The sequence below is a fragment of the Trachymyrmex cornetzi genome, unplaced genomic scaffold (genome assembly GCF_001594075.2).
Source record: "Trachymyrmex cornetzi isolate Tcor2-1 unplaced genomic scaffold, Tcor1.1 scaffold748, whole genome shotgun sequence".
In the NCBI taxonomy this organism is placed as follows: Eukaryota; Metazoa; Arthropoda; class Insecta; order Hymenoptera; family Formicidae; genus Trachymyrmex; species Trachymyrmex cornetzi.
The window spans coordinates 275,481-329,967 of NW_017300079.1; the positions used below are offsets into that span (position 1 = coordinate 275,481).

Consider the following 54,487-nt stretch of genomic DNA (forward strand, 5'->3'; position numbering starts at 1 on the left):
TGGGATTAACACTAACCGATATTGTTATAGTCGCTAAATCAGCGGACTTTAAATCATCCGGAATCTTGCACGAGCGAAGAAAATAAATTTGCTACAGTCACGCGAATCGGCGTTACATGCCGAGATCAGCTGAATGAATTATTATTTCTTTCGCTGAATAAACCGTCTATGCAAAAATTAGCCTCCATTAAAATGCGCAAGATATATACTTCTTTTTATATACTGCTATAGTTAAATTTTCATTATACTTGCGTTTCACGTTTTTCCGTTGTAAGTTACCTCTAATTCTAATTTATTCGAATCCGTATTTCTTTAGCGCATTCTTAGCGAATTGTTCACATCACAGATAAACGCATGTGAATACTTGTTTCAACGTTTTAAATTAAAAGAAAGGATTCCCGAACTTAGAAATAAGTTATCTATATAAAATTTTTTATCGGTAAATAAAATAAAAAAAATAATAATAAAAATAAAAAATAGACCAATTTTTAGAAGTTCATTATCCCTTTGTGTTGAATTTGGGCAACAAAAAAAAAGTATATTACATATCACAGAACATTTTCCATATATTGTTCAAAATTTTATAATTTTTTGAATTTTTGAGTTGGAAACTTTTCCTTGTTAGTAATTTACACCGATACAAGATAAAGTATAAACCTTTTTGTCGTTAAAAATACATTCAAATATGATCCGAATAATTTCATCAACTATTACAACTACCTTTAATGTTAATCATTTAATATATCTCAAGTGTTTTGTGATATCTAATTATAAAAATTGTATTTGATAAGAAGTTGGAAGCATGAAAGAAATGAAGGCAGCAAAGGCTTTGTTGACACAGATGTTGGCAATAATCTTTTTATTTATTAAGAAAAGTCTCCCTGTTATATTAGCATCGTTGAGTAAGTACCGTGTCAGTTTCGCGCGAGGATAAACATATCTCGGCGTAGTTTTGTTCTCGCATAATTCCGCACGCGCGTAGCAAAATAAATCGGGTATCTCCTCTCTCTCTCTCTCTCTCTCGCTCTTCCTCTTTTTCCTTTTTTCCTGTACGAAATTGTCGTTGCGGCGAGTCGCCTTCTGGACGAGTCGTTTATCCAAGGCGCTTTACAAAGAATGCTATCGTGTAAATATCGTACAATTAAATACATCAAGGATAAATAGGTCGTCGTTCCATATCCGTACGGTTTTTAAGAGGCTTACATCCGAACGGGGAGTGTGACTAATGCTTGCAATTATATTAGAATGGCAAGAAAAGCCGCATTTAAACCGCCTTACACGCTAATATTTATAATGTAATTCATCACAGCAATAAACAAAATATACGTGTGCGCATGTGGATGTACAAAACTTGTGAGTTATCGTCTTTGTCGACTCATATCCCCCTCTCTCTCTCTCTCTCTTTCACGTATTCATCTTTCGCGCGACCACCATGCAGTTGCTCGTTTTCATGTCTTACAAGTTACAGCTTATTTTAGAAGTGTATTAAAGTTACATCTGTAATATCTGTTTCCGGAATTCAATATAGCCGTATATGCGACTACATGGGGGATCATGGGCGTGTTCACGCCGTAGAGGTGACAATTTATATTTGTTAATATACGCACATGTAGCAGCCGAATTTTGCCAATTGTGCACGGAGACGCTCTGGGATGGAAAGTAACCAACCGTTCATACTTTTGTGATCCGCATAAGGCATTAGAAATACAGTATAAGGCATCGGTTGTCGTTTCTGTTTCGCATTCGATCACGATAAAGTAACAAGGCCTGCACTACGTTGCTACTAATTAGATCTCGTCTCAAAGTAGCGCGTAAAATGATAATTGTACAATATAACAAAGTTCTAATACACGTTGATAATATCGGTAATAATGATAAAAGTAATGAACTAGGCGTCTAAAGTCGAGATTTGCATCCTGCTTTCGGAGATGAATGCTAATAATATACTTATCTATGATGCGGTAATTACAAAACTTATGTAAAATATATTCCATATGTATCCATATGTATACGTTTTCGCTTAACTCGTGTGTTTCGTGTGCGCGTGTATGTGTGTGTGTGTGTGGGCGCGCGCGCGCTTAGGGAGATAGGGTATCGTGATAGGTCGTCCTATCTGTATAAAAATAAGAATCTGCATGTCTTCGTTATTTAAATGCTCAAATGTTTAATAATTCGAATCCATACACTTTCGCTCGTCAACAAATTTCCTGAATTCCGGAACAGTCCATTATTTAGAAAATATATAATATATACAATAAAAAAATGCCTTTAGAGCTCAGCTTCGTTCATTTCTTCTCTCTCTCTCTCTCTCTCTCTCTCTCTCTCTCTTCTTTTTTCTTTTGGCAGTCACATTTGCGTCTAGATGTGATATCACAGAGTTAATGGATGTAGATTCGACTAATTGTAAAATGTAGTAATAAAACGTGTGTCCGCATAAATACATGTTCCTCTACACGCTGCTCCTTCCTATCGATTTTAATCCTTAATTATATGAGCACGTGGCATAACGTATGCAAGTACGTGTCTCTCTCTCTCTCTCTCTCTCTCTCTCTCTCTCTCTCTCTCTCTCTCTCTCTGCCTCTTTCTCTTTCAGAGTCTCTTAATTATTAAGTACATACACGTATATAATAATAAAACTTTGTATGTGTACACATTTTAGTGTGTCATTTGAGAAAAATATAAAACTATTGAGGTTCGCGTGATGGACAGTATTCTCGGTTTCCCTTCCCTATTCGTGATATCATATAGACTTAATACACTATTATCTCTACTTGGTAGTCGAACTGGTACAGATTTCGTGGACGTACGCGTCTAGGCATGAGTTCTAGTCGATGCTCTAGTTAATGCTTTTGCTGTCTATGCTTCTGGAAAGTTAATCGTAAATTTCGTTGGAGGCTGACAATTATTAATCAAACATTATCCGAACAGACTAACACCTTTAAATGTTGAAAATTTAATTTCTATCATTAGCCATGTTATCCTTCCGAAGTGTTGAGAATAAAAGTTTATGGTATTTTAATAATGTCTAATTGCTGCAAAAATAAATGTTTTGAAATAACTAAATAAAACGCGCGCCGTGATGAAGTTTCTGTACCATAAAAATCTGTATATTAAATTACATTATATGGAATGTGTAGAGATACGATGGTAATAATGTTACTCGGAGTCAATCGATTAACACGGTATAATTTACAGCCGCGCCGGCTCGTAAATATCTTCGTTAGTTAACGCTATCTTAATTCACGAAAATGTAGAAAAAAAAAGCAAAGTACACAAGTTCCAACCAGTATTTGTACAGCGCGCACAGATCTCGCGCTAGAAATCGCACGCATATCGGATTATCGAAAAAATGTATCACCCGGAATTGTTCAGAGGAAATCCCCTTATTGTTATATATATATACATATTCAGCGTGTATAGATCGAAACGTGTCTATCAGTTTTCGCGCATATCCGTTTTCGATGCATACATGTACTAACTGTATATATCATCGATCGGGAGGAGCGAGATGCGTGATCGATCTATTCCGACATCCACTAACTCTATGCTGGAAATGCAAAAGCACTATTCTCGCGCAACTAGTACAAGTCTTAATGCATCCGCAAATGTACCACACTCGCCTGCCTTTGCGTTAGGCCCATTGGAAATCTTTCATGTACTGATTGACGACTAACGATGTTGATTAATGTACAATTTTATTCAATAGGTTGAATGTAACAGTACTTCTTGTCTCCAATTTTCCAAAATATGCATTAAATTTATTAATCTTAATTAAATATTTAATTTCAGAGCCCCGAGAGCTTATAATTTTTGTAGAAGGTGTCAAGATAAACTTATCTCTCCCTTGTTCTGTATAATTTTTTAAAAGATTAGCAGGACATCTTTTAACAAAATTATTTTTTCACAAAGTTGAAAGCTTAAAATTTAAATTTTATTATTAATTTAAATTTTTTCGTGTATGTAGTTTTATCTTTAATTAATTTCATAGTCACTAATTTTAAAAATTATTGTAAGATATTTTTTATCAATCTGCTGATCTTTTTCTTTGAATTTGTTTTGATTCACAAACTTGAATAGCAGTAGCATAGTACGAGTGTGTCGTATTTTCGCGGATCTCCTATTGCGAGGCCGATCTCAAGAATATCTTGCGAAAACGCAATATCTATGCACTTTCAGTGACAAAATGCAATATCGTGAGCGGTATATTTGTTATACTCTTTTAGAAACAGTCTTTATACAATATCTCAATTATATTATGTACAATTGCATATACTAGCTAAAAGGTAGAACCTATGTGTGCTATATATTACGTTAGATCCAAGTATGAGTTCAATCTGTCGAACTGTAATTACATAGCAATATCCCAATCTTTATTCGAAAATAATCCAATTGAAATCTCGATTACTTATACCCTGGTCGTATTTACAGTAGCGCAATGGTATTTAATAATGTACATGAGTTTTCGAGTTTATATAAATACTCTGAAGTGGTCGTGATTCGAGGCTGTCTCGTAAATTACGCCTTTGTCATTTCAGAAGTATTATATCAGGACTAGATAATATTCCAAATATATGTATGACGTAAAATACAAAGAACTCAATTGTAAAGGATGAAATCTTTGTATAATTACATAGAAACTTACTGTACGAAGTGTTACACGTTAAGAAAGCTTAGGCCTTATCTCCAACAAAAGTGTATTCACTAAATATCTTGTAATCACAAGATAATAATGAAAATATAGCATGTAGAAGAGAATATTGATATATGAGCGAAGAAATTGACATGGAGATTTAAATGTTTGTATTCTGAGATCTGGAAACAGGTCTGATTCAGAGGAAAGTCAAGAATTAGGGATGCACCAAATCGTAAAATTATCAGATATCGGATGTCACATTCTTTTCGGATATCCGGTCGAATATCTGGAACAAGGCTTCCAAAAAAAGCAAGGTAAAAATAGCGATAACAGATAAATTTCTTTATCTTCCCAATGTGAAAAGAAAAAGAGAAAAAATGAATTGTGCAACAAGTTCAATTGAAAAGAATAAAATTCTACATTAATGATAAATTTTCAATATAAAATTTCAGTCGGATATATATGTATTACTGGATGATACTAATGATATCTGGCTACCTGACCGGGTAGTAAGAAAGTACCGGATAATATCTGATACCGAATATTTTCCAGATACCCGGTGTATCCCTACTGTGAGAATTACAGAGATCATTTCAGTTGCCACGATTCTCGGTAACAAAAATTCTCTGCCGAGTCTTGTATAAGCTGATGCTCCCAGTTGTTTCCAATACATATTTGGAATACTACAAATACACGTATAGTGTAAAAATGTTTGAGATACGAAATATTTACCTTAATCCTGAAGCAAATTTTTCAAGAATATTTTTTGTATCTCTTTAACCACACTTTTCAACAGTATTTTATACCTGAAATACATAGTTTCCACAGAATATTTTTTGTATGTAAAATACAATCTACGATGTGTCTTTGCCTAGTCCTGAATATATCATCTCAGTTCTCTTTCATATAAAATTAAGCGAAAAACATATGAACAATCAAAAATTATTATCCACATGATTATCCATTGGGAACTTTTGTAATTAATCAACAATTCAGGCAGTATATAGCTAATAAACATTATATCGAAAACACTAGTAATCTAGAGTTTGGTTACTCGTTTAGAATACTAGTCTGCAGTAAATTACAATAATCCAGATAGCAAGTTTCCCACAGGTTGTTGTCAAATATCAATTTGCTTGAAACTGTTTTAAGTTGCTTTCAATATTAAGGAAAGTGGTTTCCAATTTTGCCTATTGGATTACCGATTTTTTATCGCTACCAACGGTTATAAGCAACTTTATGGCAACATTCAGGCAATAGTTGCACTGTTAGAAATTTCTCAATGAATTTTAATTAATATGTAAAGGAAGCATGTGGTTATGCACGAAATTAAATGTAATGAATAATGTAAATAAAAACTAAATTACAGTAGTCTTAAATGTGATGAACGTGTGTATTGAAATTAATGAACACATTATTATAGAAATTAATTTACACGTTAATGAAAAGTACGAGATCTGTAACTGAAAAGTAATTTACGTTAATGACATGTAAGAAATGTAAACGTATTAAACGTTAAGCGTTAATAGTATTAGGCTTAATTAAAATATTATTAATATTCGTAAGTGTAAAAGTACATTAAATTTCAACATGCTTAACTTTTAAGTTAAGCGTATTGAAATTTAATGTACTACAAACTTAAATTTCATTAATATGTACATTAATAGTTATTTCAATTACGATTAATTAAATGTCATTTATATCCGTAAATGAAAAGTATATTAAATTTCATTACACTTAATTTTTCAGTTACTGTAAACTTAAATCTCATTAACATGTGCATTAATAGTCCTTTCAGTTACAGAGAAATTAAACTTCATTCACCAATGTACATTAAAAGTTAATGAAATTTAAGAACATTTCTAACAGTGTGGTCAGTTGTCCTCTTACAAACCGATCGCATAACAGAATAATTATTGGAAATCCAGATGGCACAGAGAATTTTCAAACTATTCGTCCACAAGGTGAAAAGATCGGGAACTGTCAAAAAAATTATTTACTTTTATTTTAAAGTTCAATTTTGAAGACTTGCGCGTTCAAGCAGGTACTATTTCATCATTATTTCGTCAGAACACAAGATGAGAAATCTCATAATGCTGCGTCTTTTATTCCGTTCTATGATTTTTATTTGATGCAGCTTTATCGTACCCATGGCGGTGTCGTGTACTGTTCGCAGGTGAGCAATTTCATTTTAATTTTCATTTCATTATATTTCTATTCAATTGATGGAAATGTAGACTAAATATTTTACGAAAACGGTTTCAAACAGATTGTGGCAACTTTTATGACAATAAGTATGCGACAGTATTTCAACTACTATGCAGGCAAACCATTATCCACATAAGGTTGGCCTAAACGAAATTACTATTGCCTTGATGACAACAACATGATGGCAACTGAAAGGAAACTTGTGCCAAGCAGTTATTTTCTTTCAAGCTAAGGAACGCTTTTCTAACTAAGTATTGTATGTATAAAAAATAATTTATGAACATGCTTAAATCGTTTCATTCCCAATTGGGAACACTCTTAATCACCGGTTTAAGTAATTAGTCTGTTCCAACGAAACGGAAATTAATATTGTCGGTAATAGCTATTTAGCTGCACATTTCCCACTATTTACGACAGCTCATCGATCGGTCAATAGCTTACAAATTTTTGAGCTATATACACTTCCAGAAACACGCAATACCTGAGAATTCGTGCTGGAAATTACAGTACTTAGACAGTCTTACATAAAAGCTGCAGATCATCTCGAAAGTAATACGCATAGCGTATTAATAGCGGCGTAAGCTGCTATATGTAAAATAAACAGAAGCTGGGACAACGACGAAGCAGACGCTGCGTTTGGAGTTTTCATTAAGACCTCGCACACTCCTGCAACAAAATGCAAATGTTGAATATTTATATCGTGCTTACTCATGCATTTAAACCCAACGTAATGTAATATATCTTGAAACTATAGCGAAATGTGATAAATTATCGTAATTATCTATTTTTCAACAAATAAATTGTTCTAGTAAGATATTCCCTAAATATTTCAAATATTATGGTAAATATTGAGATGGAGGGAGCCAGCGCCGATGACCTAGACCTTAACATGTGTTGTCAAGGCCATAATCCTCATAATCATGTAGGAGCAATCTCCAACAGATTTTAGCTTTGCTCGTTGTTTGTTAAAAATTTATTGATAAGAGAAGTTTAAAAAATATTGTCTTCTATTTCTAGTATATACAAATACTACCTTACACCTCTTACTTATAAAACATATGACTTTCCACGTAAAGCGAGGTCCACCCCACTTCCCCTTTACCTAGAGGCGCACGACTTTTCACGTGAAGCGAGTTCCATCTCACCTTCGCTTCCTGCCTAGGGTTGCGTAATTTTTGATGCAGGTAAACCTTACTTTGCTTGGAAAATCGCACACCCCTAGGCCAAGGGTGGGGGAGCGGGATGAACTACGCTTTGCGTGGAAAGTCCTATGCCCCTAGGCAGAAGGGAAGGTGAGATGGACCGCTTCGCATGGGTAGTCATTAGGTAAACAGAGAAAAGTATGGAGAAGTTCTTAATATTGTATGTGGCAAAAGTAAGACATTTCTTTTCAAACTTTTGTTAATAACTTTTTAATGAACAACGAGCAATGGCTAAAATATGTTGTCAAGGTCATCGGTACTGGTTTCCTCCATCTCAATATTTACCCGTAAAAATCTTTGCAATTTTTCGATTAATTTGAATCACAAAATGTCATATATTTGTAATTACCTTGATTGGACAATCTATACGTCCATTCATCCTTGATTTCTCTTTGACAAGTACGCGATGGCCTCGAAAGCCATAATTCTTTTTCTTGCTTCTGTCTACTGCCTTTGTCTTTGGCGTTTTTGAGAAGCATAGAAAAACAAAACGTTTGTCCTGTACTGCCTGAAATTTCAGAATTCCGTTGTGACGCTATCGTATACCACATTCCTTTCTCTTCCCAGCTGCCATGACAAGAATAAGCTGCCAAAATATATCGAGTCTTCAGTCTTTTTTTTATACTTCTTATATGTTTTTTACTTCTTTTCATATAAATTATAACAAGTAGTAAATGTTCATTCATATTTACCAATCTTTTCATGTTCGCACGTATTGCCGATTATTATTTCGGCTTGATCGGACGGAGTGCAGCCAATTTGAATATCCGTACTTCTGCATTCCTCGTTTTCGTTTTCCTGCCAAGTTCGCCTCTTGGTCGTCCTCGACAGTTCGCTACGCCGCTGCCGACTTGGTGCGGCAGCTGACAATGCATCCGATGAAGCAAAATTCAGAATCTCATACTGTCCTAAATTAGGACATCTTCTCTGATGCAAGGATGTGGCTGTAAAAAAAGAGACATAATTTGCATACGTTTTGCTGCTCGCCCACTAATCCGCAATACCATAGTGAAGCGCACAAGTTTCCTAAATCAATATTTATAAGCGATGACGTAGCATCGATTAACACTTACTTATCAAGGTCGTGTACGGCCTCGTGGAGGGATCCGACATTGAGCACGCTTCCTCTGGCATAATTGCTTTTTGATCTGCAATAAAAAAACGTTTTATATATGTATATTATGTAATGCTGATTTTAAATGCTGTACGCCCCAAGTTTTTCTCACCTGACTGCTGTATCTCAATGATATGACTGTCTCTTTTGTGAAATATCATGCAAACGTAACCAATATCGCTGCAACCATAAATAAGATTCAAACAACTGTGATGTACATTAAAAATCTCAAAAGAATTTAGAAATCACTTACCAGCCGCTGGTGACATGAGCAACCAGTTTCACTTTATTCCCTTGCATGTTGTCATTCGGATATAGCTTCTCCAAATTGTGACAAACGATTTTTTCCTCATGGACGATTTCGCCATCAGTATTCTGTGCTTGCATTTTTACTCTCAGCGTCGCATTCTTGTTTGTAAAATGATAGCTTTTTGTACCATTGAGAGAGTGCCAGTCATGGTGTTGAGTTACCCAGGCAGGATATTTGCATCTACTGTGCTCTTTGTCAACTGTTAACACAAGAAATAATGCAAAAATATAAAAGATGACATAATTATTTTGATTTATCCTGAAAAACCTTTTGATTTCATTTGTACAATTACCTTTAATAAGTTTTATGGTGGGTGAACCTTCGGAAACTGTGGTTAGACCGTTGCAAGTCGGATCGCCGGACTGTGCAAGTAAATAAATCATCTTTCCCTGATGATGAGGTTTTTCTTCGTACAGGAAACACCTATCAAATAAAAAGCATCATTCGACAACGATCTTGAATTTTTCAAAGAGATTTTCCGATTTTTTTTGTTGGTTAGTCATCATGTTTCCATCAGCGTACATATGTCTACATACATATACGTTTCATGGAGGGAGCAGGAAGCTATAATAATGATGTCTATGTGAAAGATGACAAATGAGTGGTTAACCATCTTTTCACATTACCAAGTCTAAGTCTTTTTACGTCATAAACACCATGACATGAAATGTGACTAAAACCGCAATACATAATCTGATGTATAGGTGCAATGAACGTGTAAATAAGCTACTTGATGCGCGCAGTATAAGCATCCCGCGACAAAATCACAACAAAAACCATTGCTGTCACGGGCTTTGGATAATACGTTACATAGAATTAAAATATAAACATATTTCACACCTGTAGGTTTTTGCATCATTCAGTGCGCTCCTTTCTTTCAAAGTTCCCACGAGATATTTATTTCGACCATCGTTCCAACTGGCAAGGCATTGTAATTCCTCGGCTGCAAATAATCAAATACATAAAGACTTTATAGGTTGTAAAAAAAATAAAAATAAAAATTTAACATATATTATAAAATATATACGTATTTCAAATATGGACTTGATTAGGTGGTGTGTTAAGAGTGCGTATGCGTGTGGCATGAGTTGTGCGATTTTTATGCGAATAGCGAAAATTTTAGAAAGTAGACGAGCTAGCGATAGCAGGAGAATAAATTTTGGAGATAGGAGAAGTCGAAGAGCAAGTAAAGGAGAAGTCGAAAGCAGGGTAGAAGGCGAGTTGTGGCATATATAGAGGTAGACTGGAGGGTAAAATTATGGCGGCAAAGAATGCCCGAATCGGAAGACGGGCATAGGTAAGACGATCGACCCTAAACAGAGGAAATTAATGACAGAAATTAAGGATAGCACAAAGAAAGTATTATTTATAGGGGAGGATAACGGAAGCGAGGGTGGCGAGACATGTGACGAGGTGAGAGAAACAAGTAAGCAATTAAAGATAGAGTTAGAGGCATTAAAAGAAAAGAGGAAAACATTCATAGAGAAAATAAAAATTAAAGAGAAAATATAGGAAGAGAAAATCAGAGCACTGGAGAAAAAGATGATGGAAAAGGGAAACTGGATGAAAAGAGAAATGGAGAGATTAGAAAAGGATTTTGAGGAGAGAGGAAAGAGAGTATAGGGAAAATTTGATGAGTTTGAAAAAACTAGGGATTTGGTTAGTGGATAAAGAAGGTAGAAGCGTATTTAGTAGAATAGGAAGTAGCTACAGCGTTTTTATATCGGAAGAAAATGTGGATAGACTAAGTATGAAGGATATAGAAAAAATAAGAAAAATAATAATCAAAAAAGATAGATAGGAAAAAAGACGCAATATAGTGATCAAAGATAAATATTTCGAATATTTAATTACATACAGTTTTTTATTACTTTAGTAGAGTACTTATAGATAAATATTATTCATAAATATTGTATTACGTGAAAGTAAAATATATTTATAAAATGTCTAGTCAAATTATAGAAATCTAAAAAAATTAAACGTAAATTATAAAATAATGTGTTTCTCTAAATTCTCTTTGGAGTGAATCTCATTTTAAATAAAGTGAAAATTGAGCCAGTCTTAAAAAAGAGTCAATTTTCAATTTTTAGGAATGAGATTTCACTCTTCAGCATGAGATTTGCTTTAAAACTTTTAAAAAATATAGATTATAAAATATGATCAGATATTAACCAATAGAGAATAAAGACTCATCAAAGCTGAATCTTTAACGCTTTTAAATAATTCAATGTGAATTTGTATATACTATATATATATATATATATATGTGTGTGTGTACGTACATATATACTATACATATTTGTAGTTATTTGAACTGCGCGTCAAAATTTTTTCGACCTTTTAAAACGCAATAGAAATTGTAGTAATATCATAATTAAATTTGATGCTCAATAGGCATCTATTAATAATTATTTATCAGATATAACATTTACGATAATTAATACATATGTATATTTTTACTCATGATACTATTGAACTCTAGATAACTACAATATTAATTGCGAACGTCAATAAGTGCTTGCAACATAAATAAGTACCTATGTTTCATACACGTGCTGCAGAAATACAGTGTATGTAATTAAGCACGGTAGTGATACAATATTTTTAATGATAATACTTATACAACGATCAACTTACTGTTGCTCTCGGTTCCCACGACGTCTGGACAGGCCTGATACTTGAGGAGGAGTTTGCTCTCATCAGTACATTTCTCCACGAGACTTATAGGCATAGCACATTCGCCGTAACCCCGATTGTACGTGAATGTGAACGACGCCCCGCTGAATGGGCAAGCTATCGGTTTCGAGTTTACACGGAACATCGAATAGAGCGTATCGTCCGAAGTAATTTCCGAGCACATGTTTTCCAAACGCAATCGCTCCGAGTTGCACCAGCCTGCTAAAATAATTATCAGGTTGTAATAACATTTCTTTCTGAATTGCACTTAAAGCTTTTTATATCTAATTCAGATTCAATAAACGTACTTTCGCGATATTGAATAACGTTCTCATGGCGTCCGTTGATGATCATACAGTGATAACAATTGTCACCGCTGAAACACGACAAGCAAAATGTTTATTCAAAGATACCAGAAGGTTTGCGGGTTATCGCCGTGTTTTCATCTATTTCTAATGCCAACGTTTCGTAAACGACAAAATTCACAAAACGCTGGCATTAGCAATAGATGAATATGGCGATAACCCACAAATCTCCTGTGCGTGGTATCTTTGAAGATAATACCTGTGAAAGCCTAAAAAGTTTTATCAAAATGTTTATTGTCAGTCGCAAATTGAATAATTTGCGATGAAATGATGGAATGATGATTCAATATTTCTTTTGATTTAAATGAGAAGATACTTACAAAACGATATATTTGTCATCCGTTTTTTCGAGGCATGTTCGTTCCCCGAGAATGGTCGTGTTTATAATGACTGATTGAGGTTTGCCATACTGAAACCATTCTCCTGACCAACTCGATGGAAACTCGCAAGATCCTGAAGCATAAGGAATCTTTTAATGCGTGCAACAACGCAACAATGAATTTTTATGTATCAGTGATCATACAATTATGAATCGGACGATCGATGTGTCGAAATCACGCTCAAAATTTTCATGATAAATTCTTTAATATAGAAATAATTTAGGTCTTTAACATAATAAATAAATTAAAAATCTTTGATAAATTATATATATTTTTTTTCTAAAGAAAGAGACCACACAAAATCGATAATTTTTTTTCGGCCGCTTTTGTATTCGCTATTTTGAAACTGAATTGTGTGTCAAATGATATCTTATGATGAGACATTAATGACAAAAAATTTTCAAGTTAAGCTGAGAATTGGTTTAAAAGATATAGGGAGTCAAGTAGTCAAAGTTCATTAAAGTGTCAGCATACGCTTTACAGCACGAATTTATCTTGATGTCTCATCATAAGATATCAGTTTCAAAGTCGTAGGACTAAAAACGGAAATTTTTGTTGTCGCCTTTTCTCAACAATAAAAGATTTAAACATATAATCTTTTTAAAAAATAGATAAGCTTCCCTCTCTTTATATCTCTAATTAAAATGTCAATGAACTAAAATTCAAAATTAATTAGATAAAAATTAAAGAATGAGTTTTATGTTATCTTGTTCATTGGTTATTAAATTATCCTATATTTAATATTTTATATATTACAATGCAAATCTCGTAAGTTGTTTCTCCAGATTATTATAGACATACAGGGAAAATCTAATGGCAAGGATTACCGAGAATTTTATTACATTTTATTGTATTCGTGTTACAAGATACCTTGTAAAAACAGCTCGTTAAAAGGATTTTTCTTCGAAACAAGATCAGTTTTTTTTTTAAATCATAAGTCTACGTTCATTCAGGTGGAGAATCTGAAAGCGAGGACTCGCTTAATTGGGAGAATTAAGAGGCTCCACGTGGTCGAAGGCTTTCATCGAGAGACGCGGACGATTAGAAAATTGCTATTGAGTCCAATACAACACGATTATTACGATTGGGGCGTGAGAGTCAGGCTGAAGAAAGGGAACTGCTGCGCGCATTGCGTTGAGTATGTGTCGCGAAGCGACGCGAGCAATGCTCGGAACGCGCAAGTTAGAAAAAAAAAAAGGAAAAAATTGACGACACGCGGGCCGCATTACCAGTCATTTTCCCAGCCTTCGTCGCCTCTTTATCTTAGTCACCAGCCGTCAAGCGACGCTATTTAGCGAGTTCCAATGAAAAGTTGCCAGACAGGACGAGAATGCTCTAGCCGAGCGGAAAGTTTTCAGACGTACGAGGCAAAATGGAGCAAACACGATGTGGACGATCGAGTACCTTCGAGAGTTCTAAAGGTCTACAAATAGCAAAAGAACGTTAAATTTTTTTCATTGCCTTAATCTGCTGGGACCGATATAAACACTAGGGGTTATGAATCTACACCATATTGATATTAAAATCAACATGGTAAGAATAATGTTAAATTCACCCTGATATTTTGTAGAGTACGATAGATTATAGATATCAATTAATTACATGTAGCTTCAAATGAGGGACTTTAAAACTCAACTGTCGTGAATGAATCAATTTTATAAAATGAGATTCACATTAAGTTGTTTATGTTTATGTATGTGGGAGATCCTTATGTATATATTCTTATGGATCGTGGTCCCTCGAGGTTGGGCGATAAACGAAGTCTGAACGAAGGGTTGAGGTCCGAAAGCATATGACTTTATGCGTAGATATACGTATTTACCGGTTTGCGATGTTTAGTGCGTTCGATCGAACGTGCGTATATTTCGGGGTGGTTGCTTGCTCGGCTCGGCGGCGCGAGCGATGGCGAACGTCAGAAATAGCCGGGAAGAGGGAAGAGGGCGGGGGCGGACTATGGGGTGTCTCAGAACCGATCCAGCCTTTAATATTAATGACGGGCACATCGAGGAAAATGGAGTCGGTGGTGTTTCCCCGAGGGGGATATTTCGTAGGAGACCATTACCGTAACAGCCGACATAAGTCATCTCTAATTAGAGTTCGAAAGTGTTCACCACAAGCGGACACCAGGAAAGCAATACGGTTACTTGCTACAACGTACGTTCAAATAAACGTTGAACCGCATTATTGGCCTATTACTCTGCTTCCTCAAGAAAGGCGAGCCTTCGCAACTCTTGTAGATCGTTTATCGTAACGTGGAAGTTATCACCTCCCTCTCCGCAAGATTTAGCTCGACTCGGACTGGACTGGAGGTTCTCGGACACCTTGTATGCTAAGCGGTACGACGCGCACGTGCACCATGCGCGAACCGAGCAGCCACCAGGAACGTCGAACCAGGAACGCGCCGCGCCGCGCCGGCATAGCTATGGGTACAAGTGAAATGGAACAAGGGCGAGGAAGAGCGTCGACGGTCGACCGTTTTAGACACACATCTTTCGTCGAAGAAACATCATTTATCTCGACGTAGCCGGGAGAGAGGGTGGCGTCTTTTCCCTCTCGTTTCCCCTTTCACCCTTTCACCCTTTCACCCTGTCTCTGTCGCGATCGTCTTCGACGACGAGAAGAAGCGGCGACAGATCTCGCAGGCGCGCGGACAGCCGCTCGACAGGCGGCAGCGGTTTTGTGCGTCTCTTCGCTCTTTAACAGCTCTTTTTGAGAGAGGCTCGCCGCTCGCGGGTGAGGCGCGAAGCCGTAGGAAAGCGGGGGAAATGCACTCGTTAACGAGCTAACGAGTACGTACGAGAGCGCATGGTTTCTCGCGCGCGTCAACAACCGAAATCGGATGGAGACACGAGGAAACCCAAGAAGACGACTTAACCCGGGGTAACATGACGAATGGGCTTCCTCGTAGCGGAAATGGAATGTCCAAGTCCGCATTTAAATATATTCCTTTTATACAATGCGTTAAATGCACTTTTCGTGCACGTGGCAATGGTTTCTTTGTGAAACCGCGAGATGAGTCGACTGCAGCCCCTTAACAAGAACGTGCGAGTTGAGTCGAGGGTCTTTTTTTTCTTATTAAGAAAAAGAAAGTTTCTTTTTGCGCATTGCTTTTCTCGAGGATAAATTAATAACGCAAATAAATTCTTTTCAGTGTTTTAAGATGCTTACACTAACATCTCACTTGTTTTATTTTAAATGAATCCGAATAGAGTGCTTCATATAATATATTTTTGATAATTTTATATCTGTTTGATAAATTTATGAGGATAGCAGGGTTTTTGAGTAACATTAATTTCAAAATGCTTTTACTTTTCTATTTCTCCTGCTCAGACATAAATAAGTGATTCATAGGAAATAAGTAGCTATTAAATTTAAAATTATTTTCTATTACACATTATAAAAAAACTTTAAACAAAAATTGATTATTTACAACGAGCTCTTGTTAGCACAAAATATAAGTTTTCAAAAGAAATACATCAGTTTAAAAAAATTGGAGCCAGTAAGATAATTCTAACTTTATTTTTTTCAGAATCGGAAAAACACATAAGAATCAAAATATTATCCCATTGAAAAAAACCAGTGTTGTTAGCATTATTATTATTATTATTCAATTAACGGTCAATGTAATTTAGATTGCGTTTTAAAACCGGCACACAGTTTGAAAAATTGGAAAAAATGTATTTAATAATATTCGCATAAAAATATTATTAGATACTAAGGTGCCTTCTCTCTTTGTGTTACTCACATAAGCGGTTTAATTTAACTTATTATTATAAATAACACAAAATTATTTTATTAGTCTTTAACATAACTTTACCTTGATAAATTCTTAAAACATAATTATCATGCTTTATATACACTATATTTAGTGTGTTATTAAAATTTCATAGACTGATGAAATGATAAAGGACCGTCGTCGTTTGTTGAAATGCCAAATTAATTTCGATAGAAAATAAACCCCCGCTCTTAAACAGAAAATACTTTTCATTCATTAAATGCATTTATTTCTGAATACCGTGAAATTTCCCATGACATTTTTACACAGGTGAAATTAATAAAAACATTCCAATAATTAATACTTCATATTTTTTTTTATCAAATCAAGGCAATAAAAATATAAGCAATAAAGCGTTCAAATTTCGAGTTAATATGAATTTATTTCCGAGAGAGCACAGAGTTAGTAATTGTCCAAATAACTTTCCCGAATTTCACGAGGTTTTAATCCATGCATTTCTATCTTTGACATGCAGCTCTGAAAAAGAGCTAAAATAATAAAATAAATATCATTCCAGATGTAATAGCAACCTCCAAGGAGCTCTAAAGCAATGTTAACAACTGATGCTACATATTGACGTGGTGACTTCACTCGATAACATCGTTATCTGAACACTGAACATCACGTTGCAACAATTCTTTCCATATAGAGGCCTTTTAACATTCTTTAAGATGACAGTAAAGATGACATTACAGTACATTACAGTACCGGCATGCGAGGTGAAGACGATAAAGTGGCATTCAAGGACACTTGTGTAGACGAATAGACGTAATTATTCGCCGTTCTCTCATTGTTCGCGTATTATCGAAGATGGTGAGCGTACACGCGCTCGCTCAGCAATCACATAGGTACGCGTATATACTTGTACCCAGATAAACTCTCGGCCCATTCGTAGGTGACTCACCGTTTGCAGAGGGTAAATCGACCAATGGTATCAGCAGCACTAACACCGATAGCGGGGCAAGGATCCCTTTTCGGCGCGGGAATGCCAGTTCCTGCATCCTGGAAAATATATATGTATACTTTCATTATATATTAACGTTGAATTATGCATGGCGGTTTATGTGTGAATTTATGATGCAAGCGGTGAGTATTTGTCGAGACGTCTTATTTTTTTCTCAAACAAATTGCGAGTTATCGAGTGTAATTGTATAATAGTCTACGGGAGATACAGAAAAAAATAAGAAACATTTTTTGCTCATCATAATGTGTGCCCTTTCAAATCGAACGGATTCCCTGTGGTATTTTCTCGTATCATCAAAAATGGAGATATTTTAAATGATCAAGTTACAGGAAACACCCTGTATAATATTTTATAATACATTTGAGGTGTCAGATAGGTATTTAATATATATCGACATGTTTAAATTTAATTATATTGCTATTATATAACATCATAAAATTTGTTTCTTAAAGTCGGGTGTTACATTCATATAGGTTAATTATAGCGCCGATTCTTAAAGCCTTTATTTTCCTATTTAAAAAAAATGATAATAACTATAATTATAATTTCATTTGCAAACTATACTATACTATATATATTAGTTTATAGAACTATACATATAATATTCTTAAGGACATAATATTCTACGGGCACTTTCTGAGATACAGAAATTATGTATTTCACGGGTTATCTCCAAATCCATTTAAAAATGTCAACGCTTCGTAAACATTGCAGTTCACTTCATCGGGAGCAGCCTGCAGATATCCGTTATAATACTGAAGTCTCTCCTACATTTGTCCCCGCCCTGTATTATGTGTAATAAAAATCGATATTATATTAAAACGATATTTAAAAAATGAGAGAAAATCCGACGTGGTACTAACTGTGAGCGATATTGTACGAATATTAAAAGTAGATCGTTACATAAGTAGCACAAACCACGTGTCTTCGTGACGATAAAGAACAAAGCATGAATAGTGGGGAAAAGGTGATAGATAACTCGATGTATAGAACAGATAAGATAAGCAGATTAAGTTTATTTACTTTGAAGTAAATATATGTTTTAAAAAAACGAAAGAAGAGAAGGTAAAAATAATACATAGACAGTATATAACAAAACAATAGGTATCGATTTACAATGCGACATTATCACAAAAAAAATAAATGTAAATTAATATGACAACAAAATAATTATATAATAAAAAAAAAAATTATGAAAATGGATATAAATCTGAAAGAATAATGTACTCAAGTGACAGTGATCAAAATAGATGAAAACAAAACCAATTTATAATTATTCAAAATGAGGCTCTAAGGAAATGATTTTATTACGCGCGCGATTAATGAATTCAATGTTTAATATTTCATAACGTAGCTCGATTTTCTAAATTATTACAGTCCCATCATATTGAATTTATTTCATCAAATTCGCCGAGAAACGATTCGCGCGCGCGCGCTTGGTGATTTAATCGATGCGTTGAAATAAAGGCGACGTTATTTCTTATTAACATTCTTGCGACAATTCCCCTTGTATCTCATCTTGCGCATATTATGCCTAGATCTATGTTTCAAATTCATGGAAAAACATGGGTTTTATTCCGTCACCAAAAAACCGATGACATCACGATACATAGAAAGAATTGCTGTGCACAATGTGCTAAATAACTACTAGGTATCGTAAATGAATCATGTGCTCGATAAAATCGATATCTCGAAGACGACTAGTTGTTTTCTGTGAATTAAAGGGACATGTGTCTGTGTCGCGTGGACAAACATACATTTCCTCTGCATAAATTGTTTTCGTTTCATTTCATGATTTGGGAAATTTCCTTTGTGTCAGTAAAGCTGACTAAATTATCCATTTCTGCTAAGTTAGATTAATTTTAATTTCACTATTTGTCTTTCTGTCTCCAGTTCTAAGAATTAAAAAAAGATAAAGAGTAAGATCACAGTAAAGAGATTAAAGTTAATCTACCTTGATAAAAATGGACATGTGTCACGCTACATAGATATCGAAACTTAATCAATTGACGGGTAAAATCGATACGAGAGAGTGGAACGAGAACAACTAATCCTCTTCTGTGACTTGCAGATTATAGGTCCCGCATCCCATCGCCGAATAAAAACACTCTCAAGATGAAAAGCTAATAAATTCAAGAAATTCAAAGATTTGTGCAATAATATTTCTTCCTACAATTTCACGCAAGATTTATTATAAGAGCGCAAGAAAAACAAAATACCTACATTAATTGCCTTGAAAATCAGCCGCAATCGTGTGTACTTAAAAATTTTCGTCGACCCAGAACGTAACCGGTAATTTTATAAAAACACCAATTAATCACACTTTCACAGCGATATATGTACACCTACGTACGCACTACACGCTCTAATTGTAAGAGAGAGCGAAACACGATAGGCGAACAACTGTTCTGTAAGAAAGCCAAATACAATATTGTTACGTCCACACATGTCCACCTTCCTCTTCTTGTTACGCCGATCGCGCGCGATTCTATGAAGGGGATCGAAAATTTACTTTGCGTTCGTGATTGTAACCAATGCTTGTCTTATCATGGATGACGAGAGCTAACCGAGACGCTGAAGCCAATGTAATGGTACCTTTCCGGCGGGACCGGAAGCGAAAATCTAGAGCGGGAAAAAGGGGAGCAACGCGACGAAAAGGCGAAACGCACTACGGACCCGCGTCGTCGTCGATCGCGCCGGAATGGAAACGAGATGGCAATCGACGGCTATAGAAGCGACGAGCGAAGCCGCGCTAGAGACGCGACGTAGAGCGTCCACGTACGTATCGCCACGTGAATGGAAAGAACAGCGGTTGCATTATTTAACAAGGTACACGTGTACCGCTCTGCTTTGTTACGCTTTGGTGCGCGGCAGCGATGCGACACGAACGCGAGACGACGCTCTATTCCATCTCCGTCCGCGTCGCGTCGCGTTCGCGATGCGTGCAGGCAGCGCGCAGCGTCATCGTATCCCATATTTGAACATGCGTGTTTTACGCACTCGTCACGCAATATCGATCTATTCGGCGCGACGCGACGCGACGGCGTTCCGATTCGCCCCAAGTTCGTCGATCGCACGATCTCGCAACGGGAACTCGCATCTTTCCAATCTTTTCGCGCCTTTTCGTCGTTCCAACTCTTCTCTACTCTCCAAACCCCCCAAAAAATCGATAACACTGCATGCCACGATAATTTAATTTCTTTCATGGTAAAATGAAAGGAGAGAATACTTTTATTTCAGAAAAAAGAAAGATATATCGAACTTGGATGCTTTCAGAAATAAGTAGATACGTCAAATATTATATTTTCACAAATGAGTCTGAAAAAATTTAATTTTCGTTAAGATGATATTTACTTATAACGACCATCGGGAAAACGAGGTCTTCTATTCTTCGTTACCTGAACAGTTTTATTCGCGTTCTTTAAATTACAATAATGTCTTTTCACACAGTATTGAATTATTCCGTAACTACCGGTGTCTTAAGATCGAAGTAATCGCCATTATTCTTGCCCGTCCTAAAGCGACATTCGATAGCGGTGGGAGAACCTGTGTATTACATGCAGGTAGGACTATAATTCTGAGAGGGACAACGATAATCGCTAACCATAGTTATTCAACTAAAGCTATCAGCATGATTAAACGCTTGTGTTAACAACGCGGGGGACTTATTTACAAACGGGCAAATGTACATCACGTGTAATAAATTGTTGTGATAGACAATACATAGTCAGATTTTTCGAAAGTAGAGCTATTTTCATCGATTGCGAAAGTCATCAACATAACGATAAGCTCGTGTATATCTTTGCGGATACATGAATCGGCGAATACTGTAAATTAGAATTATCAATTTATGATTGAAAGCATTAAGTCATTATCAGTTTATAATTTAAAAGTGTTATGAATGATATTCAATTACATCAAGCGGTAATTATATTCACATTTACAAATATCTTGAGGGCAGGGCTGAGGGCATTAAACTACTTTTATTTTAAACACAGTATTTATAATACAATTTTATTTTGTATTTTGTATATTTTTCTCGTATTTCGTATTTCAGTATTTCTTCAAAGCGAAAGATTAAAAGTATTTTGTATTTTGTAATTCAAATAATAAAATTGATTGTCAATCTTAGTATTTGAAATACAAAATGCAAAATACTTTCGTGTGCTCCGCTGAAATATAAAATACTGAAAATACAAGATACAATTGTGTTACAAATGCAGCTGTTTTTCAAATAAAGGTATTTCAAATACATGTCCAGCCCTGCTTGAGGGCTGTACGAATTATTGCGAATTTGTCGTGAATATGGATGTTGCGTAATATGATGATAATGTTACACAGAATTTCTTCGAGATACATGACGTTTTATGATATGTGATCGTCAAGTTTTCGAATCAAGTTTTCCTCTTCTATTTAGCAAGACTCACTTGGTGAACTATTTATATTTATCTTAAATGCTATCCGGTTATTGATCTCGAAGGTTGCTGTAGCTGAGCGTAAATAAATAAAGAGTAAAGTAAATAAACGCCAGACGAGCCGCTCCAGTTTCTTATACTGACGTAATGCTCACGATTAGATGTCTCTCAGGTGGAATATTATCCGTTCCCCCTTTATCACGATGTAATTCACAGCTATGACTCGAAATCAACAGCGCTTAGTAAGTCCTACATTAAGAAAAAAAATTTTTGGTATTTGTAACTATAATTATATACTACTATAATTATGATTATTACTCCTATGTTAGTAATAATTAAAGAGGTATTAAAAGGTGAAGTAAAAAGATTGAGATTTTGTTATTTGTAAATATGCAATTTATGCAAAATATGCATTTTATGTAAAACATTCAGTTAAGTATTTTGCATAAATATCCGCAGTCTAATAATTACATATACAGTTCTATCAATGAATATATAGTTGGCAATCAAAAATGATTATATATATATATATATATATAAGGGCAACCATATAATATAATTGTCCCAAAAATGACTGTAAATTATGTAATAATTTCAATCATTGTATGGTAATAGTATAAACTGTAATTACAGTCATTTTCAATTTCCAGCTATACCTATATGTATATATTTGTTGACAGAATTATACATATACATTTTATTTATTATTACTTACTATTATAGTTATTATTACAAATATTATATCATATTTGTAATAACATGTAATTATAGTTACAAATACTACAAATTTTTCTCTCAGTGTATGTATTCCGAATGAGGCAATTTAACTTAGCCTACAAGTTTTTCGAAAAAGCAAACTTGTTCGTTAAAATCATTCTGTCGGAGTCGCTACAATTAATGTGCGTATCTTTACTGCTCGATATATATATACAAATCAAGCTTTCAATTCTTGGAATAGCAGTGATGATCGTTTATCATATCAAATGGTTTCCCTAGTCACGGTCGCATTAGATTCCAATTAGGATGCGATCGATGATGGCCTTTGACATTCAAAATTTTATGTAGCGTGCTATTCGCGTTGGTTTCACATTTTGTGAAATTACCATCTCAAAGTACACATTCGATTATTGATATAGAATAGAAATAATAATTATGACGATACAATTTAACTAATTAGATAATTCAAATATCGGTGATAGAAATTATAATATATATTAATTAATTAAATTAAACAATATAATCGCAATAATAAATGATAATTATAGCATGTAATAATAGTATGTAATGACCACCGGCTTTTGAGGGAAAGAGAATGCTTTATAGGAAAATATTTAACGAAACACGCTTATAAAAAAATGTTCGCGGCCACAATACGATAAATTACGCCCACGTTAGAAAATTAATCATAATTTATCAAATCTCTGCAAAGAAAAAAAAAATATATCGCGGGAAGAAGCTGCTTGACGATCTCAGGTACCTCCGAGTACCCTGGGAATGACTCAGGAACAGGTCGAGGAGGGAAAACCATCGACTACCCGAAACGGGACAAAAGGCAACCGCGGAGTCGAGCCGGTTGCACCGCCGGCGCCGTCGGTTAGCCTTTAATCTCTCTTCTGTATCTTTATTATAGTTGCGATTGTACGATGAGGAGAATTGTGTGTAATAGGGGAGAAGAGAGAATATTGCTGGCCGATTGAATAGCCAATCAAAGCGATCGATACAGCTGATCAACCCCATGGGACGCTTGTACTTTACGACATTAAATCTGCTCTTCTTAGTTACAATCTAACACCTCTCTTGTTCTTTCGTTCAAAGTACGAATATGTGTCTCTGTCGCAGAAAGAAAGTTAAGGATAAAAAGTGTACGATAAAAAGCTAAGTCTGTTAGTCGATAAGATTAATAATTTAGTATGTGTTTTCTTTCTGTTTAGACACGTTCTCTATACATATGTGTCTAAGATCTTTTCTTTTGGCATTTTTTATTTCTCACAAACTTGGAAAACTTCTCTTCTTTTTTGTGAAAATTTGATCAGATTATATTTTCTTAGAGTATAATACAATATTCGTTAAATACAATATTTTCGTAACAAAACTTCATGATACAATTTCATTGAAAACAGTAGAAAGAAATATGATTACCCGTTTCCATTTTTTTTTTTTTAATCAATTCGTATTAACAAATTTCTTAGACTTTTCAGTCACCTCAAATTATTATTCATACTTAATATTTTCTTATAAAAATATCAACTCCAAATGATCAAAGACTCTGCAAAATAAACAATGAAAAATTCAAGACACTGAAATACATTTGTTTCAATATCTCGGATTTTCTAAAGTTTATAACAGCAATAAATGTAAAAGCAACTAAAAAATTTACAGTTAGTAAGAATGTATTACACACATTTTTAATAAAATAGGAATATATTCATTTAAATTATGAAGTTATATTGTTAAATATTGAGCTAATTAAACTATTTCATACGTAGGTGCATTCGTTTTTATACGAAAAGTATAAATTTCCAATTCTAGTCACTTTTTGCAGAGATTAGACATGTACTTGAAATTCCTGAATAACTAACTAAAATTACTAACAATGGTAAGTAAAAAATCGATGGAGAAATGATCCACAGAAGCAAATAAAGAAGCCTATATTTGGTTAAAGCAAATCTTGATGCTTATTATTATATAATATTGCGCAACTTTTATTTAAAAAAACAACAAATATTAATTCGACCTTCGAGATGTAACTAAACAAAATTTAAAAAAGCAAATGAGAGTAAAATCTGCGCTATAATTTAACATTTACATATAGTAATACAACATATTACCTTAGTTGGAATAAAATATCATTTTACTTTTAAAGTTATTAACTATATTTAATAATAAAATTTAATTATAATATATGTATTATATTCCTTAAACTAATTCTACCAATGTTTCGTTCAATATTATTCGAATTGAAATAAACGATATTAAGTTACCGAGATAAAGCATTTGTTAGCAGCTGTGTTTAGGAATAGTCTTACCATTTTCAATAAAGTAACACTAAAATGTTTAAATGCAAATACTAATAATACAAACTCAATACAATAATAGAAAACTGTACAGGTACGTAGAACCTCTTTATAGAGAAAGATTTTGCATTCCAAAATCACTGTGCGGTATGCTTCAAAAGGATCGACACCAAAGGGTTGCTCCTACAATAGTTGAACCGGACTTTCTTTCATTGTCTACACTCTAGGTTACAGGCAGATGACCATAGCGGTTTAGCAAATTTGCCAAGTCAGGACTGACCGTCCCTACAGTCGGTTTAAAATCTTTTTTGCTCCTGTCGACGCTACAGCTTAAAAAGTTATTACGTAGAAAAGGACCGCTCCGACTAAGAGAAACATATTCCAAAAAGTCTACCCCCCTTTAACTGGATTTTCCAACCGTTCTAACTGGACTTTCTTTCTTTGTATCCTTTTTTAAAAACGCGTCGTTTTGGTGTTACCGCTAGAAAGGCAGGAAAAGCATTTTAGTGTGCCAGAAAAAGGCAGGAAAGAGCGCAGCTAATTAAAACAAAAGGGGGATAACGATCGAGGAAAGGGCGGGTGGTCGTCAACCACAGTCCACAGACGGAAGGAAGGTGATCGACGCGAGGCGATGACGAGAGCACGAGAGAGCGGCGAGAGCCACAGGCAGCACGGGGCGGTCCGTGGTAGTAGAAAATACCGCGGGGACGTCGCGAACGGGAGCTTCAAGCTACTAACCTTCACGCTGGCTAGTATCCGTCACCGTGGCGAAGAGATAACAGAGATGTGGAAGTAATCACATGGTGCACTAAGAAGGAACGCACAGCACGGTCGCACTGCTACCGGGCTAAATCCGTCGACGGGGCTGACGGGGCATCGGTCGGGACGGCCACGCCGTCGTGCGATCCGTATCGGTCTCGGCACGAAAGTGACAGTAGGGAACGTCGTGTAGGACGATCCTTGGCGAGCGCGAGCGGCCAGGGCGCTTCTTTCTCCCTTGCTCGCTCCTCTTTCTTCTTCTGTCACTGCCTCTCTTTCGCTTCCTTTCTCTCTCCGTCTCACTCCCGCCCTCCGGACAAGGTGGTATTCCAAACGGCGTCGAGGTGCACGGGACCGTAACGAGGCGATCTCGCGATTCTCGCGAACGCGAGCGAGCGTGAGCGACACCAGACACACACACGCAAGGGCGATGAGGGGCCAGGGAAGGAGAAGGCCTGTCCGGCCCGCGTCCGGTGATCTGCGCTGATTTCGAGAGCGAGCGATGAATGGCTTCGACGACGTCGTCGTAGTCGTCGTCGTCGTCGTCGTCGTAGTCGTCGTCGTCGACGTCGTCGTCGTCGTCTCCGGCGGCGGCGGCGGCGGCGGAGCGGAGTAGCGACACAGACAGGCAGGGTAACAATGGCGGAGTATGACGTGCTCCGAGCTCCGAACCGAATGTACGGTAAGGGGTTAGGAAGGGAAAAGGGGAGAAAACGTTACCGCCGCTAGATGTCGCGACTAAGCGGCGATTGTACCCGTATCGTATGCTTCCTCGGCTCGGACTCGGGCTCGGGCTGCTCCAGGATGCTCGGCTCGGGTGAGTTACGAGTGTTACGAGTTACGACGTGTCGTTATCCTTTTTACCTATTCGGAGCCGATCAAATGAAAAAGAAGAAGGTCTCTTATGTGTCTCCTCCCGAGTTTCCAGGCAATTTTTTCGCCAATCCTCCAAGGACCCGCCTCTTTCGCTTTTCGCTAAACGTCCTCCCAGAACAGTTTTGTCACCCTTAGGAATCTTGGGCTCTTATTTTTGTTCTACCTTTACATAAAGTACGCCAAAACGTACTTTATGACTATGGTTCGTTCTATAGAAATTTTCTTAGAGATCCAAGATTAATGTCGCTATACTTAATTGCATTGCGTTTACGTCATTTCGTTTAAACTTTAAATCATGCTTCGGATATATGGCAAAACGAGACGGGACGTTCTTTATTATGGAACGGTAAATTAAAGCAGCCGCGTTTTCCAAATATCGACGCGTTCGGGGAACGGATATTCTACTGTATGTCACGCGCGTTCGAGAGGGCGACAGTGGAAAAGATTGCCTTGGAATTCGAAACGCTAAAAAGTATATTTTTTAAGCAGATATATATATATATGTTTTCTTTGCACCGATTGATTCAATTTATCATTCTGTGCAAAAAAATATTGAGACCCCTGTCTACTCACTGCAACCATTTTGATTTGTGACGTTAGAAGCGAGAAAGGTTACAATTTTTTAATATAATACAACAACATTTGCAATCGATAAAATAGATTTGTAAAATATATCGAAAACTACCTTTCTGTTCTGGTAATCAATAAATAACAGGATATTTGAAATTAAATTATGCCTAATCAAAAAACGAAACAAGCTATATATGACAGCTATCAAATTGAGAAATAAATAAAATTTTATTTTATTCAAATAAAAATTAAGAGAATTTTTAGTATATTTTGCAAGAATTGTTATTATGTCTGTTCTCACTTCGTGAGAATCATTAATCTGACAATCTGTAATGAGTGGCCACGAACCTTAAGATACATTTGTTCATTAAAAAATGAATAGTTGACGAAATATTTTATATTCCATGTTAAAATGTAATATACAGAATAAAGTATAAAATATCTAGTATTTTTGTTTTAAATATCTAGTAAATTATTAATTTTTTAATCAACTCTAATACTTTTATAGGTACAATAATTAGAAGGAATATATTTTGTAAAAAAATCATATAAATATTTAAAATTAAAAAAATGATAATGTATTGTATCAATTGTATGTGATCTTGAAAAATGCATTTTTTCGAAAAATTATCGTATCATTATTTGTGTCTTTCAAACACCATACCATATTTATCTGAAACATTTTTCTCCAAAATTGAAAACAAATATAATTTTAAGAGATAATCGTTTAAAATAGGACACTGTACATACAGATACACTTTATAAAAATATGTAGATCCCACTTCAACAGCAGATAGGGTACACAAAGGCAATAAAAAAAGTGTCCTATTTTATCTTAGTTTCAGAGTATATAGTCATTTTTGTGTTCCAATAATGTGAAGTCATATAAGAGGTGCTCCTGTTTAAAAAATTTTTTTAATATTTTCTTATCTGGCAGATGTCTATTAAGGCTCATCTATCGTAATGTCTATCGTACCACTCGTCGTTACAATAACTATTGTAAGCTTGTCGCAAGAGTTGAAGTTGACTCAACTTCAACTTTTACGATTATGATGCTTGTCTGGCGATACGATAGTCAATGAGAGTCATTTATAATATTCTTATTATATTATACTGATGATGGTCAAGACTTGACCGAAACGTCTATTTTATTATATTAAAAATTTTTTTAATATACGACTTTCGCTAGATATCTTGCGTCGTGGTTGTATATTCCTTATTATTTAAGTTTTGTACTATTAAGCCACTTCTAAAAGTTTTTAAAGATAAATAATTACTTTTTATAATGACATTATAATTTTTCATGATGTTAACGTTAACGACAAGGGTTAGAATTAATAGTCACTTTTAAAAGTACATTAAATTTCATTATATTTTCAACAATGTATAGTTATAAACATGTCGCTAAGAATTCTGCGTAAATCAAAAATCTTAATACATTTATATCACAGTAATGTTAATTTAATTAAAAATATCGGAATTAAAAAAAACGAAAATTTCATATCACTTACTTTTACTCTACATAATATGGGACAAAATCGGAGACTGTAGATGTATTACCCACTGGAAATATCCATGACAACATAGTTCGATGTGCACGTTTTGTACATGTAGAGGCGCCACTAAACGAGGAGTTTCATCTAAAACGCGGACACTTATATCAAACAGATTTACACCGATGTACTTAATACTTTTCGTTATTATTGTATTACGCAGAGGTAATATTATACGTCAACAATGATTAGACTTTATTAATATTATCACATATTATATCTCTATATAATTTATAAATTTAGATTTATAATTCAAATTAAAAAAAAAATAGATTTAAAATTCTAGTAGATTCAAAGTGTTAGTTTAAAAATTTATAAAATTATTTATAAGTTTTTTATTTTTCACATTTCGATATTATTCCCTAAAGTTACAAAAGGCTACAAGTAATGTCTATAAAACTTAACGATTCGATCCTAATACTTTTTTGCAGTTGGAAACGTTATTTTATGAAATTAACGCATCACTGTTACTTAGAAAGTAATGATTCGTTACGTTCTTTTTTATGTTAAAATAAGATATTAAGTAAAAAATTACAAATTTTTAATAATCAATATTAATTGTCGAAATCAATATTAAAGTTAAAAATTCTAAGCTACAATCTTAAGCTAACAATTGTAAAATAATGCTAAATGAGTAACATGACAAAACCTTTTTGTGTAGCACAGATTTTTTTAGGATTGCGCACCAACTACAGCGCGTGCGTACGTCGTCCGTTGCACAATCATTTTATGTATATATAAATATACATATATAAAAATTATACAGAGAAACACAGAAGTACAGCCTTTCAACATATGTGTCAGTTTGTGTACACTCATCTACTAGAATAGTATTAATAATGAAATACCATCTTATAATTATTTAACTTCAATAAACTAACTAATTAATTAGATAGTTATAGCATTTTGGAGGTTTCCAATTAATTAATCTGCATAGAGAGACGGCGCATATGCTGCAGTTGGTGCGGGATCCTAAAAAATTTATAAAAAAATTTTATCATGTTACATATTTATTTTTATTTTACGGTTATAGCTTGAGGTTCAAGCTTTCATTTCAGATAATGCCCGAATATTTCTATGACGTTTCATTTGTTTAAATAACTTAAAAGACAGCCAAAAAGGCGTTTTTTTTACTCTTTAATCTGATTTCTCTCAAAAACCTGACGTGCTGGAGCATTTTTCTTTACTGATTCATAATCTACGGGAAAAAAATATATCACAATTATTTGAACATGTTATGAAATGTGAAAAAAGTTTAAAAATGTTGTACAATAATTTCCAGCATTGACAATAGGAATATGTGATACGCATATCGATACGGTAAAAGTACGGATCATTACGAGAAAAAAAATAAAACTTGTATTTGCAAAAAGTAACGACCGTTACTTTTTTCTGTCTGTAATAGAAAAAAAATAACGAAAATGATAGTGGCATTACAAGTAACGTATTATTTCCCAACTCTGCTTTTTTTTGTAAAGCGTCATTAAATATCAAAGAAAGAACAAATCCGATCGTCTCGCAAGAGATTCAAACGCTTCGTAAATATGTTATAAAACGGTGGCTTCGTATTTCAAGATATCTCAAGTTTTTTTTTTAGCAAAAGGTAAGAACAATAGTATATGTAGTAATTATAAATATAACAATTAACTGAAAGATCACGTCCTGAAATTAAAAAAAAAATCTAATTAATTCGAAATAAAATAAGACAGTTTTAGTGAAAATTAATTAATTATAAATAATTGTTTAATGTTTCGATTCAGTCGGATAATAACGGTTTTCGCATAGCACGCGTTCATTTGTAATACGATCCGATGAATTCGTATCGCGTCGCAGTGTGCTATATCAGTAGTTACGAAGCTCTCGACTCAACACTCAACAGACAAGATTCATTCTCGTACGATTAAGAGTCAAGTTACATTTTTCCGCTGGACGCGTGAAATTGAATGCATGAATGAAATTCGATACGTAGAAATGCCAACGGGGTGTACAGGCATGCCGGACTGTGCCGGTTAACAATGCGAATTTCGCCCGGTAACCGGTAACGTCACCGCGACTGTGGCGACTACGCGTCGCTCCGCTTAAATCCGCCTTTGTGCGTGATTTGTGCGATGCGATCGAACGCGGCGTGTGGTGCTCAGTAGTGGTGCTAGACGGCACGATTCTCGATAAGTAATCGCTTGGGTGCGGCACGATCAAGTGTTGTTTAATACAAGTGGAACGATCGGATCGAGTATCGTACACGAGGCGCGTCCTACGCGCCTCCAACGTGGACGGTACGTACGCAACGCACCGTGCACGCGCCTTGACACGCGCGTCTCCATACCTGCTCCCCATTGCAAGCGACAACGCTTTTTCGACCCGTGGCCCGTAGCAGAACGCGACACGCGACGCGAACCAGATTTTATTCTGCGCGATCTGAATATCGCGGCGGAAAAGTATAATTAACGGACAATTTGTAAGAAAATATATCAACGAGCGGACAGAGTAACGTAATAAGATCTACAAGTGTTCCTGTTCTTTGCTCCTACACTGGTCTGCCCTGAAACTTTCTATCTCACTTTTGCCAAACTTCAAATATATATATCTATTTCATTTTAAGCATACGAGTGTGCACTAGTTTAGTTAAGACTGATGATAACGGAGCACGTGCTCCAATTTTCATGATGCGAGCCAGAGGGAAGATCAGTTATCAATGAAAACCGGTGGAAAATTCAAAATATATTCATGAACCAGTTTTAAGGTTATTTAAGGTTGTCTTAAATACAATCTGCACGGTTATTTCTAGTCATTGACTAAGTGGAAGGGCCAGACTTAAAACGATATTGCCCCGTGAATGCATTATAAGATAGAGAGCGTGAAAGCACATAGCGCGGCCTCCATTTTTATAACGCGCGAAAAATTTAAAGAGGTTTACAGGGAGATCGTAGATCGCGAATTAGAAGAAAAGGTTTAGATGATTGATTTTATTACACGTGAAAGACGTTTTAACGAAGGCAGGAAATGGAGTCGACGTGGCTTATTTGTTTCACCGCGCCTTTATCGAAACCGAACAAAGGACAGCTAAAACCCCCCACCTAGGTAAAAGATCCTGAACAATCTAAAAGAGAAATAGAAAGAGAAAATCGAGCATGTACCCCGCACGTGTAATTGTTTCTACTCATAAAATACATTTTTCCCTGTGCGCTTTGTATTTCTGCAAACTTTTCGTCCCAGTCATGAGATCCGGTCTTTTTAGCTGTTTGCTTTCACATTCATTATTTGAAATGAAACGACCCAGACGTATTATGTGGATAAGGAATGAGAAAAAAAAACTATAAGAAAGTAGGGCGAAAAGACTGACAGACTACGTCGTAGTTCATCCTGTGTACAGAACGATCCTATTGTGTTCGACTCAGCCTGACGGTGCACGGAGTTCGTCTATCAGTTACGGCAATTTTTTCAAAAATCCTCGTCGAAATTGGAGTAAAAAGTTGGAGAATATTGGAAGCAGAGAGAGAGAGAGAGAAGAAAAAAGAGCGAAATTTCCCAGGATTTCCGGGACAGACTCGATTCATGGAATCGAGAACACGTGTGGCAATGCTCCGACATACTTTCCGACGACTCTTACTTTCGTAGTATGCCAACTATCGACGAACCGGAAAGCGGTATGAAAATTGAAAGAGAAAGATAGTTTAATCGATAGAAAACACTTTAGGGTGCGTTCCCATCCAAGTGTCACCCAGCTATCATTTTATCCTTGTTTAACATTTGGTGAATTCGAGTGAGAATCTAAACATATAGCCTTAAGGAAAGAATCTCGTCTAGAAGTAAAAAAATAGTGTTTTCAAAATTTTTTTTAAACAATGCTATTTATTCAATCATTAAAAAATGTTTCCGCATAAAAGATATATGAGCCGTTTATTTTGAAAGTGATCTCAGTCCATTTAAAAACAAAAAAAAATGTTGTTTATGACAGCTAACTTCAAGTTGTGCACGCGCTACTGCAGTCAACAACAAAAAATTGAGAGACAAATGGACTTAGGCCACTTTCAAAATAAACGGCTCATATTTTATGATGAATTTATTGCATTCGTATTGGGCTTCTCCTTCTCCTGTTACTATATGTAGATTAACTAATGATAATCCACGGCGATTTTGCGGGAGTTCTCATTTCTGTCCTACAAGTCTGAAATAAAAAAGTAAAAATTTGTTTTACTCATTCAACGTTGCTTTTGTTATTAAACTATTTCATTATTTTTTATCTTTCGTGACATTTTAGAGGTTTTGTATCAAAAACAGCAACTAAAACGAACTTAAAAATTAAACCATAAAATAGCAAGAGAAGAAGCCCAATATAAACGCAACAGTTTAGAGATAACCATGAAACATATGTCTTTTATGTGTAAAAGCTTCAAAGCATTAAAATAAATAGCTTTAACAAATTCTTATAAATACCCTATTTCTTTCGACTTGTAGATGAGATTCCCTTCAGGGCTGCCTAGTTTGGAGCGTCAAAAAATTGATTTTTTTCTTTTTATTATATAATAGATATAAATAAATAATAACTATGGAAAAGAATTTTCGGAAAATTTAAATACAATTCTTTGCAAATTCTTGGAATTACAGTGATTTAAGAGACCCAGTTCCGAAGTAAAAAAGATTTTGATAACAAAATAGATAAGAACTCAATCTGATTATTTTTATGAAAAGAATGATATTATAATTTAGAAGGGAATCGCCGATTAAAGAAACCTATTGTAAAAAAAGCAAAAATATTCTAATGCGTTTTTTTCAAAAGTGATTTTTTAATTTTGTAATAATATAGAAAGAAAACAGCACAGAGTAGCGTCTTTTTGTACATTTCGCTTTTAGCCCGGATCTACAATATGTTTTTAAGCCTTAAGTCATAAGAAATGGATGTCATCAATTATTCTCCTCGTATTCGACTGTAATTGATCAATTTCTTACGGCTTAAGGGTTAAAACATCTATTATAGCGAGGAGGTAACCACTTAATGTAATCGTGGGATAGAGTTCCTGAAATCATTATAAAATTCATATGAAATTCCTTCTATTCATGTATAATCCGACAATTACATATGCAACTATATACAAGGAATAATTGTATCAGATAAAATGGTTTATTTTACAAAATAACTTCATATATAGTGAAGAAAATTATTTTTCATCACGTGAAATCGTATGAAATCACATAAAATCATGTAACTGTGGGACAATATTTCAGATATTGATTATACCCTCTCGTATTGTAGAAACGAATTTATACTTTCAGCGAATTCTATATGTATAACATACTGGAGCGAGCTCAAGGAATGGGTGGGTAGGTCTCCATTTCTAAACAAGGACACTTTAACGCGAAGATTGTACTGTTTTCTTTGCCAGGAATTCGCTGATTGGCTAATGCTGTTTAAGAAGAGTCAAAAGGAGCAATATTGTTTACCTTCCTTTCTTTTCCGTCGGGTTGCACTTTTCAACAGTTTGCAGTATATTATAGAGCTCATTTCGAGTGGTTACTTCGATGGAGAAGTAATGGAGAATTTGTGATGAATCGAGGGAGTAGAAGAACATGCTGCAGGCTGGAGATAAGGGTAGACTTGAATTCTTGCGCGACCCAGAAGAAAGATTAGTTATCAAGGAGTAGAAGAATAGCGCTGCAGGCTGGAGATAAGGGTAGACTTGAATTCTTGCGCGACCCAGAAGAAAGATTAGTTATCAGCGAGGATCTCGGGCACGAGGACACCACGTGCGAGGGTGCAACCGCGGGCGGGAAACGGTGCCTCCGATGGAGATCGATAGCCCAGGCCCGTAGAGGAGGGAGGTATCGCGTGTATATCGACGAAGCGTTTCGCTTTCCTCGGTTGCATTAGTTATCCAGCATATTCGCGCCGACCTGACCGCCGAAGTATATGTCCCACGCGCATGCACGCCGCGGACGTTTCCTTCACATGATGACAGATCGAACGAGCAGTCGCCACCGAGAGTGTTTCGCGATGCGCGCGCGCGCGCGCGATCTCCGTTATTTTCTTGCCGCACTTGGCCGATTCGTACCACACCGTACGTAATAGTCTCGTCCGCATATTCATCGCAGTCTTTACGCTCCTTCCACGTTCTCGCGCCACGCTTGGGTTTTTCGCTTGGCCGCCTCGATCAACGTCGATGCACTCGGTAATAAGCGTCGCTGTTATTCTGCCGCGAACCTGCAGCGATATTCCGTTAAATTAATGGCATGACGTGCATCGGCACTTCACTTGTTGGGACATGTCCTAAACAGGGATTAGACACGCTAGATAATCCCTGGCAATTGAATTGAGATGCCGCAGTGCCCGCAGTATCCGCGATCGTCTGCATGCACGTTTGTTTGTCGCGATGTCACGGGCGATATTTCTCTATGATTCGAAATGCCGATGAATGTCGCTGATATAACACGGATGATCTGCAGAGTATATTGCTTATCATTTTATATTATTGTGCACATAATAACGTGATATGTAATCAAAGGTATAGATTAAAAATTATTAAAACCTTGGTTTTCCACTTTATGCTTGTTATACTATTGTATATTATCAAATTATCACCAATTGATAATAGCACAAGTATCTATTTATTGCTTTATCACATACTTTATTACTTTATCACATATATTATTACATTTACACAGAAAAAAAAGGATTTGTTAAAACTCGGAACACTTTATTGATTCAACTAGCAAATCTACCGTATGGTTACACGGTACGGTACACGGACTACTAGTTTTTTCTATGTTAAATTAGCAAAGCGCTGTACAGCTGAATAAAGTTAACGCGGTTATAGATATAAATATAATATTTATTGTAAAATATCAGACAATTTGTTAATGCAGCAAAATATAACTTTCTGCAACAATCAATTCAGTATATAAATCAAAATTGTTAGTAAAACGTGCTAGCTAAGAGACAACAAATCTTTTAAACAATCAAATCTTTTTTGTTTTAGATGAACTCGCGCAGCATCTATAGTTTTATTGAATCACCCAAACTATTTTTTCCCCCCGTGTAGATAACGTGAAAATTAAACAATATACATATACAATGTATCTATCAATCATATGTATTATATTATTATTTTCCGTAATTTTCTTTACTTGTATCTGTAAACACGGAATGCAAATTATTGTTACATTTATATCACTACTACACATGTATTTAACATATTTCTTTTTTTATGAATTTATCAATTGTAATATAATAAATTAATTACTTTTTCAATTTGTTAATTATTCATTGTACACAATTTATCCATTTTTATAAATAACTTATGTATCATTTATTATTCATTAATAAATAATTAATTCACACATATAATTTTCTATAATTTTATAATATTAATATTGAAGGGTTAGTTGCTAATATATTATTGTAGAGGCATTCTTTAAAGAATGGAAAAAAAACTTTACTTTTCTAAATTTCATCGCGTGTATTTAAAATAATGTAAAAACTATGCAAAATATATCTATCCCGGCGTTTAAAGTTTACAAATAAAAAATAGGTTAATCGCGTCTTTTCATCAGTCGGAATTGTGTTATCGAGGTCACGAGAACGTTCTTCGCGCAGGTGCTCGCCGCCGTGCGGCATGCGAGACCTTTCGATCGTGTCTTCCTCACCCGAGAGAAACGTTTGTCCCTCTGCGCCTTGATCTGGATCACCGTCGTCGTCTCAGCAACGGAGATCGAATCGATCTTGATAAAATAGGAAAAAAAAAAATAGAAAAATAATGCGTCTGTATAGGTTTCGATGTAGGCGGTCGCGAATTATACATCGATAAGCGAGTTATCAGGATACTGCGAGTGAGTCAAAGGGGCACTAATCGTTTTATTATCGATTACGCCAGTTTGTGATGTACACACGTGTAAAGTCGCGACGCCGAAGTAAGCTTCTCCGTTCCTTCGACCAACCATTTGATATTCGACTATTGTAGAGGACCGGGGGTTGTCCTGTACACTAACTGAATCAAACACAATGTGTTACAATCGAGAGCGTACCATTTGTCGAGATTAACGCCTGAACTGTTCTCAGCCTCTGTCCGAACTAGTCTCTCCGAAGGAAATAAATATTATCGGCGGGACAAAAACGCGCAAGTATCTTTCACGTTAAGCTTCACGAGATTCGCTAATCCGATAGCCTAACAAAGGACGTCTTCTGTGCGAGCTCTCAAGATCCTTTCCAAAGAAACATTGTTTGGTTATTTTTATCTTTCATTTATCTTTTTATCTCGTCCGACTAAAATTTAAAAATATGATAATTTGATAGCAAAAAAAGTTTTGATAGCAAAATAAGACTCAATTATCGTAAAGATTGGGAAAAATATGTTTGACATTTTATTTATTACAGACATTAATTCTGTGTTCTTTTTTAGATAAATATATCTCATTTTTAACATTTTTATAAATATTTATTAAAGTAACAAACAGTATTTTTTCATTAAAAAGACCAACAATATTCGGTTATATGGTATCTACTCTAAAGATTTGCAGGAAAACTTTCGTATTCTTCGCCGTTCTAAATCAGTTGGAACTTTACAAGGTAACGAACTATAAAAATAGTACGTCGCCGTACATAACGTTTCACACATTGCCAGTATAGGAGTATTAGGAGTATATAGAAGTTCAAGTCTGATCTGAACCCTCGCGCGCGAGTTAAATTTTAAACGCGCGGTCGGAATCAATGTCGCGCAGCAACGCAACGCATACACGTGCGCCAGCCAGCCAGCTAGCACGGACGTGGACGTAGGCACGGATGACATTTCTCTTGTCTTGTCTGCTGACAGATATTGATGTGGATGTCGAACATGGTGCAAAAGTCGGACAACGGAAGCGACGCCGTAGGCGACGCCGGTCTCCGCGTGCACGCGAGTTCGATCGACGACGAGTCGTTCGCCACGACCTTGACGCATTAGAAGAATTGCGGATGTGCGTCGGGCGTAATCGAAATGTCGTTTTTCGGACGGAAAATGGGCGGCGGCGGCGGCGGCGGCGGCGGCGGGGGGGGCAGGGGTTCCGAGCACACCGGTCATAACTTGCAGGACGGCCTCTTTCAAATAGCATCGCAGGCCTGTCACATCCTCGTGCAAGTGAGTCGATCTCTGCGTCGAAATTTTCTCATTGTCAAGTATTTTCATAAGATATCAATCGACACGGAATTTCAGATAATTTTAGGATGTATAATATGTGTCTCACACACACACACACACCTCCAAACATTAACAAATATATATAAATTTCATACGTTAATTGATCTATTATTACGTCTGTGTATCCGCGCGTGTATATAAAATTTGAGCACAATTCTTTTAAAAGTTATTTCAGATTTTCTTTACTTTTGATTCTTTTATATACAATCACGTTTTATAGTACCTACTTATTTGCAAATTTAACGAGGATATAGCACTATAAATTAAATCCAATTTTATACTATATATCTATTAATAAATCTTTAATATTTGTGCAAAAGTACACTTGGATCTTCTTACTCGTTTAGAAGTTATTTATCTAAAGCTGCAGCAAAATATGACCATTGCACTGCATAAGCCAATTAATTATTTGTTTTATTTTTTGCAGTTTCAGATTAATTATTCATTGTTTTATATTTCCGAAAATTATTTAGTTGATATTAACTTACTTGATATTAGCTTACTTATTTGGCTGATACTTTACAGCTAATATTGCACATTCTAAATATCTTTAAAATGACATTGAACAGAAGACAATATTTAAATATATCTATTATATTTAAAATACTACAAGATCTATATACGACGCTTATTTTATTATTTATTTCTCAAGATATTATTTAATATCTTATTAAAAATGTATCGTAGAAGACAATAACAAAACAAACACTGAAAACGAAAAAATACTGAAACCACATATTATTTTATAGATATTGTAAAAAAAATTAGAGTTTGACACTTTACTGGTAAAACTGAATGCGCTTTGTTATTTTACTCTTGACAATAAATTATACGGTATTGTATAAAAGATGCAAAAAAAGAGTAAAATATAATTTACATACAGCTGTACATGCATTTACATTTCAGCAAAACCAGCAAAACCGCATGACACGCATGATCTCTTCATGTTTGATTCATATTGTTCATGAATCACCAACCGTATTACGTATGTAATATAGTGACGTTTGAATCAATAAGCAAATGCTGTGTGTACTGTAATTTCAATCTATTCTAACATGTCATTATTTACGCATACTTTGTTTTTCAAAAGGAATTCCTCCTTTTACATTTATACTTTGTCCTTCAGAAAAATTCTTCTTTTCGCGTTTTTTCAATAGATAGACTAAAAACTTAATTAATTATATTTGCATGATGCAATAAAAATCATTAGGGCGTATCTTGCATTTGCAACATTACGAATTTGAAATCGTACTATCTACAGCAAAAACTTCAACTGACTTTTTGATTTCTTGACGTTTGACTTTAAAGATTTATGCAAAAGTTTTTGCTAAATCTTAAATTTAAATGAAATTGACGTAAAATGCATTTGAAATTAACTGAAGAACAAGATTTCTCTTTATAAAAGTAGATATACTTAGAGTAAAAAAAATTTTACATCAAGATACAGCAATTATAGTAGATAATTTTGAGACTCACTATTAAAAGTGTACATTTACACACGTAAGTACAGTTTAAGCAACTTACAACAAAAAAATAAAATTATTCTATTTTATAGTAATTAAGCAATGTGCAAAAGTAAAATACAATCAAAATTTATAGTTTAATATTTACGTTTCCGAGTAACACAATTTATTGGCGAGACATTGGTATAAATTAAGGATGTATCAGGCAAATATTCCGCCAATAAATTGTACTACTAAGATAATAAGTTGCTAATAAAGTATACATACAATTTTTCTTAAGCTGTATTATCATCAATATATACTAACATAAAAATACAAATACAATATGTATGATATTACCATTGTGCTGCATAATATTACAAAAATTTCAAGTTTCTTTTGTAGTATTTACATAAAAACTATAAAATGTAATAATGATATTGTTATTATAATTTTCCGTTAAATGTAAAAAAAGATTTATACAACTACAAATAAAAGTACTAACTTTTGTAAAAACGCACAATTTTATATGTTTCTATTATAAATTGAATAATTTTTATACATAACGCATAGGGCGAGTTTTTTAAATTCATCAATTGATCATTGGCATCATGGTGGAAGAATCCACCTTGAATCGCATTGTGCGCAAATGTAATTCTGTTCAGTAAAAGCCGCATTTGCGCATAATACGATTATAGATCGCTTTCAATTTTTTCTTTGCTGTCTGAATAATTGATCAGAAACATGGCCTATGTTATAAGAAATAAAAATAAATCGTTTTCTTTCCGTCAAGGTGAACAATACGCACAACGTTTCTTATGGAGGTAGCAATAATGTGAATAATATCGCATATTCGAAATATTCTACGGCCGGCGACGGCACTACCGTTCCAACGACATCGTCGTCGTCGTCGTCGACGAAAGGAGCGACCGTTGCCAAAGCGTATCCGAAATATGCGGAGCCTCGAAATAAGGATCAGGATGTGGTAGTATTGTTGCCGCATCGTAAGAACAGAGCACCGCGACTCAAGCACAAATTATCGGTAGGTCCTCATATTGTTGCGCTCAGTCGTACATCTAAAATTTATTCACATCATTGTCATGTGAAGGTTTGTCTAAATAAATCAAAGATTTACACATAAAAATTTGCGCAACGCTTACAAGGCTAACGAGAGTGAAGCGCTGTAAGTATTGCGCAAATTTTTATGTGTAAATCTTCGATTTATTTGGACAAATTATAATTGTAGGATTTATGACTCTTGTGCTCAAGTTGTGTGATCATTGCGACTATCAAAATCCGTTTCTTCGTGAAGACCTTTCTATTATTTTGACAAACAGTAAAGTCTGCACACCTCGTTATCATATAAATACGATAAAATTCATGTAGTCGTTTTTAATCAAAGATGATTTAATACAAAGATGATAATAAGAACTATTGAAGCATTTTTCCTTTTTATATTAAATTTTCCGAGGAGATTTTTACTAATTGTAAGTATAATCAACAATAGTGCTATAATCACCAATAATATTGTACAACAGCATTGTACTTGCAACATGTGACTATATAAAAATAACGCACGTGATACATTCTGTTGCAGACTGTATCCGAAAACGCACGGTTGGACGTGAATTCTCCGGGAGGTGATGACGACCTAGAGTTATGGGACCAGACCGGGTTTATGTTGCGGACTGACGTGGACGATCCTCTCACGAATGCAAAGTACAAATATTTTAATTTAAAAAATTAGACATTATAGAAGGAAAAATAGATCATTTTTAGAAGATAATATATATACGTTTTTCATTGTTTTGTTAATTATGAAAATAGTACGTAAACATAATTCAATAAAAATTCTCCACTCTTCGAATAGCTATATCCTTGGTTGACAAATAAATTATTATTCCATATAGAGAAAGCTTACTATTCCTAGAAATTAAAGTCGACTTTGCATTAAAGAAGCTACTTAAGATTTAAAGATTTTTAATTGTGCAAAAATATTTTTTCCATTATGATTAAATTATAGTAATAACGTTCATATTGATATTCCTATCAAAGGTGGGGTGCGCAGGGTTGGTGCAGACCCAGTTGCATTCCGATAACGATCATATTGATTTTGATCGTTTTGGTCGTACTTTTGCCGCTATTAGACCATGCGGACAAGTATTCGTTAAATGCCACCGTGTTGGATTCGGAATCAACGTGCATGGATCATTGCAGTTTATCCCTGGTGGAAAGTATACCTGTAGGTTTGAATTATAGCAATAACACAGTGCAGCACGAATCAACCTACGATTCTTGGATGAATCTCATCGAAATGGCGCAGGACACGATTGAAATTGCGTCGCTTTATTGGACAATGAAAAGGGAAGATGTGTTTCCTGACGACAGTGCTAAGATGGTAAATAGTAAAGTTGCAGTATATAACATATTCAATCCACTGACATCATTCATTAAACAAAGTGTCTCATTAGGGAGAACAGGTGTTCCAATCATTGTTAGAAGCCGGAAGAGATAGACATATCATGCTAAAAATTGCACAGAATCTTCCTTCTCGCTTGTCTCCAAATGTCGATACGCAAATTTTGGCCAAAAAGGCTAACGCACAGGTAATATTATAATATTATGTCGTAATATTATAATGAACACAATTTATCTCACTAAATTTCCATATAAATTTTAAAATAAATCTATTTATACGGTAAATATTGAAAACAACGGACCCACCTCCAATGACTTCTACCTTGACATATATTGTCATTATCATGGCTCAGAGTGGTTCTCGGAAGGTTTTAGCTCGCATTCGTTATTTGTTAAAAAGTTATTAACAAAATAAGTTTTATAGTTAGAACACAAAGTTTACCCCATCTCTTATAGGAATTAATGACTTTCCACGCGAACCAAAGTCCACCTTACAATCGGATGAGGGTTGGGTTAGGTTAGAATTAGATCTAGTGGGGGTGTAGGAGCGGAGTCCATACGTACCTTCCTTTTACACTATTTGAGATAGAACAAAGATGAGAAAAACAGTGTGACAACCCTTATCCGATTGTGAGGTGGACCTCGGTTCGTGTGAAAAGTGGCACGCCCTTAGGCAGGAAGAAAGGTGGGGTGGAAGTCGCTTCGCGTGGAAAGTCGTGCGTCCTTAGGCAGGGGGAGAGATGGAATGGAACTCGCTTCGCGTAGAAAATCATTAATTCCTGGATGAAGGATGGGGTAAATTTTGTGTTCTATTTATAAAATTTATCCTATTAATAACTTTTTAACGAATAACAAGCGCGGGCTAAAACCTGAGATCATTCAAAGTTATGACCTTGATAATACATGCCATCGGAGGTGGATCCATTATTTTCAATATCTGTCTTATATTTGATCAAGGCGGATCTTGGTGCTTAAATATTTTTGTTTGAACTAATGCATATCTGATTCTACAAACCGCACGCCGAAATCTTTTTCGGTCTTGAAATGTAATATCGTGAGCAGAATTACTTGCAGAACCAAAGTGGCAATTTAATAATTTCTCTCGTTTACGTCTAAATTATTAATATATTCTTATAAAGTTGCTTATTAGCATTAAAAAATGATTAAACTGCTTGTCATTCTAATAAATAACGTTGTTATTTCGGTTCTGTCCATAATTGCATTTCAAAGCTGAGAAAGATTTCAGCGCGCGATTTGCAAAATCAGATATGTACAGGGTGGGCCATCTATTGGTACGTTTTTAAAAATGCGATCAAATGAGCATACATTGATATTTTTTATTAATTTTTTTTAGAGGGAGCCACATGAAACCCTGTATATTGTATACAAATTCGCACAGAAATATTTAAGCATTATGATCTGCTTTGATCGGATATAGGATTTCTTTTGTTTAATTTGTTGATTCTTATTGTTGGTAATTTTTTTAACATCTATTTATTAAAATTTAATCGCGCGACATGGTATGATTTTTATCGTTTTTTGTTATATGTAATTTTGAAGGCAACGTAATAAATTGTATTTGAATTCAGGTGAAAAACTTAAATTTCGCTGGATTGTTGGGCGGCGGTGTGCTTCACACGAAATTATGGCTTATCGATCGTACTCATGTATACGTTGGTTCAGCAAATATGGATTGGAGATCCCTTTCGCAAGTAAAAGAACTCGGTTTGATAGCCCTGAATTGTTCCTGTTTAGCGAACGACTACGCCAAAATATTCGACGTAAGCTGTAAAATAAGTTACAAAAATACGCAATAACTATGTTTTCTATCTTTGAATTAAAAACTATTATTGATTTTTTTATTTTATAGGTATATTGGAAATTAAGCGAAGATGGTAAAGTGCCTTCCACATGGCCAGATTCCTTTAGCACAAAGATAAATATTGATAATCCTATGAATTTTACAAACATGGATAATAAGTACAAACTGTTTATCGCGGTTAGTATCATCTTAATAAATATGTTGTGCAATTATTTTTTCTAAATTGTTGAAAATACATATATTATATGTATATACATATATTCATGCTATAAAAATTCCATATATATAACATTTCCGTGGATACGTACTTGTTTATAATGGCCATTCTTTGACTAACTAGACATTAGTACAAATGCTAAAAATCAATATGGCTACATGCCATATTGGTTTTTATGCGCAATGTTATACCTCGTATTTTTAGATTATGTATGTTAATATTATGTTACAGAGTTCACCTCCACCATTTTCACCAAAAGGTAGAAGTAGCGACCTAGACGCGATTGTGCACTGTATTGCTAAAGCGGAAAAGTTCATTTATATCTCTGTGATGGATTATTTCCCGTTAACAATATATACTCCACAAATAAAGTATGTATAAAGATATATATATAAATATATAAATATATATATAAAAATATATAAAGATATATATTGTATATAAAATACCACAGTGAAATAGATCGTGTTAATTTAGACCGTGAATTGCCACGCGCGATTATTAACTATCAATGTGTAATTCACAGACAGACAACCGTTTGATGGATATATGTAATCTATAATTGACTAGTTTTAAACCTAATTATATTTCAAAAAGTATTATTCAAAACGAAAAATGGCAAATACTTTTTAAACTTACTTTTTTCGAAAACTTTGCTGTCCGTATTTAAATTTGCAAATTTTGAGATACCTTGTATAGAGATCAGCCTTTACGACTCAATATTTATTGTTACATTTAATATTACTTATATAAATATAATTAATTATGAATATAATATAACTTTGAAATCTAATGTCTTACTTTAACAATACAAAAGAGTAACAAAAAAATAACTAATCATTATTTTCTAAGTAACAGCAACGATAACGCGTTACTTTTAAAATCCCCATAACACAAAAATAATCGCAGTAATATCACAATAAAGTCATTGTGACGTGTGATCCGCTTTGTCACAGGTATGATATCGCTATGACATCATTATGAAGCTGTGAAAAAATTGCACTTCACTGTGACACTGCTATATGACACACATAGATTAAGATAATAATATAATGTGACATGGCCGGTATTCATAATCCGCTTTTATTTTAAGATCGCCTTAAGTAATGTTTTAAAATGCTAATGCGACTCTCTAATTGGTTCATGACATCTTAAGACTGTACTCAAGACGATCTTAAAATAAATATAAGAATCGATTATAAATACCGGCCACTGTGACCTTTTGATAATCTCATAGTGACATCACAATTTATCTGTGACTACTGTGAATCTATTGTGATGTGAATGTGATTGTTTTTGCTATGGAGGAAATTAACAATGAATAACGGTAACATTCGCGAATTAAAAAAAAAAAAGTAACGGTAATGTGGTAACGCGTTATTTTTATAAAGTAACGTTTTATAACCCTATAAATAAATATTAATATTAAATAGATATAAGAATATTAACTGTTATATATATAAAAAAATATTATATTATATATAAATATTATATTTTATGCATATATAATATAGCATTTTCTTTTATTTTCTTTCTTCTGCTAAAAATTTTAAGAACCGTTTTATATCTATATTTGCAGATACTGGCCTATAATAGATAATGCTTTAAGAGCGGCGGCGATCGAGCGTAAAGTAGAAGTGCGTCTTTTAATCTCTTGGTGGAAATACTCGAGACCGTCCGAATCGTATTTTCTTAAATCACTGCAAGACTTGACATATAGTTACCCCAACGTCAAAATCGAAGTGGTGAGTAGAGTATTCCCTTTTTAGAACACTTATGAGTGTACGTATTTTTCTGTTGACGTTGAATTATTGAATAGAGAAGGTTTATTGTACCCACCGATCCACACTTGAATAAAATACCCTACGCGAGAGTAAACCACAATAAATACATGGTCACTGATGTAGCAGCATATATCGGAACGAGTAATTGGTCGGGTGATTATTTTATTGACACAGCTGGTAAGTCATTCAAATGTCGTTTTTCACGAAAATAAAATAAAATAAATTAGAGTAGATAGTAATAAAATTTATTCTTGTTATTCTTGTAAATGAATTATATGAAAAATATATCATATATAAATATCTTTCTTACAAAATTACATTTTATAGTAAATATTTATCTTTATAGGTATTGGTACTGTATTTGAAAGCGTTGGACATCAAAATAACGGCAACATAAGGCAACAGCTGGAAAATATCTTCCATCGTGATTGGTATTCCAATTATTCTTTTCCGCTCAATATAAATGAGACTCATTCTGAAAATTTATGGGACTTATCGAGAAGTTCATATCAACATTCATCATATGAACCTTATATACATGTATAATTATAATAATCGTCATGTATAGTAATCGTATACACAGTAGCAATTTTTAATCATAAAACATATAAGATGTTGTTCCACCTTTCGGTAAACTTAGCTCACTATATTATACTCTCTTACTCTTTTGCGTTCTTACTCTTTTATTCTTTTAATTATCCAGTAGATAAATTTTCACATAAATTATCCGAAGATGGAACAACCGGCCCTTATTGTTTTGATTTGATCGAGGAGAATTCATTTACATTGGAACAATTAAAATTATTTTATGTATTTTTTTATTATATTCTAACTGTAAACTCTCTTTTTACTGTTAAACATTTTTGTAAATATTACCTTAAATTTTCAAAAATCTCATTCTGCGCAGAGAACATATCAAGATTTGTATAATTTCTGTATAAATTCGTATAAATTCTGTAATTAGTATATAATTTAATCACACTTTCTAGAAAATTTCTCAAATTTTTAAATATAAATTGGAACACTTTTCAGAAGTGTTAAGAAATCTACATTTTTTTCTAAAATTCTTTATTTCTGAATTCTTTCCGAAATATTTTAAAATTTCTAAAATTTCTTATTCTGTAATTTCCGAATAAAGTTTAAATTGGAATAATATTTAATAAAATCGGAAAAAGTTTAAGATATTTTTTCAAAAATTTTCATAAATTTAAAATAGGAAAAATTCTTGAAAATTAAAAAAAATCAAGGCAAATCAGAGTCAGCGTGGTAGGTTTTTATGTTAATTTTTAATGTTAATTTGTAACTTGTTGGATAAAATGGTTTCGAAATATTTATAAGATTAATTGTTTTTTAATATTTCGAATAGATTTACAACATTAAATCTGTCAATCTGATGGTGATTTTTTCTTGGATATGAAGGAATTGATATTTTGAAATTGTATATTGCTCAGGATGGTTCCAAAGTGAACTGAAACGTACTATTTTTTGGAATAAAGATTCTATTTTCTGGAATAAAGATTTAAGATTGCATATTAACTACCACGCTGACTCTCATTCGCCCTGATTTTTTTGGATTTTTTGTTGTTGAATTTGAAAGAATCCGTAAGAAGATTACATTATTACTATTCTTGAAAATATTATGAAAATTTATATAGAGATAAGATTACCACGAGCAAATTCAAGATGTTGTACAGTGTCAAATAATTTATTAATTATGATAACCAAATTTACTAATAATGGTAAAAATATTATACGTTATTTCGACCATACTGTGCAGTAATAGTTTTCATAAACATAGTGAAAATACGAAAACGAAATATAATAAATTGAAAAGATTCAAATAACGAATTATTATTAAATGTACAATTCTCATTAAGTCAAATAATTAAAACTTCGACACGAGGCCAACATCAATATTGAAATCGCATAATAATCGATGCAAGCATTATATAAATTAAATCAGTTATTATATAACATATTATGAGGTCAATAAGTAAAAGTAAAGATGTATAAATGTATATAAATATTGTTAATGCATTAATCTTTTAATTTAGTTTTGCATTGACAATATTTATATTATACATTTTTACTTTTACTTATTGACATCATATGTTAATTACTTTAATTTATATAAATAATATTATATTGATTATTATGCATTTCTTGATATTGATCTTGTGTTGAGTTTTTATTTACTCGATTTAATTAGATGTTTGGTAACGTTAATTGTTTTCATCGTTTTAATTAATTATGTTCCGTTTTTGCAGTTTCACTACGTTATTTTTTATGAAAATTGCTACTGCTGGAAAAATTTAACTCTGGGTAACCGAAACGTTTAGTATTCTTATCACCATTATCAGTAAATTTAGTTATCATAATTACTAAATTATTTTAATTTTACTCTACATTTTCCTCGTTGTTGGCTTTATCTTTACATATTAGGTTGCATAATACGAACCATATTATCATATTTATTTATTTTTGTCGTAAAAATTCTTTTTATCAAAATAATGTGTGAAATTATTACAGTACTAACAAGTTTGTTTAGTGATATAAATTATTTCATCTTTTATATGAATATTAAGAAATATTCATTATAATTCTTAAGAATTATAATGTTATTGATCGTGAACTATTCAGAATTATAAGAATTCAATTCATAAAAGCATTTAGTTCACAATGAATTCGATCAGAATTTAATGTTTTTTATTTAATATATATATTATAGTATTTTTACACATTTTCTAGTAATTAAATATTTTTCCCAAATTATTTCTCCTCAAAATTTGCCTTCTGAAATTTCTCTGGAATCTTTAGAAATTCCATTGATGAAAAACAATAGATGATATCAGTTCTTCCTTAATACTGATCTCTCTTTATCTCACGATCTTCATTATCCATATCGTGCTACGCTCGCAAGTACCAGATATCGTTTAACAAAAGACACATATTATTTAATGAGAAGGGTAAAACGTGCCTTACAGAATGACCTTTGCGATAAGCACGGCGATATTAATCTACATTCGAAAAATACATCAACTCTGCGTTCTTCCATGTAACTCGTGATTTCTCTAGAATTTATCCATTTGTTACTTGTGTTGTTGCCTTTCTACTAGTATGTATATCTATGTAAAAATGGGACCTGATTACTGTCTTGATAAGTATAAAAAAAGAAGTATTAAAAAAATGGCTACTACAATATATCTTGTGCAACATATTAACTGCATTCAGTAGACAAGGCAGCTCAGTAAAAAGTCAGTGATTCTTCATTATACATTTGTTTTTTACACCTCATTGTCAAGTCCGAAGAATAAAGCATCAATTATATTAAACAATTACTGAGATACTTTTTTGCTGAACGCAGCTATAATTGATTGAGTGGTATCCGTTTAATCTTCATGCACAATTATTATAATAGACTAATGTTGTCGAAACTTTAATACAATGATGCGCAACCTGTGGCCCGTCAATTAATTTTTTACGGCCCGCTCGTCAGCTCACAGCCACAAATATAAAATTATGTATGTATACATACAAACAAATAAAAATTTGTTATATCTAATATCAGTAAAGTAATGATAAATGTAATTATAAATCTATGTATTTATAATTTTTTATATGTACATATATATATGCGTGTGTGTGTGTGTGTGTGTGTACACACACGCACACACACTAGAGGTATGCGAGAACCGGAATAGATCGAATCGGGTCTGGACGGGAATTTTTGTCGGGATCGGGTCAGGTTTCCCAAGCTTTCGGGATTCCCGACAGAGTCGGGATTCTCGAGAATGTTCGGGATTCCCGATAGAATCGGCATTCTCGAGAGAGTCGGGATTCTCGAAAGAATCGAGATTCACGAAAGAATCGAGATTCCCGATGGATTCAATATTCTCGAGTCTATCGTTTTTCCTGAAAATTCGATTACCGTTTCGAGACTCGTTTCAATAAACTCTTTCAAATTATCGATTTTTTACGCCTTTTCGAAAATAGCAATCAGGTTATCGAAATTTTCGGAAATATAAATTCTTTCGGAAATCTTGACTTTATCAAGAATCTCAACTCCCTCAGGAATCCCGGACATTTTCGAGAATCTCGACTCTGTCGAGAATTCCGAACATTTTCGAGAATCCGAATACTTTCGAAAATCTCGAAATTTTCGAGACCTGACGCGATTCGACTCGATGTCTTCCCGATCCGTCCCAATCATCGGGTTCCCGATATTTTCAGATTCTCACACACCTCTAATAAACACACATCTATAATTGCCTTATCGATATTAGACATAAAAATTTTATCTTTATTATGTGTACATATATAATAATATATACGATAAATTTTATGTAAGTACACGGAGAGAATTTTCTTTTAAAATTTACCCTGAAAATATGACAGTCGTGGGACAACATTGTATTTCGAAGATTTTTACTATGCACTTCAGTAAAATTGATCAAACTTATTTTAAACTTTATTGTAGTTTTATTAATGAATGAGAGGGATTTATGTTAAAATTCTTCAAAATACAATGTTGTCCCACGACTGTCATATTTTCAGGGTAAATTCTAAGAAAAAATTCTCTCCGTGTAATTTACAAAATAAAATCTATTTATCGTATATATATATATGTATATATATGAGCCGTCTATTTTGAAAGGTCCATTTGTCAATTTTTTTGTTGTTGACTATAGTAGTGTGTACAACTTGAAGTTAGCTGTCATAAACATTTTTTTTTTTTTATAAATGGACTTAGATCACTTTCAAAATAAACGAAAAACGCTTCCGATTTTCTCGCATTTCACAAAAACTTATTGTAAGTATCTCGGTAAAAAGAAATCGTAGAGGAGTTTTTAAAAATGCATTTAAATGTTTAAATAAGAAAAATAGAGCTTCAACTTAGCGTTTATCTATATGATATTTTGTCCCTGAAGTGTACAAAATTTAGAACTGATATTTTGTTTTTTCAAGAAGCTTTTCAAGAAGTATTTTAAAACTTAGAATGCTTGTCTATTAAATTTCGTCTGATGATGTTCCATCTAAATAGAGCGCTTTAGAGAATACAACAATATTGAAAAAAAATATCAATTTTCAATTGTATACTTTAGGAACAAAATATCATAGAAACAAAATTCAAACGTTAAGTTGAAACTTTTTCCTCTTTTTAAAATACATTTTTAAAAACTTCTCTACGATATCTTTTTCCCCGAGATACTATTAAGTTTTTATAAAATGCAAAAAATCGCAAGCGTTCCCGAATTTATGAAAGGTAGTGTATATACATCTACGAAATAGACTTTTACCTCTACATCTGAAAATTAATTTAAAAAGGATTGCGTATCGCTGCACACTATATATGAACTTTTATTATGTCTTAAACACCTCAATTACAATACTTACAATATAATCATAATAATTAAATGTAAAATGCATGTTTAAAAATGTAAACGAGAACTCACAAAATGAGTTAAATAATACTAAAATTTAAGTTTCTATTAAGTAATAACGGAAGTCATTGACAATCTGCATTTTACCTTCCATTATTTGCGAAATTAATGGAACTGAAAAAAGTATACATTTAAAATGAACTAAATATAGGTACCGACTTACGCCTTCATAATAAAAATATTATCACAAATATTGAATCACAATAATTATAATTGACTTTTAATGGAGGACACACTAAAATTATAGGTTAGTTTCTAAAAGTGTAAATGATATTATTATAAATTCGCTACTTTGCGTATTTAATTGTAAATTAATGGATCGCTTTATGAAATATTACTGTGATTGCGCGCGCAATTAATGAAAAATATATAAATTATACATAAGGATTTTTTTGCTGTGCTTTATTTCGTGCCTTATTTCAATATAAGTACTCTTATTATTCAGTAACAAGAATGGATGGAAAATTTCAGAAATACGCATTCACAAACATTAAAATAAATCCATTTCAATCCGAATGTTTATATTCATTTATACGAATTGGATAAAGCACATTTTTACATATGTGACTCTTCAATTTAAAAATAAAATATCAGCTTTTCTGTGTCTCGCGAATATACTTGTCAATTCAAAATTCTAAATAGGAAATGCAATTCTTTAATCCAATTGTGTGTGAATCTAACTAAATCCAATTCAATCTCTAATTTAATCTAAATGAATTAAAAAAAGTTTTTATTATTTAAAATACGCATTCGGATAGATAAAATTTCAATTCACATTTTAATTAATTCTTGTTTACTGGAGTGTAATCATGCGAAGATAACTTATATGATATTAATTGAAGCACAACTTTGTAAGTAATATGACAAAAAAAAACTTTAATATGAATTCCGAGATTTCCTTCCTCCTAAAACACATACATATATTTTCCCAACTTAATGTTACAATAGAACAGATTCGTTGGATCCGATTTTATATTTAAGATTGATTTAAGTCCAACTTCAGATAATCTTAAAATTTCAGCTATTGAAATGACCATATAACATCTCGAGATTTTATAGGTCGAAGCAAAAGTTCATAGCACTACTTCATTTGTATCATGTTTGTTTTAAAAAATTATACCATTCGATAGTGCAAAGTTTCAGCTTTAAGTTGGTTCTTTAGTAAAGTGCTGAAAATTTGGATTGCCTCACCAAGGTCCATCCAAAATTACAAATATCTGCATAATTTAGATAAAATATTAAAATGTATATATCTTAATGAAATAATATGAAACACACGATATTAAATCAAGAGTTGCATTTTTATCGGACAAAAACAAGATGAAATTATGTCTGTTTTTTGAGAAGTTAAATTTATATACAAGATTATGTACATGAGTACCTTTCCAGAATGGCCGTTGATTTATTACTTATTTGTAGTAATTTTTTATTATAATTTTGTTTGTGGTAAGATTTGTGTGCAGTTAATCAAAGAAACGTCTGCGAGCCTTATCTGTCACTAAGTTATACGTAAAAAATTACACTCTTTCAACATTTGTTTCTCTCTTATTTCATCGTTAAGCTAACGTAGAATTTAAAGAATCACTTTAAAATCGTTCTTTAATAAATCGTGTTACTATAAAAATGTTTAATTTTTTTATATAATAAAATTAAAGTACCGAACTTGACGTGTGTAAAAAGTTTAGGATAGGTTAACATTAATGAAATAAAAGAAAAATATCGTTTATTATAGAAAAAAATGTTGAAAGTGTAATTTTTTATGTGTAACTTAGTAATAGGTAAGGATCGGAAACGTTTCTTTAACTAATTGAACATAAATATTATCACAGACTTCTATAATACCATTAAATATTACCACTACTTCTCTAAAAAACGAGATTTTATAATTAAAAAATTACGATTATAATGGCCACAAAAAAGTAATAGGCCATTCTGGAAAGATATTTACATGCACAAACTTGCATACAAATTTAACTTTGAAAAATAAACGTAATGTCACCTTCTTTTCATTTGGTGAAGATGCAGCTCTTTTGATTTACTATCGTATGTTCCATACTATTTCATTAGGATATACACGTAATTTTAATCCAAATTATGCAGATATTTGTAATTTTGGATGGGCCCTGATGAGGCACTCTAAATTTTTGGTACTCTATTAAATAAAAAACCACTTTAACATTAAATTGCAGACGCATTGATTCTTGATATTAAAAGAGAGATATCAACAAATTTATAATATAATATATTATAGGACCGTACACGTGATAACACAAACTATAAAAATCAATGCCTTAAACGGTCTAGCTGGATCTTAAATGCTTGTATGATTCTGTGTGAATTTATATACTACGTACATATATAGTCCTTTGAAACGCTAAGCGCCGAAAAGGTCTTGAAACGCTAATTCTACTAAACTTACCGCAGTAATATCACGAGTTAAATTGACTAACAATTTAACAATTTGATGCTTTTTCGCATCTTCGAACGATCTTAATAATGCTGAGTGACATATTAAAATCTGTAAATAACTAATTCTTATCGCGAAAAAAATTAATAAATTTATTTATAAAACAATTTATATAATTCCATTCTTTAGAATAAGTATAATACGCGATAAAACAGGTAACGAAATAAAATGACACAGCGCAGTAAAAAAAGAAAGCAATAAAAATTGTTGATGACTCAAGACACGCGTTGACACGTGAATTGTATGTCAAATGCTAATCAAATTAGCATTATATTGAGTAACATTATAGCTGATTAAATATCAAGTGAAGTATATATTTTTTATTTTGCTCCGTCCTTTCAGTATCTTCTCAAGAAGCGGTATGTGGCTCAGATGATTCAGAATTGCAGTTAGGTCACCTAGTTCTGGCTGAGACCTCTTCAGTGCGTAAAGATGTTCTTACGTTGACTCGTGAACGGATCCAATCCCCTCCACAATACAAAGGCTTGTCCGGATAACCGTTGTTAATAGGTTGATATATTATTCATAAAAAACTGGTACAGTAATACCGGTAACGCAACTGTGCTTCCTTCTTACAATTAGTCGAAGAATTCAATTTTCATTTACATTGGTGATCACTAATCCTAGGAATACTCTATCAATTCTACCTCTTTTTATAAAAGTCAGTATTTAAGCCCCCAAGGCTGTTTTCTGAAGATAAACGTTTAATATTCAAACTAATCAGCTATAATGAAATCTTCCTGAATAAATTGAATGGCATAAATAGAATCAAAATGTAGAAGCTTCTATATAAAGTTGCAAATTGTATTTCAACGAAGAACTTGTCTTGTAACGTCTGAAACTTGCTTATAATAGCTTTGTATAATAACATTAAATGCGTATAATTTTTTCAATCGTCAGTTTTAGAATAATGACTCG

The 54,487-nt window shown here is 33.6% G+C and overlaps 2 protein-coding genes across 6 annotated transcripts; one reads left to right on the top strand and one right to left on the bottom strand.

The window, feature by feature from the left end:
* Window positions 1-6,769: 6,769 nt before the first annotated feature.
* Window positions 6,770-26,062, bottom strand: LOC108768055 (uncharacterized). Of its 3 annotated transcripts, none has more exons than XM_018518279.1 (13): window positions 19,851-19,912; window positions 17,568-17,665; window positions 12,829-12,961; window positions 12,452-12,519; window positions 12,105-12,365; window positions 10,308-10,410; window positions 9,760-9,890; window positions 9,411-9,666; window positions 9,270-9,337; window positions 9,117-9,191; window positions 8,736-8,987; window positions 8,393-8,629; window positions 6,770-7,507 (listed from the first exon to the last, which is right to left on the bottom strand). In XM_018518279.1, coding segments are annotated over exons 1-13 (1,812 nt in total). In that variant the 5' UTR covers window positions 19,853-19,912; the 3' UTR covers window positions 6,770-7,379. The 3 variants fall into 3 exon arrangements, with proteins under 3 accessions (XP_018373781.1, XP_018373782.1, XP_018373783.1); XM_018518280.1 differs by lacking the exon at window positions 19,851-19,912 and adding an exon at window positions 25,795-26,062 and having other exon boundaries at window positions 6,771-7,507; XM_018518281.1 differs by having other exon boundaries at window positions 6,771-7,507; window positions 12,105-12,362.
* A 4,971-nt stretch (window positions 26,063-31,033) lies between these two features.
* On the top strand, window positions 31,034-46,479 carry LOC108768030 (phospholipase D3). 3 transcript variants are annotated; one of them, XM_018518238.1, is made up of 12 exons: window positions 31,034-31,087; window positions 37,616-37,918; window positions 40,214-40,462; window positions 41,018-41,139; window positions 41,476-41,818; window positions 41,892-42,026; window positions 43,428-43,619; window positions 43,709-43,837; window positions 44,109-44,248; window positions 45,457-45,622; window positions 45,697-45,838; window positions 46,008-46,207. In XM_018518238.1, the coding sequence occupies exons 2-12, from the start codon at window positions 37,778-37,780 to the stop codon at window positions 46,205-46,207; spliced, it is 1,959 nt and encodes a 652-aa protein (XP_018373740.1). In that variant the 5' UTR covers window positions 31,034-31,087; window positions 37,616-37,777. The 3 variants fall into 3 exon arrangements, with proteins under 3 accessions (XP_018373740.1, XP_018373741.1, XP_018373742.1); XM_018518239.1 differs by lacking the exon at window positions 31,034-31,087 and adding an exon at window positions 34,843-34,978; XM_018518240.1 differs by lacking the exon at window positions 31,034-31,087 and having other exon boundaries at window positions 37,778-37,918; window positions 46,008-46,479.
* The last annotated feature ends 8,008 nt before the right edge of the window (window positions 46,480-54,487 follow it).

What these genes read in the sequence shown, in the direction of transcription:
- LOC108768055 (XM_018518279.1), bottom strand. An exon ending in AATGATGCAAAAACCTACAG is followed by an intron (nt 9,891 to 10,307) that starts GTGTGAAATATG and finishes TTTATTTGATAG; the next exon opens with GTGTTTCCTGTACGAAGAAA. An exon ending in GCTCATGTCACCAGCGGCTG is followed by an intron (nt 9,338 to 9,410) that starts GTAAGTGATTTC and finishes TTATGGTTGCAG; the next exon opens with CGATATTGGTTACGTTTGCA.
- LOC108768030 (XM_018518238.1), top strand. Translation starts at nt 37,778, where the DNA reads ATGTCGTTTTTCGGACGGAAAATGGGCGGCGGCGGCGGCGGCGGCGGC. An exon ending in CCTGTCACATCCTCGTGCAA is followed by an intron (nt 37,919 to 40,213) that starts GTGAGTCGATCT and finishes CTTTCCGTCAAG; the next exon opens with GTGAACAATACGCACAACGT. An exon ending in ACTACGCCAAAATATTCGAC is followed by an intron (nt 43,620 to 43,708) that starts GTAAGCTGTAAA and finishes TTTATTTTATAG; the next exon opens with GTATATTGGAAATTAAGCGA.